We start from the raw sequence: 72,089 nt of genomic DNA on the forward strand, positions 1-72,089 counted from the left end.
AATTCGAGCTTAGAGCGTCGAAACCGAGCGTCGGAAGTCGAGTCAAAAATAATAAAAAGACGAGACGGCAAATTAGTAATAAATCAACAATGACCAAAATACCCCTAGCATCGGAATCTCGATTGCTAGGGGATTAGCCGAGCTAGCAGCCCGCACCATGTGCGAGACATGCTAGCAACGCGTGGCTAGCAGCCCGCACCATGTACGAGGCATGCTAGCACAGCACGGCCAGCAGCCCGCAAGCAGTGCGTGGCGTGCTGGCGTGCGCTGCTGCTAGCAGCCCGCACATGTGCGTTGCTAGCTAGCAGCGCCCTCGGCATCAGCAGCCCGCACTGATGTGCGTGGGCGTGCTGGGCCGAGCTGGCAGCAGCTAGCAGCTAGCAGCCCGCACAATGCGAGACTAGTTGGGTCGTGGGCCTAGGTCGGGTAGAAAGGAGAAGCTAGTTAGTATGCATGCTTTTTGGTGTGGACAAGTGTCACAAGGAGAGGAAGGAGTGGGGAGCAAGTATGGTCCCCTCCTCTCCAAGTGGTCCATACTCCACTTTACATATGACTAGGACACTTGTTGATTTATTACTTGCTTATATATTTAATTTAAATTAGCTTTAAATTAATTTGTGGAATTTCATGAATCCCACATTGATGGGATAGAAATTCCCACTCATACTTTCCTCTATAAATACCAACCTTGGGATTTGGAGTAAAGTGCTTGAGTGGGAGTTAGAAAGACCATTCCATATTTTGGAAAAACTCTTAAACTCCATTAACACTTGGGTTTTGGTCGGACCTTGCTAACTCCAAGGTAGCGGACCTAAAAAGTTGTGTTCGTCCTTTGTGGGTGCATACCGTTGGAGGCACGGCATTTGCGGTGCTCAAGGCTTTCAAGTAAGAGCCCGTATTGAGAGGGCAAAGCTCGCTTCAAGGGTATGATTTGTTCTTCCTTTTCTTGTGTTTATTTATTTATGCTTTATGGTTTTATTAATTACGAGTGGTTCCTTGGGTAGGGGTTGTTTCCGCGGTGAGTCGGACTCACAAAACCCCAATAAAGCACTTCATACTTCGTGATGCAATGACAATTATGATTGATGAGTGATGTTGATATGACAAGGCATGCTTCAACGTTGTGTTAAGATTCCATGACAAAGGGTTCCTAAGGGAAGTATATTTGGTCATGTATTCGTGATGTGTGTGAAAGTGACACTAAACTAGGCTGCAACGGCTAAGTGTTTGGAGAGAAAAAAAAAATATTATTTCAAGAAGAGTCAAATGATGGTGACTCTTAGGCTAGGTAAGCTAATGATGTAAGTATCAAGTCCCCAAGTCTAGCTCTAAAAAGATAGGGATGAGCATTGGAGATCCCTTGATATGATCATGGCGTGTGAATGTGAATATGAATGCATGTTATTACAGTTGCACCTTAATGTGAGGTTGCCTACGTATCCGTTAGGAATCAGGCCGAACGTAGCTCTAGCCAAACCTCGCACAAGTATGTGTATACCTCAAAAAGGTCTTTTTAAGGGTTTTACTGTGGTTAGGCTAAAGGTTATAGAAGAAAGGGATAAAGCCTCAAGACCCTCGATAAGCCCCCAAGGTGTGCAACCTCGCTTTTAAATCTTTGTATTTTTTTATACTTGAGTTTCTACTCTTTTTTAGCTCTTTTTTGCTTTAGCATTTATTTTATTTTAATAAGTGTGGGCAATCCCGATCATGCGGTCTATCACTGACTTGGCATTCATGTTTCTCAGGCACGGTACGAGCACTCGATAAGAGACGCAATCTGAGACGTGTTCTTATCAAAGACATTTTCATATCAAAGACATTGGATCACTTTCCCTTTTGTACACTTTTATTTATTTTTTTCTTATTTTATTTATTTTGATCTTTTGAAATCACTCAAGCTTTTGAAATTGCATAAGTTACACACCATCCCATCCCAAGGTTAGGTAGATATGGGTTGAAGAAGAAAGGTCTATCATTAGACGATGCTCAAAGTTGTTTATCAAAAAAGGATTGTATATTTGAAGGGTGAAAGGTAATATGATGTGGCTACAAGGTGTGCCTCAAATCATTGGTATACCTTGTGTTTAGTTCGACATGGATTTTTTTTTTTTTTTTTTTTTTTTGTGAAATGTAATGCGATGATCATGTGCAAGAAAATAAATGCTCATTTTATTAAAAGAAAAAAAGAAAGAAACTACAAAATTGATCTAAGGGGAATAAAAAGGTGTCTATGCTAGACTTATTAAGGAAAGGGTAAATAAAAAGAAATAGAAAAAGAGGTCACGAAATCTTGTCGTTGAATCTCGCCTCTTGTCTTGTGTTGTTTACTTTATCATCACTCGTTCTTCTTGTTAACTGGAGGCATGGGAAGATTGTTATTATCCATCAAATGTTGGATAGCCTCCTTTAGCTTCCAACAGCTCTAAGTAGCATGACCCCTACCTTGATGGTACTTGCAGTGTTCATCTGGATTCCAAGTAGGCAATCTCTTTTCAGGTGCGGGATCTTGAATAGGTTCAATGGGGGTAATGAGTCCTTTGGCATGGAGTCGATCGAAGGCAGTATCGTAGCTCATCCCAATGGGGGTGAAGTCTTTCCTTAGTTGCTTCTTAGATCCTTGGTTATCCACGGATAAAACTTCACTGAGATCAAAGGTACTAACATTTTTACTAGAGTGGGCGTTTTCGGAAGAAGAAGGATTGTCGTTCTTTTTTCCTTTCCAGCCACCATGGCTACTATTGTTAGTAGCTTTTTGCTTTGCGAGGTCGTCTTCGATCTCAATACCTATGTCATAGATGGCTCTGCAAGTATTCAAGTTGTGTTGATATTTTAAGTGCTTTGAATACTTTTCTTGGAGATTCTTCATAAACATCCTCACAAACTCTTTTTCGGTGGGGACCTCAATCATCTTAGCGGAAGTTTCCCTCCACTTATTGAAGAAAGAAGTAAAGCCTTCATTCTCCTTTTGTCTTAGCATTTCAAGCTGTCTATAATCAGTTTCGACTTGGATATTACATTTATACCTATCAATGAAAGCGTTCACCATCGATTCCCAGGTAGAGGTTTTCTCTTTGTCCAGGGAAAAGAACCATTGTTGACAAACGATTTCAAGAGATAAGGAAAACAAGGAATGAAAGGCTTTCTTATCAATCCCCTTAATGATCATCATAGTATCAAAGGCTCTTAAGTGAAGATAAGGATTATCTGTTGCCTTGAATTTTGGGATGTCGTTGGCATTGAACTTATGCGGAAGAAGTTCTTTGTCCACCAAGACCCCTTGTGAACTAATGCCTTGAAACTTGTAGTCACTAGACAACATGCTCAAACTTTCTTGCATGAGGTCCATCTGTTGTTGCTTCATAGGGTCATTGATTTTGAGGGTTAAAACCTTCAATGCCTTGCTCACGGTAGTCAATTGATTCTTGAGTTCGTTGACTTCTTCTTGAGTTGCCATTATCTTTTTAGCTTTCCTCTTTTGACGAATCGGTTTTTCAAAAAGTAAGACTTGAATAAAGAGGTTGTCTTTGATTAATCGCCCTTCTCTCCTCAACCAAGTACTGTGGAAAGGGAAATTAGGGATATTCATTGTTAATAATTTGACTCAACTCTATTCAACATGCATAGATGAAAGAAGGTAAGAAGAATGAAGGTTGTGATGTGAAGAAAAATGATGTAGATGGAGAGATATGAAGAAATTAGGAATAGAATGTGCCCCCAACTTAAACGACGGAAAAAACCGACTCATGCATGAACCTAAGACATGGTTATGGTGATATATACTCAAAGTATGTGCTAAGACTAATGAGTGTAATGAGTGTAGGTGACATATTAAGACTCTTGTGTAAGACCATGTAGTTAGACTATGTGACTATACTCAAGCAAAGACTAGGTTAAGACCTCACGTATATGCATTAAACTGGACAAGTTGTGGTATTTTAGTCATAACTTCTGATCTGTGACTCTGATTGGAATGAAACCAACGCCAAATTTAAGAAAACACTCGGGGCTACAGATCCATATGTTACACGACTTGTAGTTCTTCCTAGAACTCCGGCTATGACCAAAACAGGTTGATGTTTGTGCAGTATACGGGAATAAAAATCCGGGTTGACTTAAAGGGACTATGACTCGATTTTAGACATATTTATTAGCTCAAATTAATTAATTAAACAAAGTCCTTTAGTTATTAATTAGTTTATTTAGTCATAACATAAGTCAAATAAACGGTTAGGAAAAATCACATAGAGTATGCACAACAAATAATGCACAATTAGTCAAGTAGGCACAATATGATGCAATAAGTGTGCAACCTAACCATGGCTCTAGTTCTCTAAAGTTCGGGATATGGGTTAGTCAATAGAGGGTCCATGTTTAATTGTCCGGATACACCGCATGAAAGCCTAACTGTGAAGGGTTGGCGCGAGTGGATGGGACACCGCGAGTTAAGAAAAACTCGCTTCCATGGTTTGGTGAATTCAACTTTCTCGGATGTACCCTTTGTTGCTCAGAGCGTTCAATCAGGTAGACGGAGCATGAATTCCCAGGGGGTTATGTCCATATGTAGAACACATATGGGTTTCAGAAAAGTGAGAAAAACTCAATCAGGAAGTAGGATCGAGCAAACAATGCTAAAAACTGGTCGAAATTAGAACGCATATTTCTGGCTCGGTATTGGAAGAACTTGGCGCCAGCAAACAGAGGCTGGCGCCAGCTTTTGGCTTAAGCGCCTGGCAAAAGAGGCTATCGTCTGGCGCTAAGGTCAAAATACTGGCGCTAATATTTGTTCGCTGACGCTAGTTCCTACATGCCTCAGCAGCTTGCTGTGCTCGATAAAATTTTCCAGTTTCGCGCAGTGGGCGATTCTAGTTGTGAAAGATATTCCTCAAATTTCCTATGTGTAAAAATCCTATGTTTTAACTCATTACGGATGGTCTTTCCAATGAGATCTTTTTTATGCATATGACAATAATGTTAATCAAAATTACGCACTTGAAATACTTAGAACTTTTCGAGTCTCATCCACTCATTCTAAATCATTGCCGAAATAAATTTCAGGAATTAAAATAGAAATCCTCCCCAGTGGAGTCGCCAAAAACTGTACGGAATATTTCAAGCATTATCCTAAACTTGAACCCCACTGTGATCATACACTTAAGTATGGTGGCGTCCAAAGGGAAAGAAGATAGAGCAAAAGAGTCGCCAACAAGTTTAAAGAACTTGTAAACCATTCACGAGGTGAAGGTTACACCCCTTAACGATCCAAGAGATCGTTAACTCCAATAGGTCTTGAACCATGACTGGTAGTTCGGGGATGAAGGTACAAATCCAACCTAAAAGAGATTGAACCTGCCCTAATAATAAGCCTCTACTTTATTCTTATCGTATTCATGTGCGCTTTCTGACTAACATGCAATCAATATGATTAACCCTAAACCTGTTTATCTATGTGGGTTGAATATTAATGCACAAATAAAACTATTATTGGCGATCACTTGAATTATAATCAAATTAACCCTAAACAAGATTATTAATTATCTTATTAAGCATGATTACAAGTACCAATTCCCTTTAAACATGCATAAAAGGTGTGATCAAGCAATAAAAATAAATATAATATATCAAGCAACATAATGATAGTAAAATTATAATCATAATAATAATATTTAAAATAATCATAATCATGTTAAAGCATAATAATAGCAAGATCCTAGGCATGATACTAACAAGATTAATAACAAACCCTACCATGTCACTAAACAATAAAAATCAAAGTTTTAACCCTAATATGATACTAACAATCATAAATATTACGAAGAACATAAAAGGCATCATACTTTTAATCATACTTGATATTAAAGTTACCCTAGACATGATACTAGGAAGATCAAACCGCCCTAACATAACGTTAGGAATCATAATAACAACCTAAGCTTGATTTCTACATAATAACATCAATAAAAACCATTAAAGTACTTACTTGGATGCCTCGTACCTCTTTCTAATAATAAAATACACACGTTAGTAACTTCAAGGAAAATATAATCAAACAATTAAATTAAATAATTGAAAAAGAGATTTGGGACCAAACCCTCAGAAATTAAAACCTTTCACGTCTAAGGCGAAGGCAACCTCGAATATGGTTAGGTGTATCTAAGTCTTGCGAGTGCGGAATTTTGTATTTTGAGAAAAGGATAGTTTAGAAAAGAGAGAGAATAGCTTTTAGCTTAGAGAGAGAGTAATCAAGAAATTCTTGATGAGAGTTGGTGAAAAGAGAGAATTGGTGAATGAAAACGGAGTTTTTAGAAGACTATTTATAGAGAAAATCAGCAAAAAAGATAAAAAATCAAAACAGAGTTCTGACGCGCAAAACGAGGTTAGCGCCATACGCTGACATTAGCGCCAGGCGCAAACGCTAGCGCCAGGCGCTAATGCTGGCGTTTGGCGCTAACTTAATTATTGACGTGTTTACTAAAATCAGATAGAAATTGCCGTACAGGAGGATAAAATCGTATTTTCCCCAAAAACATTCTTTTATTCTGATTAAAACTCTAAAAAGTCAACAAAAGTCAATTTATCAATGCTAATTGAATTAGGAATGAAAAGAACCTTCTAGAAGAATCTAGACGACTAAAACCATTCCTAATTGCATTAGGAATGATAAATCCATACTAGGCCCTCCTCTAGATCATTGGGCCGCATATAAGGCTCAAACCAGGCCCAGTTCAGTAATTTGGCCATAACTTCCTCAATATTCATCGGAATTGGGCTTATAATATATCCTTGGAAAGCTCTTTTCAATCCCTATCCAACTACACTACTATTGGACCCATATCATGGACCAACCAAACTTTATTTGCTGTTTTCTTAAAATAGGTTTTCAAAAACAGAGAGAAGAGAAAAGAAATTAAAACTATCCGCAACACTAGACTTTCCACACTTTCACTTCATTCGATTATGATTCGGCGTGAAAGGTACTCATCACTGGGTTTGGTTTTGGGGAGACACAAATGGGTGTCTACAAGCGCTCTATTGCAAAATAAATCCCTTCCTAAATTAAAGGATCCCGGTAGTTTTTCTATCCCTTGTCATATAGGGAATGTTTTTATTGATAAAGCTTTGTGTGATTTGGGTGCCAGTGTCAGTGTTATGCCATCGTATGTCTGTGCTAAACTTAATATGGGAGAATTAAAAGTTACTAATCTAACTTTGCAAATGGCAGATCGTTTTGTAAAATACCCCTAGGTATTTTAGAGGATGTCCCTGTCAGAGTTGGTAAATTTTTTATTCCTGTTGATTTTGTTGTTTTAGACGTTTCAAAGGATACACAAATAGCCATTATATTAGGTAGGCCTTTTCTCCATACTGCAGAAGCCATTATTGATGTGAAAAATGGCAAACTAACCTTTTCTATTGGTGATGATAATGTTACTTTTAATCTAGGGAAAGTTTTGAAAGGGCCTATGCTAGAGGAAAATTGTTGTTATATTGATATAATGGACGATATTTGTGATGATATCTTGCCACAGGTTCTTGCAAGGGATCCCCTGGAGGAAATTCTTTGTGGGAATTTATCTACAGACAATACAAGCGTTTGGGGTAATGAGGTACAGGATATTGAAAGAGCTCTTTCCTTAAAAGAGTTAGACCCCAAGGAAACAATGAAGGTAGTAAATTTAGTTCAGGAATCGAAACCTGCAGAGGTCAAGAAACCTGAACTAAAACCTCTCCCTTCTCATTTGAAATATATTTTTCTGGATAAACAGGAACTATATCCCGTGATCATCAGTACTGCACTTAATGACCTACAAACTTCCCAACTTCTAGGGGTTCTTCAAACCCATAAGAAAGCTATTGGGTACAGTATTGATGATCTCAAGGGTATTAGCCCTGATTTTCGTATGCACAGGATACATCTAGAGGATAACTATAAGCCCTGCATTCAACCCTAAAGAAGATTGAATCCTAACATGTAGGAAGTAGTCAAGAAAGAGGTTATGAAATTACTTGATGCAGGTATTAACTATCCTATTTCTTACTCCAAATGGGTAAGTCCTGTGTAGGTAGTGCCTAAGAAAGGTGGGATGACTGTAATCACTAATGAAAAAAATGAATTAATTCCCACTAGAACTGTAACAGGGTGGCGTATGTGTATTGATTATCGTAGACTGAATATCGCCACTAAAAAGGACCACTTCCCCCTCCCTTTTATAGATCAAATGTTTGAGAGGTTAGCTAACCATAAGTTCTTTTGCTATTTGGATGGGTATTCGGGATTTTTCCAAATTTCGATTCACCCTGAAGATCAGGAAAAGACAACCTTTACATGCCCTTATGGCACTTTTGCATATCGTAGAATGCCTTTCGATTTATGTAATGCTCCCGCTACCTTTCAACGTTGTATGATGAGCATCTTTTCTGATTTCATAGAGTCTATTATGGAAGTCTTTATGGATGATTTTAGCGTGTATGGTTCTTCATTTGATTCATGTCTAATTAATCTCACTAAAATTTTAAAACGATGTGAAGAATGCAACTTTGTTCTAAACTGGGAGAAATGTCACTTTATGGTGACAGAGGGAGTAGTTCTAGGTCACATTGTATCTGATAAGGGCATACCAGTAGACAAATCTAAGATTTCAGTGATTGAGCAATTACCTCCCCTAGTTAATGTTAAGGGAGTTAGAAGTTTCTTGGGTCATGGGGGTTTTATCGTCGCTTTATCAAAGATTTTTCTAAAATTGCTAAACCACTGACTCAGCTTTTGCTCAAGGATGCTCCTTTTATTTTTACTGACGAGTGTCTTGAGGCTTTTAACAGGATTAAGCAGGCTTTGATATCGGCACCCATCATATGTGCTCCCGATTGGAATCTTCCATTCGAGATCATGTGTGATGCAAGTGACTTTGCACTAGGAGTCGTGCTTGGACAAAGAAAGAACAAGGTTTTGCATGCTATTTATTATGCAAGCAAAACTTTGGATGAAGCCCAAGTCAACTATGCCACTACGGAGAAGGAGTTTCTTGCTGTTATATATGCTTTAGAAAAATTTAGATCATATCTTGTTGGTTCTAAAGTCATTGTTTTTACTGACCATGCAGCGTTGAAGTACTTGATAGCTAAGGCGGAATCAAAGCCAAGGCTACTCCGATGGGTTCTTTTGCTCCAAGATTTTAACATCGAAATAAAAGATAAAAAGGGAGCAGAGAACGTTATGGAGACCACTTGTCACGTATCAGGTATGATGAAGGTAAGGATTCTCTTCCTATAGATGATTCTTTCCCTGATGACAATCTATACGCAGTTGTAGAGCAACACCCATGGTATGCTGACTTTGCTAACTATTTAGTGGGTGGTACTCTACCTCTTGACTTGTCCTACCAACAAAAAAAGAAATTCCTTTCTGATGTTAAGCATTATTTTTCGAATGATCCTTTTTTGTTTCGTGAGTGTGCAGATGGATTATTTCGCAGGTGTGTTCCCGAATGGGAAGTCCACGGTGTGCTTACTAATTACCACACCTCACCATATGGAGGACATCATGGCCCCACTAAAACGGTGGCCAAGATTAATTAGTCGGGTTTTTATTGGCCTACAATGTTTAAGGATGCTAACACTTTTATGCAGGCTTGTGACTCTTACCAATGGACTGGCAACATCTCGCGGCGGCATGAGATGCCTCAAACTGGAATTTTAGAAGTTGAAATTTTTTATGTTTGGGGTGTTGATTACATGGGATCGTTCCCTTCTTCAAAACGGAACTGCTATATACTTGTCGTCGTTGACTATGTATCCAAGTGGGTTGAGGCCATTGCTACTCCTACTAATGATGCCAAGGTGGTCCATAAAATTTTCAAGAAGACCATCTTTCCAAGATTTGGCGTGCCTAGAGTGATAATCAGTGACGGAGGATCTCACTTTCATGAGTTGAAGTTAGACACCCTCCTCAAAAAGTATGGTGTCTACCATAGGACAGGTTTAGCCTACCACCCTCAAACTAGTGGCCAAGTTGAAGTTTCTAACCGTGATATCAAGGCCATTCTAGAGAAGGTGGTCGCAAAGTCAAGGAAAGATTGGAGCGATAAGTTGGATGACACCCTTTGGGTGTACAAAACTGCATTCAAGACCCCTATAGGTACTACTCCATATAGACTACTGTATGGTAAAGCATGTCATCTCCCGGTCGAATTAGAATATAAGGCATATTGGGCTATTAAGGAACTCAATTTGGATGTCAAACTAGCGGGAGAAAAGAGGTTACTTCAACTTAACCAACTCAATGAGTTTAGGTTGACGGCCTATGATAGTGCTCGTGTCTACAAGGAGAAGACAAAGAGGTGGAACGACAAGATGATCCTTCCGAGAGAATTCAAAGAGGGTGATAAAGTGTTGTTGTTCAACTCTCGACTTAAACTAATTCCAGGAAAGTTAAGGTCAAGGTGGTCGGGTCCTTTTATTGTAAAAAGGGCCAATAAATTCGGTTCTGTGGAGGTTTTCGATGAACATGGTAACGAGTTCAAGGTTAATGGCCAAAGACTCAAGCTATATCATGAGGGGGCTACGATTGGTGCAGTTGAATTACTTCACCTAAGCGGTTCCGATACACTTTGAGCTTCAATGTGGTAAGAGGGTCGTGCGGGACCTAGATAAACCAGCGCTTTGCGAGAGGCAACCCGTATTTCTTGCTTTCTAGACTAGTTTTTCGTTATTTTTATTTTTACTTTTTTATCCTTTTTCTTAGAGAGGTGAGGAGAGTGAAATTTTACCTTTCATGAGTATTTTGTACAGGTTTTAGATCACAAAGTACAGAGTTTTTAAGAGAAAAAGGCGAAGAAAAGAGGAGCTCCAAATTGGGTACGGGCCCGATCGGGCGAGGCTCGACCGATCGGGCGCGCACCTGAGGGTCAGAATCGGGCATAATTTCGCCCGATCGGGCAAGGAGTCCCGATCGGGCGCGAAATATGGATTTTATCGAAGCATATAATCGCCCAATCAGGCGAGGCACGCCCGATCGGACGCGCAAGTAAGGAAGAAAAACAAGGGTAATTTTGCCCGATTGGGCGGAATTTTGGTGAAATCGAGTGCCACAAAAGAAATATCGGGCAAAGCTCGCCCGATCGGGCGAGCATTTTTGGCAATTTCGAACTTCGAGTTCGAGCCCGATCGGGCGCGTACTTCACATTTCACAGGAACCTATATTCGCCCGATCGGGCGCGCCTATTTTCCGGAGGATTAATTCCTCCTTCTCCCCCTTTCTTTTCTTTTTCTTTCTTACTCTTTCTTCTTTATTTACACTTTCTCTCTCTAAAACCTCCATTTTCAAACCTTCAACCTCACTTTCCTTCCAGGATCTTCTCAAATTCATCCATCAAAACCTTAAAATTTTTACATATTCTTAATCCTCACACCTTCCTCTACATTTTCCACCCACTTTCTCCCACTTTCTCTCATAATTTCTTGAAACCCTTAGAGAGAGAAAGCTTCAATACCCAAATTTCTCACTACAAATGGCTTCCAAACAATCTAGACAACAAAGGGGCGAAAGTTCGAGGAAACAACAACCAATGGTCGACCCGGAGCTTCAAATACTGGGATGGGAGGAGGTTGTTATCACCTCAACGAAACAACGGGAAAGGATGCTCAACCTCATCGAGAGGTAGGTAATCTCTACCCGTTTTGTTCATCATCCTACATTATTTAGATTAGGTCTTGATAAACATGTAGAGAAATTATTTAAGGGTATAGGCATGAGTGGTTTCTTCCAAATGAATCATGATACTTATGATTACTTGACATTAGAATTTATTTCTAGTTTTAATGTTATTAAAATGAATGCTTTGATCACTCATGTACAATTCCGATTGCTAAACAATGATGTGCAATTAACTCTAAAAGAATTTGGGAAGTTGTTTGAGCTAAAATCGGACAAACCTATCAAACCCTCCCAAGACCACATTGTCGTGCTCTACAAGAGACTCACCGCTGAGGGTTTGATTAACCTCCAACACGCCAAAGGGACGTGGATTCAACATCTCGTCCCAAAGTTTTGGCAAAGGTTTGCCGGCCTCACAATTTTTGGGAGGCATGAACCGGCAAACGTAAGGAGGGATGAAATAGAATTGTTGTTATCCTATATGATCCCTAATGCTGAGAAATTAAACATACCTCATAGGATTGCCAACCACTTTCAAAGGGCGGCCGAAACGAGAAGGTCTAGGGCGCCTATCTATTTTGGGGGGTTGGTGACCCATATTACTATTAAACACCTAGGATGGAACCCAAATGGGCATAGGAAAGTAGTGGGTTCAACCCCCATGAACCTAGTTTACTTAGGGAGCCTAAACTGGGTGCAACCCATGGGCGGTGAGACTTGGTGGATAGTCCATCGGGAATCGGGTAGGAGAGACCAAGCTTTTACCCTACCCAACCCCGCCTTGACCAAATTTGAGAAGGGGAAGCCTTCTTACACATTCGAGACAAATGGTCAAGGCGAGGTTCAAGAACCTCACCTTTCACCACAACCCCACCATTCCCCCCAACACCATTCACCACACTACCCCCAATCACCACCCCAACCCTTTACCTATGGCATGCCCACCTCCTCCGTCGATTATAACATCGACCCCAATGCCCCTTATGAATTTTTGGCTTTTCGGAGCCAACTAGACCGTATAGAGATGGGGTAAGGGAGAGTAGAGGGCATGGTGCAAAACCTAGATTCTAGGTTAGGCACTTTGGATAGTCGGGTGGGTCATATAGAGAGGAACCTCGGGAGGAGTTTATACCCGATGTACGATGATTATGCATGCCGAGGGGCTATTCCCCCCGAGGCATTAGTCCCCTATTGGTTCCAATACCCCCAAGGAGGGTATTCCACCCTCGGAGCATTTGGTACTTATGTGGACTACTCTTCAGTCCATGGATATGGGGGTGATGCTCCTTTTAGGGGTATGGCTGGAAATGTGAACCCTGACTACTTTGCAGGTGGTTCGGGTTACAGTGGTGCTGGAACGAGCCAGGGTGGTGCCGGCTCGAGCTATGGAGGAGGGTACGAGAGGATAGATGATGATGAGGAGTAGCTTCTCCTAGCTACCTTCCCAAGTCAATGAGGGCATTGCTTGATTTGGCTTGGGGGGAGATTTCTTGTATATATGGTAACTCTCTCTCTTTTCTCTATTTATTGCTTTTCTAGTGTAGTTTTTATTGCTTCCCTTTATGAAAAAACACAAAAAAATTGAAAAAATAAAAAAAAAATTCAAAAATACATTCCAATGAATTGTAAATCATGCTTCCCTGTGTCCCATACTTAGAAAATATCGTTTTGGTTCTTGGTATATGATAATGAGCTCCTTGAATTTGTTAATCATGATTTGAAGTTTAATTGTTTGGATTCCTAAACATGCGTCAATTTTGCCAACTATTTATGAATATAGTGCTTGACTAGTTGATTTGGTTAGGAATGTGTGATAGTTTCTGGTATGTCAATGAATTTGAGTATTGGTTTGCAACTATTAGTAATGTTTATATAGCTCAATATTATGCACATTGAGGAGGACGAAGGCATTTGTTCTCTTAGGAAGCCTTCAGACGATATTAGATACATTTGTTCCCTTCTTGTTACCCATGTTGTTACTTGTGCCCTTTTATTGTTTATTTAGCCACATTACAAGCCTATATGAGCCCCATTGGTTACTAGTCCCAAGCTTGGCTTGGGGGAGCTATTAGTTGGTGAGGTGAGGGAGTTGTGGTGTGCATATCATTTGCACAATGTGGGAATAAAAGAAGAGTGATTGTTCTTTTGATATTGTGATTAGAAAAATGTTGATAGTTTGTGTTTCAAAGTTGAAATTTTTCCAATGTGAGATAAAAAAAAAATTAAAAAAAAAAAAAAAAAAAAAAAAAAAAAAGAGCAAAGAAAAAAAATAAGTTGTTTCATATGTTCAAATGTTCTATTTGAAGGTTGCTCAAGAAAAAAAATAAAAAAAAAATTCAAAAGAAAAAAAAGTTCAAGTTTGAAAAAAAAAAGAAAAAGAATAAGTAGTTCAAAGTTTGTTTTAATTCGCTCTATTTCATATTATCATATTTTGTGAGTGAATATGTAAGTGTTGGGATTGTGTTGTGTATATGATTGTTTGGTGAACTTTTGTGGAGTTGAGTAGTGATTGGAGATGTTTTGGTCATCACTTGTTCTGACCATGGGTTTTATTAGGATATGGCTCCCTTAAGCATGGTTTTACTCTCACATTTTTCCTAAATTTATCCTACCCTTTACCCTGGCCTTACATTACAAGCTTTAAAGACCTTCCGACCTTTGTGCATAAGAGTTGTATAAATGTGAAAGTGTTGTTTATCAATGCAAGTTATGATTTGACATATTTCGAGTCGACTAGTAGGTTGAGCGTTCATTGTTTTAAACACACGAGAGTGTGAGTTGGGGGGGCATTGTTCACAAATAAAGGGGTTGGTTGGAGAGCGATCGAGTACATCTTTTACTCGCCACATAAATGAGAGTTGAGTGTGTGAGCACTAGTCTTGAATTCTATATGCTCATGTGGTTTGCTCTACTTGACAATTGTTGGGGAGGAAGAGTAATTGGATGGATGAGATTGGTTGATGTTGAAACATGTTTATTAGATTTGCCTTGAATTGTTTGTGCTTGATTTTGATTATTTGGGGTGAGGCATGTATTTATTTATTCATTGATGAGATCTTTGCTTTGGGACAAGCAAAGCTTTGGCTCGGGGGAGTTTGATATATCAATTTTATATAGTGTTTTACCCCCGTCCCATGGTCACAATTAGTAGTGCTTTTGGCTCTTTAGGGCCACTTTTATTACTAATTTATGTTTTCTAGTGTTTTTGTAGTTTTGCTTGAGTTTTGTAGGAAATTGCACACTTGGAGCGTTTTCCGGGTTTTTTCACGAAGCAACTACGAGCATTAGGAGGACACGACCATCCTTGAATCCCAGGACCGGTGAGAGCCGGTGATTAAGGGCTCGGTATGTGATACTGGGGCAATTGGATCAAGTAATCAAGACCCGATGAGGAAATCCAGATTGGGCCGAGGAATCGAGCCCAATCGAAATCCAAGCCTCGAAGAAGAAACCGGGCCCGATCGAGCAAGCATAGGCCCGATCGGGCGGGCGCGCGCAAAGCAACATTAAGAAAGAAGCCGCGCCCGATCGGGTGAGCGTAGGCTCGATCGGGCGCAGCACACTAGCAAGGGCGTAGAAAAAAAGGCGGGCCCGATCGGGCGGCCCTTCGCCCCGATTGGGCGCGTGTTTTTCTAAGGACCTGATTAGTTTTCATTTAAGGATTTGTTTTAGGGATGTTGAAGTACGATTTTTGTACGTAGTTTTTTATTACCTTCTCTTTTAGATTTTCCCTCTCGACTTAGGATATTCTCTCTCTCTTAAACTCTCTCAACATTGTTCTTAATTATATTCGTTAATCAAGATTTCTTTTGGTAACAATTTCTTCTCTTCTAATTTCACTTATTTTATTTAATTATTCATTATGTCTTGCTTTATTGATTTGATTAGTTTAGATTTAATTATGCTTGAGTAGTTTTATTTCTAGGGTTTATGGGGATCTAATAAATAATATGAAGGGGTAAATTTGTGATTGTTGATTATCAATGCTTGGTTAATTTCCTATTGATTGATTTAATGTTATGCAATTAGGTTTGACCAGATTTAATTGTATGAGTTTAGCAATATTAATTCGAGATTCGACAGATGAGCTGAGAATTGATGTTTAGGTTTAGTTTCAATAGGCGGACTAATTTATAAATGGTTAAGTCGAGATTCGACAGATGAGATTTAATACCGGTAAATTAACTCTGTGATTATAATACGTAGCGAAAGCCCTTAATAATCTGATTAATCGATGCTTGATGATTGCTTATTATGATTTGCCCTGGAATATTATTTATTGGTGAACCTATGCCCTAGGCCTTTTAATATTTAATTTCTCCCTACTTTATTTTCCCTGATCATATTCTTCGTAGTATAGTCTTTAATTACAACAACATTGGTTACCTTGATAATTTAGATTATAATAATTAATTAGGAGTAGAAAGACTTGTTTCCCTTTGGATTCGACCCTACTTCCCTATCTGCATTAGTTAGAGGACTTAGGTAATACTTTTGATTAGGGGATACGACTTTACCCTGTCAACAGTCACCTTCGACGATGTTCCTGAGGTACTGTGGAGGATTGTCACAAGCAAATGAAGATAGCAAGGCACTGTTACCTTTAGATGGCGTTCACGATCAGGCACTGTGGAGGTCGTCACCAACAATAATGCAGCAACAAATCGGTTACTCCAGAGACGTGTGATCGACGGTGCAAGATACGCGTTTCTTAACTCTTTTATCTGTTTAAATAACGCTAGTTTGCAGGTATTGGCGTTACAATAATGATTTAGGATCACAGAACGTTCTAAATCATTCTCCGTCCCTATCGCTACTTTGACTTCTTTTTTTGAAACTTGCGTTTTCCTAACTCAGTCAAAGTGGGGGCTTCTATAGACACCCAAATGTGTCTCCCAAAAACCAAACCCAGTGATGAATACCTTTCATGTCATTTGATTATCGAGCGAAGTGAAAGTGTAAAAAGCCTAGTGATGTGGTTATTTTTTTATTAAAATATCTCTCTTGCTGTTTTTGAAAATATATCTTTTTACACTCTATTTATGAAATAGCAAGTCCAATTTAGATTGGTCCATGATAAGGGTCCAATAATAGTGTAGTTGGCTTTGGCTCGAAAAGATCTTTCCAACGATATATTATAAGCCCAATTCCGATGAATAATGAGGAAGTTATGGCCTAAACTAAATTTGGCCCAAAATGAATTTGTGGCCCATGATCTAGAGGAGGACCTTTTAATTATTAATGTTATTAGGATTGATTTTAATCTTCTAGAGTAATTTAGAACGTTCTTTTAAATTCTAATGGAATTAGGATTAATAATTATATTTTAAAGAATTTTATTTTGAATAAAATAAGTGATTTATCACAAACCCGATTTTAATCTGATTAACGCGAAATTAGCTGCTTAATTGTATTAAGAAGAGGATTCTGCGTAGAAAGCGCGTTTGATTTCTGACTTAGCGCAAGATGACAAGTCTATCGCTTAGCGCTAATAGCTGTTGTCTGGCGCTAACAGCTGTCACCTGGCGCTAAGCTTGTCGTCTGGCGCTAAAACCTGTCGTTGGCGACAGGATGTATTTTATTCCGAATAGGACTTGATTTGTTTCCGGACTATTTTTTTCTATAAATAGGGGTCATATCTCCCCGTTTTTATTCATTCACAACCATCAATCTCTATTCTCTCTCTAAAAGCTAGAAGCTTATTCTCTTTCTCTATTCTTTTTCTAAACCTTCCCTCTCACAAAATTCCATATACATTAGTTCTACACACACCTAGCAAAGTTCGAAGTTGCCTTCTCTCTAGACATGAAAGGTTTATAATTTCTGAGGGTTTGGTCACAAATCTCTATTCAATTATTTAATTTAATTTGTTTGTTTATTATTTTCCTTGAAGTTACTAACGCGTGTATTTTGTTATTAGAGAGAGACACGAGGCATCCAAGTAAGTAATTTGATTGTTATTATTTTTATATAGAAATCATGCTTTGATTATTTTGATTCCTAGTATCATGTTAGGATGTATTATGATTCCTAGTATCATGTTTAGGGTAATATCTAAGATTTCTAATATCATGTATGATGCTTCTTATTTCTTTCTTTATATCATGTTAGTATCTTGTTAGGACTAAAGAATTGATCTTTAATGTTTAGTGACATACTAGGGTTTGTTATTAATCTTGTTAGTATCATGCCTAGGATCTTGCTATTATTTTTATGATTTATTAAGAATATCATTATTTTGATGATGATTGTTATTATTGTTGCTTGATATATATTGTTATTGTTATTGCTTGATCACGCCTTTTATGCATGTTTAACGGAATTTGTACTTGTAATCACGCTTAATAAGATAATTAATAATCTTGTTAGGGCTAATATGATTACAATTCAAGTGATCGCCAATAATAGTTTTGTTTGTGCATTAATATTCAACCAACATAGATTAAACAGGTTTAGGGTTAACCTATTGATTGCATGTTAGTCAGAAAGCGCACATGAATACGAGAAGAATAAAGTAGACGCATATTTTAGGGTAGGTTCAATCTCTTTTAGGTTGGATTTGTTCCTTCATCCCCGAATATCCAGTCATGGTTCTAGACCACTATGGAGTTAGCGATCTCGTGGATCGTGAAGGGGTGTAACCTTCATCCTATGAACGGTTTACAAGTTCCTAAAACTTGTTGGCGACTCTTTTACTCTGGCTTCCTTCCCTTTGGACGCCACCATACTTAAGTGTATGATCACAGTGGGGCTCGAGTGTGGGATGCTTGAAATATTCCCTACACTAAATCACCAAATAAATATTAAGTACGCGAACTTACCTTAAATAAGCTCTTAAAATAGCTTAGTACACTACAACAATTCTCGAACCAAGTCTCCTACATAAAGGGATCGTAATACGATATTAATTACCCTTTAATACATAATTTCCAGCAAATTAAACTCACTTTAAACAACTTATAATAATATGATGAACATTATTTTAAAACCCCTAAATGATCCCCTCTTTAATGGGTAATTAAACCCTTTCATTAAATTCACAATTCTACTACTTTAAATAAAATTCCAGCAACATTATTTGATTAAAACTCCCTTAAAACTATATTAAAACATACTTTTTTGCTCAATTAATCAATAAAATCATTAGGTATACAAAAGCCCCAAATCAGTTTGTATAAAAATCTTTTATAAATTAGAAACCCTTACTTTAATCATATCAAAATCTGAAAATAACACTCATAATAATAATATGAAAATATAAAATAAAACCTTTAAAATATGATTTTGATACTAATTAAACAAATTTTAAACAATAAAACCAAAACCATAAAAATAATTATCAATACCAATTAAAATAAAAAGAGGGGAGAGAAGGAGTAGCCACGATGGTGGCGGCTGGAAGGCGCCGCCGGAGTTCCGGCTGGACGGCGGCAGGACAACGGTGGGTCAGTGGCAGCGAATCCAAGTGGCTGAGTTCCTACGTGAAACAAAGAGGAAAAAAACATAAAAGGGAAAAAAGAAAAATAAAAGGAAAAGAAGAAAATAAAAGAAAAAATAAATAAAATAAAACTTACCCTTTGATTCTTGAGTGACAAAATTTTTGGGATCAAAAGGATATTTATAGTGTTAAGTAGGTTAGAATTATTTGGGCTCAAGAGATGATATAAGGGAGGAATAATTGGCCAAATAAATAAAAAGGATGATTAGGCTTTTGTAAACATAATTTGTAATTGGTAGAGTAAGTATTGATCAAATTTAAAACTCATTACTTAAAACCCATATTTAAAATTATTTTGGCCCAAAATATATTTTATAAGTAAATAAATAATTATTAAATATGTTAAAAATACGGGGCATTACAGTAAGAGGTGGTAGTTGTAATTTGGAAGCAGTAGGATGAGGGATAAGAAAGTAAGAAAGTAGTTTTGACAACAGTGGTGGTGGGGGAGGAGAGAGAAAGATGCGGTGGTTAAAAGAAAGACGCGGTGGTTAAAGGAAAGAAAAAAATCAATGGTTGAAAGGGATTTGACCGGCGTGTTTAATTTGTGGTGGGTGACGTAGAAATGGAGGTGGGTGGGGATTTGGGGCCAGATTTGTGCTGTTTGTTGTGGGTTGTATTGATGTTGTTGGTGGGTAAGTGGGAGGGAAGGTAAGGTGGTAGTAAAGGAGGAAGGATGAAGGAGGTGGTCCTGGAGAAAGAGAGAGGAGATCGAGGGAAAGAAGAGGGATAGGTTTTTATTTTATTTTTATAAAAAAAGATTTGTAAATTAAAAAATAAATCAATAAGAAAATAACACGTAGGCAAGGTAACCGATTATACCGGCTTGGCGATCTACTTGGTTCAATAAAGGAAGATGGGGTTCAAAGGTTTGATTATTCTTGAATAATCCAAAAGTTCGTTTATTTTGGGAGATTGGGGCAAATGTTGGATTATTTAAAGTAATTTTTCCTTTATTTAATTAGTAGATAAAATAACATGTAAAAGTTAGTTATAATCCATGAAAACCATGATATGATGTGAAGGCCTAAAGGACAAATCAATCCATTGAAGCATCATGTAAGAGCATTTCTAGAATAGTTTTCTTAAGATTAGGGGCCATAATAGATCATAGTTATTTATTGCATTAGTAGATTATGCATGCTAGTTTTTTTTATGTATATAGATGATGTTGTGCTATAGTTCACTAAATAATCACAACATAATAAACCTAGCTTCCGCTTATATTGAGATTGTTTTTTCAATCTAAGTACCTAAAAACCCTTCAATTTTAAGTGATGGATCATGCGAAAGCAAGGTTTCATTTCAAATTTTAAGCACTTTGCGGAAAAATACTATTTTACACACTTAATTGGTTGGGATTGGTTGTGCACAACAAGATTATCGAAAGGGTTTAGGATCTTGATGCAAAGAGTAATAATTAAACATGAGATAATTAATTATTCAAAGAAATTTCACTACCTTGCGTGCGATGCCACAATTTATAAGACAAAAAGTCAGATTGATAATTTTTTTTTATCACAAAACAAAAAAAGAGCGATTTCCCACAATATTGTTACAACAAAAATAATTTCCCTTTGTGCATCGGTGTTAAAAAAAATTTCCCAAATATTGTCTACATAGGATCGATGTTGCGCGTTAATTTATAGATGTTGGTTCAACTTAAATTGTAAACAGCAATAGCGGTTGTAGTTTTACAACCACTAGTAGAAAATTAGAAATTGGCACCGCCAAATGGCCACCGGTTTGGTTTGAACCAGTGGGAAAAAAATAGGAAAAAATGGGCGGGATTTTGTGGGATGGGTATTGCCACCGGTTCGGTTTGTGGGGGTTTGAACCGGTGCCAATTTCTATTTTTCTACTAGTGAACCGCTTCTACAATTAGCGGTTCTAGAAATAAACCTCATTTTACTAATGACCGGATTTTGCCTCCTTCGCCAATATTCATTAACAAGTTCAAAGATACAACATTTCAATAACATGTCTAGTTGACTTTATTTACAAAAAAAAAATACATAACCACTAATATTGCTAGTGATTTTAATATAAAACCGTTGATGACATTAGCGGTTATAAGTTGAACCAAAGACCAATTCTATGTGAACGGTACTTTGAAAATTTATTTTTAAATCGATGTATAATGAGAATTTATTTTTATATCGGTGTGTTAGGAAATTAGGGTGTAATTGTGTTTGATTAATGCAGAACAAATCAATGAAAATTAAGAACGAGAAAAACAATAAAGAAGATAAACAAAGAACACAAGGATTTATGTGGTTCGACCAAATTTAGACCTACATCCACGAGTGAGGGATTCGAGAGCTTCTTCACTATAATGAAGAATGAACGAGAGAATAATACAAGGAGTCCTAAATCTAATGGCTCAAAAGGTATGATCTAATTGATCAACTAAAAGGTCCTTTTATAACACAAGGAAACCCTAATAAAAACCCTAAATTGTTCCCCAAGTATATTAAAATAGCCGTCATAGAAAAGATATAATTTTAGGTAATAATCCATAAATTATCCTAGAAGAACCGAACTAGCGAGCTATAGCTTGGCAGCTAGCTCATGCATGCGACAAGTCCTCATAAGGTCGAGGTATAGCTCACTAGCATAGAGCTATAGCTCATCTGCTCGTCGCAAATTTCCAGCTTCGTCAGATTTTTGTAAAACGGTCATATTTATTAGAATTGGGCATATGACCTATTGTTGGAAAGCTCTTGAACCAAGCTATCACCTCCAACTTGAATCACCTCAAAATCACTTGTAGTTTGAGCGATATTAGTGTTCAAAGTCTATCCTACTAGATTTCGAGTCACAATCTAACACGGTGCATAATGAGAATTTATTTTTGTTTCAAGAAAATTGTTGGAAATCCTGTCAAAAAAAAATAAAAAAAATGTTGGAAATCACTCACAAAAAAGTTGGCAATGATAAAAAAAATTTGCCAGGATTTGTGCGTATATTAATGAAGTAGTAGCACTTCCTCTTTTATCCATTTCAACTAATTAAATTATTTCGGGATTTTCTGTATAAGTATAAACCATTGGCTTGTCAGCAAAAGTAATTTAGCTTTATTTCATAGTTTGTACTGAACTGATATTTCAATATCAAAATTTTAAACATGTATACAATTACTCAACAGACCATATTATTGATGTGCATCCCACATATCATAAAGATACAACCATGAAAAATGTTATGAGAATCTCGTCAAAAAAAAAAAAAAAAAAGTTCTGAGAAAGCTTTATTTGGAGAACTGAAGCAATCGTACTCAAAATTATATTGTGTCAAATTAAATGACTACATATCACCAAACTTCCGCAACTAGTCAACAGAAGCATCAAAAACGGAGCAAGAATTTGCTGAAACGTTTTGCTATTGGTCATCTGACCAAATATTATGAAGACGCTGATGCTCCATATGGGAGGAGAGCTGCCGCAACTATTCTACCTTCCTCATTCAAAATGTTGTATGTAGAGGCAGCATTTCGCTGAAACAAAACAGATGAAGCATGAGTGACAAAAGTTTAGTATACAATTATTTGAACTTTAGCAGAACTTGGACAAATACATATTGATACCACTGCAGCTTGGCACAGTGGAATGAAGGCTCAAGTGTCAGAAAGTTTCAGCATCACAATTTTCCACACATTTAACAAACAAATTTGTTTAAAGCAGCACATGAAATATGGTAGAATGGATGCATTTCATTGATAGCATGACTAGAGTACTATAGACAACTAATTACCGGGAGTGTTCAGTTTACAAAATCAAGGTACAAAGGAGCAAAAAAATAGAGTGCTATATAGCGCAGGATTCTTAACACTCAAAAGGTTCATAATATTCATAGGCATTATAAAAAAAATTAGTGCTAAACATTTATCCATAGCATCAGTTAAAATGCATAGTTTTGGTCTTCAACTTCTTTGACAAGTGATAACCCCAAGAATATTTCCGCTCAATGTATCCAGTAAACCTCTTCAAAAGACTTTTATTCAGAAATTCCTAAACATAAGCGATTCATTTGAATTATGCTAATGACTAACCAATGTTCAAACAAAGTAGTTAAAATAGAATTAAAACACTAAAGCAAATCCTTAAAGCACAATTACCGAGTCAACTGCTTCCAATCTTATGCCTGCAGAGCGCAAATAGCTCCGGAGTTCAGAATTTACTGGTTCAATGTGTCTTCCACATCCAAGAATTAAAATTTCTGCAACACATCACAAAATGGAATATTCAGCATACATCTTCCCTCTTTTTTTACTTCCTGTCATATTGTTGGGGAAGCTGAATACAAGCTAAACATCAATGTGACAGCAATGTAGCACATAAATAGATTAGCCCATGTAGGCAAAAACAACTAATATGTACAGTCTATAGGCAGTAACAGGCAACAGTAGACATGGAATCCATCGCAGGAAATGAGTTAAAACATCTTCTTTAAGGGTTACCTACCTTCAGGGGGAAGATCAATGTAAGTCATCTCCGTATTACTATGTTTCCACCGAGACTTTTGACAGTATCATTTGAGGCTTTAGGAGGTTGAAATTTTTTGGACATTCATGCAAACTTGATTCACAGGTAAGAAATCGATGTATATTTTCTAGCAAGAGTGAAATATCCACCATTTCATAGCATAATGGTTCTCGTATAAACTTAAGTTTTAATGTCATAACATGGAGTGAAGTAGAAAATTTAGAATATTATTATAGTTCTAATTCTTTAAACTATATACTTCGTATTAAGTTTTAATATTATTAAACTTGACTACCTGAAACTTTTCTAACAAAGAAAGGAACAGCAGCTATAGGCCTATAGCCACATGGAAAGAAACCTTAAAAAGCCACTTACACTTTTAGAAATTCATCAGATAGCGAAATCGAAATAAATAAGACTGGTTAAGAAGCCATGCTTGATAAGGAAACCCTTGGTCTAATTCCATGACGTGAGACGAATTGTAATGAGCATGGAAAAATTAAACAATCACCAAATATAAAAATTATGAGGCTTTTAAAACCCTAAAATGACCTTAATTGGTAGTCAAACCATAGATTCAGATTCAGATTCAGATTCAGCTACCACAATTATAGACAATAATCCTGATGCGTATCTGACTCTGTGAGAATACCACAAAAGTCACACACTATTTCCCTACCTTTAAAAAGTATTGAATAAACTCTTATGAATAGTATTGAAGATGATTATGCCCCTAAAAATGTTTATTTACATATTTACCCCTTTTAAAAGTATGACCACAATTTTATACTTCCTCCGTTAACTATTATTTGCAACATATATTATAAATGGATGCTAACTATTATGTGCAACAAATGTTTTCTTTCCTTTTTAGGTTATCATTTCTCTCTATCTCTCTCCTCATCACACACACCCAACTTTTTCTCTCTCCATTTTACACTCACAAACAAATTTTGCCTAGAAGTCTGCAAACACCCCCTTTGTTGCAAATAATAGTTAACGGAGGAAGTAAATAGTGTTAAGACGATTATGTCCCTTAAATGTATATTTACATACCTGCCCTCGTTAATGTTTATTGTTTCTTTTAAAACTATTAAGAGTGCATGGACATTTATACCCCTAAAAATATCTGTTATATACTTTCCCTCATAAATGCTACTAACAACTAAAGTTATAACATAACATCAAATCAAAAGAACTTCTCGGGCATGGCTAGCTATGATACGCGCATCAGGCGTTAGGCGCCTTAGTTATACTAAAGTTGCAGCTTCCAGAATAAAGGAACAGAAAGCAAGGAAGCAGGGCTTGTATTACACAGTATCCTTCAATGCAATCAAGCAACTTCATGAGGAGCACTTTATTCTTAAGACATGAAACTTCATGTGTTCAAAAAATCAACATACGAATAAGTACAATTAGATCTATAGATGAAAAGGCGACCACTACTCATAAAATACTATTTTTTATCTTCCTTTCACCAACATTCAAAAGCATTTAGAACACCATGCCACTTATAGTTTGACTTTTCTCAAGATATCATAAGAAATGGAGTATAACACATTAGCAGTTTCAGCACAGCAATTTTGTCAATAAGCTTCATACAGCATCTATAAATTATATTTATTGACAATATGCCTTCATTACCTGGAATAGGCCGAAGAATCTGGAAGATGGACAAACTATAGCAGAAAGAAAAATGACATGTTAATTTTCTGAGAGATAGGTCAGTAACGTAAAATATTATGCTACATAGTATCAGACAAAATATGCACCAAGGAAGTACAATTTGGGCAATCAAAATTCAAAACTGCATATCATTCGATGTTTACAATAACCGAGGAAAAATACAGCCTTGTATATTTAGATCAGATCAGCTTTATGCATTATGCAAGAAGCCTTCTTTTTAAGTACCTATGTCAAATTCTCAGCACTCCCACATGGATATGATATTCTACCCAAACACAAAAAATTCCAGCAAGACATACCAAAGTCGTAAGGGTCATGGTCCAAGTTATCTTGACATTGGTTTGTGCTCAATAAGGTACAAGGCAAGGAAAGCCAAGGAAGAGAAGCAAAGCTTTCAATTTGAGAAAGGATCCTGATTGTCAGCACTAAGGCACATTAAGCGGGAGGCATTGCGACGTTGACAACGAAAATGAGTATTTATAGAAGTGACAAAAGGAATATTAGCACGAAAGCAATATCAACATGCTAGGAATTAGCTCCCAAACAGAAGGTAGGCAAGCTAATTAGACAGAAAAGGATAGCTAAGAGGGATAAGTTGTATTATCAAACTGATTGTTCAACAATACAATGCCTTCTTTCGAGAGGAAGGTGCTCTCCAACAAGTCAATAACAGACTTCTCAACAATATTCAACATGATGATTATTCCTCCTAATGAGGTCTATATATAGAAAGACTTTCCTAACAAACTCTAGCTTATTCCCCAAGTCACTAATAATAGACTATGATTAATATGCCCTTCTCCCAAATATTGATTCCTTGCACAACAACCCATATGCTTAGAACAGAAGCATTGGTTCTCATTCATTAATAATCACTCCATCAAAAACCTTTATTTTTTATTTAACAATTTTTTTTAAGTGTAATAGTAATGACTCTAAACTAGCTATAGGTCACACCCAAGGGTCAACAGATGGGAAACATCTAACATAAAAAACATAAAGGAAAGTGTTAAAGGAGATGAAGCTTCTGCATCAGTGACAGCCTAACATATGTTACCACTTCTGATGACAATGTTTAGAGTGGCACCAGTTCTACAATGGTGTCTTCTGCCCATACACCTAGATGTCCACGCATCACAGCTTGGTAAAGCACTACTGCCTAGGGGGGATTCTTCGCCCATTGTGTAGATCACGTAGAAGAAACCCATTCTTATAGCTCTTGATATCTCCTTTTTGTTCGTGCACTAGCATTTGTGCGGGTTTCAACATAGTACACACTTCTGTATACTATCATTTCCAAAGGAGATGCTTGCCATCGGTTCTTTTGTGTTGTAAAAAGGGAATAACCAGAATCTTTAAGCATCATTTCTCCCACATCATTAGACAATACACGTGAGCAATTTACCGTACTCTCGGGTGAGCTTGGAGACATAACTCCATGGTAATCGTCTTTCCCAAAGGAGTACTACATGAGTTTATGCGCCTGAGATTGTATTTATCTTTTCTTTCATAATCTCACATTGAGAGCAGTCTTACAATTCAGAAAACAAATCCTTTATTCCTTTTCATTCATGCCTTGAATTTCCACCATGCAAGCTATGTATTCATTCACGTAGTCGCAAATAGAATTCTTATGCCCAATATCATGTGCCTTCATTCCAAAGGCAAAAGAATTACTAATTTCAATATCAGTTTGGGTCACCATAGCTCAGCATCCCATGACAAGTACAGGACTAAAGAAATGACCACCTTTAGGTTATCACTTAGTTATCATATCCTAAAGTACTGCTCGATGTCAAATAGAAATATATCATCTATGAATTTGTAGCGCAACTATAATCATAGATTTTATCTTCATCGGATCAATGACACTGATGAGATCATCACCTACCTCGCGCATAAAGAGTTCACCGGTCCTCACTCATTAGTTACATACTATGTGTAAATTTTGATATTATTTTGACATTGAATTGTGCGATACTCTCTTACGAGACGACACAAAAGCAAGCCAAGGGTGAGCAAGGCTTGTGCAAGCGTATTGACCTTAGCAAAGCTTTGGATTTCAAATGGCAAGAATCCAAAAACAGTGGAAGAGGCTTGTGCATGAATATGAGCATAAGAAAAGCTATTTATTTATAAAGAGACACCCTTAAGAGACAAAAGAAGATCAATCAAGACGCTTAGGCACAACAATAATGAGTATGTACATGACAAACAAATGAAAAATAAATAAATAAATAAAGGTTAACATAGAGGCAATATCAACAACCTTGTCTGGAAAAACCCGGTCTATCAATAGAAGCAATATCAAAAACCTTGTCAGCAATATCAACAACCTTGTCTATCAATGCTCCTTGTGATGGACTCTTAACTTAAAAGGAAAGAAACCTAACTCTAAAAGACCTCCCAGACCAACTCGCTTTGTTCTTCAACTTTAAATTAAATTGCTGGCTGGTGATCAACTACCAGAGGATAAGTTGGAAAACCGTGCCACCTGTTTAGGGTAAAAATACCCTAGACGTGTGGACCAATAAGAGGAGGCCACGTGTCAAATTCAGTCTGACCCAATAGCCACCTGACACGTGTCCCCTTCAGATAACTTCTGAAATTGCGGCCTTCAAGGGCCCAAATCCCAAGAAGCGCCGTAATTCGGCGCAGCCCACTAAAATCTAGGTCAAGTGGCCTAGATTGGGGCACACCTACCAACGACCCTATAAATAGGGAGATATTTCCCCATTTTGGAGACACAATCAATCATTTTATTACACCTACTTTCTCTTTCATCAGAGAAAACACCTGAGCTTGGAATCCAAGCAGATACCCACCTAAATTTCCGCACTCTTTATTCTCTTTCAAGTTACTAACTTGATCGTCGGAGGCGGAGCTCCAACAACCAGAGTCTCCATTCGTTGTTTTGCAGGTGCAGCTGCTCGAGCCAGACCAATCTTTGTGACGTAAATCTCCCGAGGGACAAAAATACCCAAAACATTTGGCGCCGTCTGTTGGGAGAGTACCTCAAGGATGGTTCAAGAATCTGTACCACCTCCTGAGCGTCCAGTTGACCAACCGGAGGTCTTTACTACCAAGAGGACGATGATCCTCAGGTCGAAACATATATAGCCAATGATGCGTCTCTGATAACCAAGCCAATGATGCGTCTCTGATAACCAAGCCAATGATGCCTCTCTGATAACCAAGCGCATCCGGCGGAGCGGGGTGCAAGCCAGGCGGGTACAAGTCGACCTCCCGTCAGCCGCAAGGGGAAACCCATACGGCCGGTGGATCTGCTCCAGTCACTCGAGACGAACTCATGAAGTTCATGACTACTTTCAAGGGTGAAATCAAGGATCTGATCACCAAGAGCCGGGCTGGCCCAAGCAAGGGTTAGTCGGCAAGGAGAAGAGGAAGTCAGTCAGAGATGGGCAGCCAACTCCGCATCCAAAGGAGAAGGCAGGACCATTGACTGGTCCAAGATTCTTCTGCCTAAGAGGAATACCAACAATACCCGCCGGAGTGAACAACCGGTGGGAAACAAGAAATCAACTCTTGATGCCCGGGAGATCATCACCCGCAAGAGGAATCAACAGTTGTCTGAGTCAACTTCCACTTTAAGCTTCCCAGACAACTTTAAGAATACATCTGCAGGGAATTTACAATCCTTGCATGAGAGCCATACAAGCGGTAATACTGTCCATTCAGGCCCTCAGATGATTGGGAATGCACCGTATGTACCGCTTATGGTCTACGGCCCGTACTCTCCTCATTTCATGCAACCGGCCTTCTTCGGAGGTCAAGCGGCATACAGCAAAGTCCAGCCACTGGCAGCTTCGTCTGCTCCGCCTGGGTGAACAAACTTCTGCGTTCACCCGGGAAATAACCGAGGCGGCACAGCCGGCCAAGGTTAAAAATGTGTTGGTAGGTACTTATGATGGTACCTCCAACAAGATCACCTCATGGCTTATACCAACCTCATGTATTTACAGGGGTTAGATTATGCCACTTGGTGTCGGTGTTTTCCGGCTACATTGAAGGGCATTGCCCAACAATGGTTTGGCAACCTGCCAACCGGTTCCATCGATAGTTTCGAGAAGCTTGTCTTCTTGTTTGCTTCCAACATCTCAATGAACATCCCTGCGAAGAAAACAAGTCTTGACTTAAGCACCATTAAGCAGGGAGAGAGAGAAGGATTACGCTCTTACGTCAGGCGATTCAATCTGACCAGAATTCAGATTCAGGGACTGTCTGACAAAGTTGCCTTTACAAACTTCTTTAAGGGTCCGAGAGACGGGTCGACCTTTAAGTTCGACCTTGTCAGAAAAGGGGCATTTACCTTACAGGCATCTCTGAGGGAGGCGGAAAGCTATACTCAAGCAACCGACCTCTACTCGCCAAGAAGTCGGACCCCAAGAAGTCTGACAGACAAAAAGACAGCCGGCGAGAGCAAGAAGAGAAAAGAAGTCTAGGCGGTGAGTGATTCTAACCAGCCGTCCCAGAAGAAAAAGAAAGAATTTAAACCGAACGTCCCCAAGTACGAGTTTAATAAGGACTGCAACTCCATCCTCATGGAGATCAAGGACCGGCTGTCTCAAGAGAAGCCGAATCCAATGAAAAGTTCCATTCAATCAAGGAACAAATATAAATTTTGCCAATACCATGAGGAAGTTGGCCATGACACCAACGACTGCTTCAACCTTCAACGAGCGTTGGACCATTTGGCTGGCTGAGAAAGGGATGTTAAAGTCCTACATTTCTAAGTCCAAAGGGACTAATAAGAAGAACCCGGGGCAGTCCTCTAAGACACCCCAGCCTACTAGTGGCTCGGAAACTGACAAAGAACCGGTCTACACTATAGCAAGCGGGTTCTCATGCGGTGGCCCTACCATCCGGGGCACCGAGAGCCATCTTCGAAAGATGGACAATGATGATGATGATGAGAAGGCGGCAGCTAGCTCCACCTTCCCAGACGTTTTGATTACTGCGAAGGACAGGGGCACCGTCCGCCGTCCGCCGGGCGCATGACGACCCGGTCGTCATTGAATGTAAGGTCGCCAACCAGCTGGTTGGGCGAATCCTTATTGACATCGGCAGCTTGTCGGATATCATCAGTCTCCGGTGCCTGCAAAAACTAAAATACAAACTCAGCAGCATGCACCCGGTTACCCACCCCTTGGTTGGTTTTGGGGGTGGGATGGTTTACCCAGTCGGTAGGATCGACTTACCTATCCGACTGGGTGAAAAAGAAAAAGGACGACACCTAGTCGTCAAATTCTTGGTCGTTGAGGAACTGACTGCCTATAACATCATCTTAGGCCGTCCAACCCTCAATGAAGCCAAGGTTGTAATCATCTCTTCTCTCATGCTCATCAAGTATGAGAGGGATGATGGCTCTTTTGGTTCCTTGAACAGGGACCAGAAGACGGCCCGGGAGTGCTACCTCCCAGCCGTCAAAGATACTGTGGCTCCACTGTGGCCCCAGGCAGGAACTAATAGACCTTAACAATGTCAAGGATGGTCAGCCAGCCCTAAAGAAAAGAAATGTTCATCAGCTGTGGAAGTAAAAAAAGAGAAAAAATAGCAATCACTGACGGGGAACGGTCAGATGAGCTCCGTCCCCAACCTGGTAAACATATTGATATACCTCTGGATGATGACAGTCGTCCAGAGCGTACTGTTAAGGTTGGGACGGCTGCTTATGCTAAGTTGGGTGCAGATCTGCACCTAGAAAGAATTCAAAGACATTTTTACCTTTGAAGTGGAAGAGATGTCAGGCGTCAGCCCGGATTTCGCTGTCCAAAAACTCGTCGTGGATCCAAAAAAGAAGCCCATCCGGCAAAGGAAAAGAAATCACGGCGAGGAAAGAAGTCAGGCGGCAGCTGCCGAAGTCAAAAAGTTGTTAGATGCTGGGTTCATTCGGCCATGTAATTTCCCTGACTGGGTGGCGAATGTTATGCTTGTAAAGAAGCCGAATGGTACCTGTCGTATATGTGTGATTACACAGACCTCAACAAGGAATGCCCAAAGGACAGCTATCCGCTCCCAAAGATCGACAGTCTGGTCGATTATACAGCCGGACATGCCTTGATGAGTTTTATGGATGCCTACTCCGGCTTCCATTAGATACCCTTATGGAAAAAAGATCAAGAGAAGACGGCCTTCGTCACTGATCAGGAGCTATTCTGTTATACTGTGATGCCGTTTGGCTTAAAGAATGCGCATTCCAACGGATGATTAATACAGTCTTCATTAATCAAATTGGGAGGAATGTGGAGGCGTACATTAATGACATGATAGTCAAATCCAAGCAACAGACGGATCACCTTGCTGATCTCCGAGAAACCTTCACCACCCTCAGGCGGCATAAGGTTATGTTAAATCCCAAGAAATGCGTCTTTGGTGTTGAGTCTGGGAAGTTTCTCGGATTCCTTATTGATCAAAGGAGGATAGAGGCTAACCCTGAGAAGATACAGGCGGTGATTGACATGAAGTCACCCCGCACTGTTAAGGAAGTACAGAGACTAACCGGTTGCCAAGCGGCATTGGGGAGGTTCCTCAGCCAGTCAGGTGACAAATGCCTTTATTTTTTCCAAGCAATCAGAAAGAAGACTAGATTTGAATGGGGGGATGATGCTGAGGCGGCCTCTCAAAAAGCTGAAAGAACACTTGCACTCTTTGCCAAGGCTTGTTAGCCCTCAGCCCAAAGAGATGTTGTACATGTACCTAGCCGTCTCAGACCATGCCCTCAAGACGGCATCCAGCTCCCGGTCTATTTCATTAGCCATGTGCTAAAAAATGTTGAACTCCGGTACCCCATGGTTGAAAATTTTGGCCTTGCTTTGTATATGGCATTCAAGAAGCTGAAGCCTTATTTTCTGGCACATCCGGTTGTAATTTACGCCGATCAGCCCCTCAAGCGGTCAATGTCTACCTTAAAGTCATCCGGCAGAATGTTGAAATGGGCTATTGAAATGCAAAGTCTTGAAATCACATTTGAACCCAGAAAGACAGTGACGGGTCAGGCGTTTGCCGACTTCATTGTTGAAATGACATGACCGGTTCCTCCGAATAACATTGATCAGGTTTGGAAAGTGTATGTAGACGGGAGCTCGACAAAGAACGACTGTGGTGCAGGGATTATATATGAGTCCCCTCATGGGGAAAGATTCGAGTATGCACTTCCATTTAAGTTTCAGGCCTCGAATAACGAGACGGAATACGAAGCCCTGCTAGCCGGAATCTGCATGTGTAAGGCGGCGGGGGCAACAAAAATTGACGCCTACTCACATCTGTTGGTCGTAAGCCAGTATGAGGGAATATATGAGGGAACTCACCCGGCTATGATCAAATATCTTCAGGCAGTCAAAGTGGAGGCTAGGGCACTTGAAATATTCCGTATGAGTCAAGTGCCCAGGTCAGATAACAACCAGGCGGATGCATTGTCCAAACTGGTATCTTCAACCTCCTGTGATACGCCTCAATCTTTTGGGAAGTTCTAGGAAAAAAGAAGTATATATGAAGAACTCATTGGAATCCTGGACCGAAACTATACCTGGATGGATGGCATCCGGGTATATTTAACAGACGGCACGCTTCCTGATTCACTGCAGGAGGCAACCGTCATGAAGAAACGAGCAGCAAACTTTAAGATGAGAAATGGAGAGCTCTTCAAGAATTCAAGACGGGTTTTCTTAAACCTTTATTTAAGTGTGTTACCCCAGAAAAGGGGAAAGAAGTTCTCGAACAATTGCATGCGGGATACTGCGCCTCCCATATAGGCGGCAGGTCCCTAGCCGTCAGAGCAAGGCGGCATTATTTTTAGGCTACTCTTGAGTAGGGGTGTTCAAAAAAACCCGACCCGATTTTCCGATGACCCGATAACTACCCGATGGGAATTTTTTTAAAAAAAACAATTTTTTTCGGGTCGGGTTCCAGACCCGGGAAAATTACTTGTAATCCGGGTCGGGACATGGGCCGCATATTTTAATACTCGGGTACCCGGATTTCCCGAAAATTAAAAAAAAAAAAACCCTCAAAATTTAGCCCAGCCCATTCAATATTTCAATGTAGTGCAAATTAGGGTTCTCTCTTTTCCCACTCTCTCCTCTCTCACCGTTCTCTCTCTCTTCCCCTCTCTCTCCTCCTCTCTTCCTCTTCCCCTCTCTCCTCTCTCGTCGTCCTCTCTCTCTTCCCTATCTCTCCTCCTCTCTTCATTCTTCCTCTTCTTCTCTCTCTCTTCCTCGATCTGCCGACTGCCGCCCTCTCTTCCTCTCTACTTCGAAATAATTAGGTATCCTCTCTGCTTCGAAAGACTGTAAATTAGGGTTCATGCGAGTTCAACCCTTCACGGATTAGCCTTTATTCAAGCCTTCACGAGTTCACGCGAGTTCAAAGCTTCAAGCGACTCAATCTTGAGGTCACACGATTTCAAGCGACTTTAGCCTTCAATCTATGGTATTTTTAGGGGTGTTTTAAATTTCGTTGTATTTTGTGGTAGATTTGAATTTATGTAATCCAATTGTTAGTATTATTCTGGTAATTGGACTAAATCCATAGTGTATTTCGTTGAATTCGTGGTATTGTGTTTGTCTATGACTATATTCTTCATTGTTCAAGGAATTCAAGGTATCCGTAGTGTATTTATTTGTTTGCCTAGTTTTTTTTTTTTCTCAATTAGATTACAGTAGGATAAATACATAAAATTAAGTAAACAGTTATTTTAAAAAAAATAAAAATAAAATAAAAAATCCGGGTACCCTATGTCCCGACCCGAATAATTCGGGTACCTGGAACCCAGGTACCCGAGATATTCGGGTCGGGACATGGGACAAATGAACAACTGGTGAAGAAATGTGACAAATGTCAAAGGTTTTCGGGCCCGGGTACCCGGATTTGAACACCCCTACTCTTGAGGCAGGTGCTAAAGAACTGGTGAAGAAATGTGACAAATGTCAAACGTTTGGCAAGCTTATTCACTGCCCGGATACTGATCTGACGGCAATCCACAGCCTAGTCCCGTTTGCTAAATGGGGCATGGACATCTTGGGTCCTTATACGCCTGCACCAAGCGGAAAGCGTTATATTCCGGTGATTGTGGATTACTTCACCAAGTGGGTGGAGTCGGAGGCGAAGGCGGTTAAGAACATCAAGACCAAGGATGTCATCTCTTTCATTTGGAAGAACGTCATCACTCGGTTTGGGGTACCTATGTCTATGATGTTTGATAATGGCCCTCAGTTTGAAACGCTTCACCTTAAGACTTGGTTGGGAGATCAAGGGATCTCACATTATTTTGCATCAGTCGGCCGACCCCAAGCAAACGACCAAGTTGTTCAACAAACTCATCTCAGACGGCATCAAAAAGAAAATTGAAAGGGCCGATGGCTTATGGGCTGAAGAATTGATTCATGTCCTATGGGCCATCTTGCCCATTGAACATTACGAGGCGACTCTCAGAGTCATGCTTTATGATGAAGAGGCAAATTGGGAGGTCATGCGGCTTGCATTGGACTCCCTCCCGGAACGCAGGGGCAATGCTGCCATGCGTCATGAGATATACCGTCTGAGAATGACGAGAGCCTACAACAAGAAAGTACACAAGCACCCTTTGAAAGTAGGTGACTTTGTGTTACGAAAAATGGAAGCAACCGGTAGGGCCAATGAGCTTGGAAAGCTAACCCCCAATTGGGAAGGCCCCTACCGAATCCATGAAAAAGTTAGGGATGGCACCTACCGCCTGAAACCCCAGACTGAAACCCCAGACGGACGCCTGCCTAGAACTTGGAATGTAGATAACTTTAAAAAGTACTACTTCTGAGAATTGTAAATTTTTTGTAAACAAAAAGTCTATTAATGAGAAATCACGCTTTGTTTTCAATTGTGTTGTTATCTTTATAATTACTATTCCGTAGACAGATTATTTACTAAGCCAACTAAGTTCGAAACTTAGTGGCGAACTCAACGTCCAAATAACTTGCGGCAATGGCCAAATTCATAAACTAGGCACAAAAACGCTTAGCAACTATACAATCAGTCTCGAACAAGACCAAAGGCCAATGGCCGGATGGTTGCTTATATTACAAAACCGCCTATCCCGTTATGGACAACAGCGTCCAGCGACACCCTTCCGGGTGCAATCGTCGCAGAGAGCAGACTCTTTGTCAGCTCTACGTATCTATGCAGACGGCAACGATAGAACGACCAAATTGGTCTACTCATAACCGTCTAATAGTCTACAGAACGATTAAGTTTTCGAAATACCGGAGAGTCGGTTTTCGACCGAAGTTCTTACTTAGATTATTTATTCCAAAATTGCACTCTCTCCCAATTGGGGCAAAAGAGTTTTGTGTAACAGCTATGCAACAACCCTAAACGGAATATTACCACTTGGGTAAGAGGCTTGAAGCACCCGTTTTAATGGCCGGTTGTGCACTTGGTTTAGGGCAATCACCATTGTGATTGATTGGCCTAAAAACATCTCATACTTCTCCAAGTATCAAATGTTTTCAAGCCAATTAATCAATTTGAAATGAAACCAACCACACAGCCGTTCAGGGGCAAGAACAACCGGATTACAATCTGCCGCATGCTTTTTATAAGTTAGGCAAAATATCAAAGAATTGCAGTATATACACAAAATTCAATTCAAAAAATTCAAACGCAAACATGTATAAAAAAACCGACTGAGTCAGAATACTTCATAAAATTAAAAATGGCACAAAGGCCAGAATAATTGTTAACCGGAATCACATCCGGTGCAGAAACAAAAGAAACAAATTGTCAACCCAACTCCACAATTGGTAAAATTACAACATACTCGGCTTACAAGCCGGAAAAGAAAAATAATTAGCATACAGCCGCAGAATTTGGGGAGGCTGGTTCAAGGCTGAGGTGGAGGCTGCTGACTCGGCTGGTTTGGACCGGTAGGGAGGACTTCAGATTAATTATCGGCCGCTCGTCCTTTGCCGGCTCCTCTTCGTTGTCTGAGACTTCATATCCCAGCTCTGCAGCCCAGTCTTTGAAGCGAGGCAGAGTTGCCTCTCCCATTGGGCATCATACACCGCAGTGGCGTAGTAAACCTAAGTTTGTAGACTTCAAAGTCTATATCCGGATAGAGGAGCCCCAAGGTTATCTTCTGGCAGGCTGCATTGTCCCGCTCATTCTCCTCCTTCAGTCGAGTCTGCTCCTTGGCGATCTCATCAGCCTGCTGGTTCCGTAGGTTGACAATCTCCATCCCTAACCAGGCGACGTGTGCCCGGAGCTTCGTGTTCTCCTTATCAGCGTCCTCTAATGCCCTAGCATCTGCCAATTTTTTATCAAGGTCATTAGCCCGGCTGTTGGCTTCATTGTTAGCCCCACTGCTTTAATCTTTAATTCACACATATAATTAGCATATTCGACAGAGTTAGAGTTTTTCAGTGGCCCTCTGTTTGGCGTCATTTACCTTTTCTTGTTTCCTCCTGAAGGGGCCCCAGAGCCCATCCACCCTCAACATTATTAACCTGAGAAAGGGCAGTCGGAATATGAAACACTTGGTAAAATAAAAGAAAAATATCAGAATCAAGTTGAAGAATAGTTTACCTCAGCCAGTTGGCCCATTATCCGGTCAAAGTCCACTACCTGCATATCAGGTATGGAGTTTTAGGGTCCTCACCATTCGTTTAGCAAAACCATGAAGATTCGGCTCGTCGGATGTAAGATCTGCACCAAAAGAAGTACTTGGTGAGAAGGATGCAGCGTAGTTGGCATTCATTCGTTGCCGGCTGCTAACTGAACCCCCCGAAGGGTCAACCTTAGTTTTGACTCGCATAAAGTCAAGCAGCCAAGTTCAATCTTGTTCTTACCTTGGGTTTGAGGATGGGGCTTAGAGGCGTCCTCCTCCCCAGTCGTTTTGGTGCACCGGCTGCAACATTGGGTGGCTGGCCACCTTTCTTCGATGTCGTAGAGGCATCCGACGCTTTCTCCCCTGAACGTTCTGAGCTTTCACTCGGAATCTTCATGGCAGAAGGAGATTTGCCACCTAAGACGATTCGGATTCGCAGTAGAAGTTGATTGGGAGGGGTTCTTCTTTGCGGCCTTGGCAGCCGGAGTTTTGTCCAGCTCCTCCCCTTCCCTTTTGAAAAGCTTAGAGATGGAGCGTGGAACGCTTTTAGTGGCATCTTGCAAATAAAGAATCAAATGTTACCAGCCGGCAAACCCTTGGAAGAAATTTAAAGGAAACAAGACAGTCAGGCGGTCTTACCCCGCCTTTCTTGGCCTCCTTGGCCTCGATGGCTGCTCTCTTAGAGAGCGCGCTTTCTTTGCGCAGCTGACTTAGCCAGGATTTTTCCCAGATCAACCATCTTCAAGGTGTCAACTGCAAGGACAAAATAAAAAGTTAGTGAAAAATTATAAAAAGTTGAAGTACAAAAAAAAAAAAAAAAAAAAAAACAGAAAAGCCGGATGCTAAGTGGGTCTACCCTTGGGAAACATGGTGCTTAACCCGTAGGCAGACAGGAATCTTTCGTCCTTGAAGAAGTCCGGATGGGGGATCTAGTTTTTAGGCACAATAATATGAATCTCATCCCCCAAGGGCTCAGTTGTGGTTTCAAAGAAACCCGGATCTATTATTTGCTCCCGCGCCCTAGAAGAGAGTGCCGAGAGGACATTTCCTGCCAAGAGAACCGGTTCCTTATTGTACCGGCGTAGCGTCCGGTTGTGTCTTAGGGGAGGAGACCAAATAAAACTTCTCCTTCCACCCAGACAATTTGAACACTTTGTCCAAAGTCGTCACATGGTCGCCTGCTCAAATAGTGCATATGAGCAAAGGCGGAAAAGTTGGGGGCAATATTCTGGAGCTCGCAGGCGGCAATGTAGCTCAGAATATTCACCCATGAATTTGGGGTGAGCTGCCAAACACCCAGATCATACCTTTAGGATTTTCCTAATCCCAGTATGGAGGGGGAACCGGAAGCCAGCTTCTATTACCGCCTCATAGTAGACAAAGTAGTTGTCTGCATTTTCTATGTTATCCTCTGAGGCCATAACCGCGTCCCCAGGCGGAACTATAATATCCCACCCCTTTCCAAAGGGGTGTTTTTTTTTAAGGCCCTCAACAGCTATGTCACCCGGAAGCATTCTAATCTTCTTTGGGAAAGGGTTGGCTGAAGCTTTGATAGTCAGCCGCAAAATTATCTTGATTGGAGCCAGATGCCTCGGTTCCCGATCTTTAAACGGCCTCATTGCTGCTTGTCTCTTCTCAGACTCATTAGAGGAGGCGGCCTCTTCACCGTCTACCTCTCTTACACTTGAGCTCCCGGAGGAAGAGGGAGCCTCATCGTCAGAACTACTCCTCTCCTCCGAATTCCCTTGTTCCCCATCCAGAACAATCTCGTCGGCGGGCACTTCATTAGCGCGCCAACTCTTAGACTTTTGTTTTACTCTAGCCATTGTGACCTGCACACATCAAACTCTTAAATACTAGAATTTGTCTCCTCTTTGCTTAGCCGTGGGCCATCCAGGATCACTTTTGGAGCTCGCAACGTTGAGTTTTATTCCCTCCTTACTAATTCATATGAAGTTAGGTTAGCTACTTCCCCCAGTGGGGATAAGGAATTTCAGAATAGAAAACCCGAATGAAATGGGATTTTTCCTAAGGCGAATGAAGAGGGCGCTCTTTAGACGGGGTGGGTTTAGGGTAATGTTGGGAGTCGTAGCTTCTCTAGTGTTACAGCTTTCCGGCGACTTAGAAAGGACCTGCTTTCCAGGCGCACACAGAGAAGGAGAAATTCGGGGATGAACACAGCAGTTTCGACAGTCCAGAAAAGGCACCCCTGTTCTAGATTCAGCCGTTCCGGGACACCGGCTGAATGTCCTAGGCAGTGCTGAGTGTGTGGATTGAGAGCTCATTTTATTTTTTAAAGACTATATATACAGACGGAAAAAAGAATGTATACAACTTGAAAAGAAGGAAAAGCTAAAAATGATACAGGCGGTTACCTTACGTTAACTCTGGAAACTCTGAAAACTGCTACAGACGGGTGACCAGGTGTTGCAAAGTTAGCACACGAAAATCTTGAGAATTTAACGCAGACGGAACTAGAGAATCTCTCTCTAAAAATCTCTCTTTCTCTCTCTATAAAGTCAAAGAAAATGAAATAGTGAGAGAAGGGAGGGGGGGTAAACTTCTATTTATAGAGGGGTGAAACAGGGGCATCCCCGTCACACCCTAAATTTACTAGCCGTTTTTTACTGTTCACCTTTCATAGGTTGACACGTGTCACAGGGTCAGGGGTAAATGTTTAGGGTAAAAATACCCTAGACGTGTGGACCAATAAGAGAAGGCCACGTGTCAAGCTCAGGCCCAAATAGCCACCTGACACGTATCCCCCTTAGATAACTTCTGAAATTGCTGCCTTCAAGGGCCCAAATCCCAAAAAGCGCGGTAATTCGGCGCAGCCCACTAAAATCTTAGTCAAGTGACCTAGATTGGGGCACACCTACCAACGACCCTATAAATAGGGAGATAATTCCCCATTTTGGGGACACAATCAATCATTTTATTACACCTACTTTCTCTCTCATCAGAGAGCTTGGAATCCAAGCACATACCCACCTAAATTTCCGCACTCTTTATTCTCTTTCAAGTTAATAGGGAGAAACCCACGATTTTGATCTTTGATTTCAAACCCGATTTTCATGGCAAAGAGGAAGAAAGGTAAGGGAAGCAAGAATTCTGGGTCAAAATCGAAGAAAAAGCAAAAAGCAAAGCAGAATTATGGTCCTAGAACGAGGAATTTTACGAAGAGAAAGGAACATAGTATGGTATTTGAGGACGATTCTGTGGAGAGCTGGCTTGATGAAGTCATGGAGAATACTATTCCGGTGATGGAGGTTACCGAAGAAGAGAGAGGTGCCCATCAGAAGGAGTTCAATGCGTGGTTGCAGGTAATACATAACTCTTCTTCCGCCATTGATGATGAGCTGAAAACTGATGCATGTGGTGATAAGATGTTAAATCTTGTTAATCCAACCCCTATTTTGATGCTTGAGAACTCTAATCGTACAATGAACTCATTTTCCCCAAATTCTGAGAATCATGGATTGCATTTCCCTGTTTTTCGTTCTCCGAATTTTGATTCTGTTGCTCGATTGAATTGGAGAGAGCTTGTTTCAAGGGACTAGGGATGAGGGGGTGGACCTTTCTGGGGGAGGGAAGAACACTGATAGGGGTAATTGTGATAAGATACAAATTACTCTTGAGGATGTGCAACCTGAGATTGATTTCTGGAGTTCTGCAATTGTTTGCTATGTTATTGGTATTAAACCACCTTTATGTGTTATTAATGGATTTGTTAGAAGGATGTGGGGTAAATATGGGATAGACAAGGTTTCTTTAATGGCAAATGGTGTATTCCTGGTTCGATTTAGGACTGTCGAAATAAGAGATAAAGTGTTGGGTGCAAGACCTGTGTAGTTTGATAATAAACCTGTGATAATGAAGCAATGGGTGGCTAGGATGAACCTTGCTGATGAGCTAGTGGATTTGGTGCCTATTTGGGTCAGGTTGCCTGGATTGATCTTGAAATACTGGGGCCAAAAGGCTCTAATGAAATTGACTTCTATGGTAGGAAATCCTATCAAGACAGACAAGGCTACAGCTACTAAGGAAAGGTTGGAGTATGCTAGGATTATGGTTGAAGTGAAGTTCAATGTTGATTTGCCAGAATTCCTGGATGAATTTGGTAATACAGTTAAGCAAGAGGTGAAATATGAATGGAAGACTGTGGTCAATGGTCTGTAAGGTATGTGGTGGGATAGGGCATGGTGATGCTCAATGTCCTAATCATAAGGTGCAGGCTAGAAATAAGGAGAGGCTAGAAATAAGGAGAGGTTGCAAGCTGAGAAAACTCAGAATCACAACAGGCAAAGGAAAACCACAGAAACCAGTTCAAAAATCTGATACTCAGAATCAGAATGTCAGGAGTAATTTGGTAATTTGAGAGTGCTGAAGATGATGGGTGTTAACAAGCTCAATTATTGCAGCCAGGGATTGTTCTAATCAGCAGTAGTGGAAATAGATTTAGTGTTTTGGAAGAGGGGGAATGCTCTCACTCTCTCCATGGATAAAGTTGGTTTTTGGAATATTAGAGGTCTAAATAAAGCTCCACTGTGATATCTTATGGTTCATTAGACATCATGGAGTTGACTTATTTGGACATCTTGAAACTAAGGTGAAAGCTGGGAAGTTTGGTGAAGTTTTCAGCATGGAAGTGATTGGTCTATTTGTGCTAACTATCCCTATCATAAAGGGGGTAGAATTAGGGTGATATGGTTACCTCAGTTTTTTGATGTGAATGTGGTGAGATGTGAAGTGCAATTGATTCACTTACATGTGGTTCATAAAGCTACTGGGTTTACTTTTGCTTGCACTATGGTGTATGGTTTAAATACTGCTGCTTCTAGAGTGCATCTTTGGGAGCAGATTGCTGAGCTCAGTGGTAAGGTTAAAGGTCCTTGGGTAGTGCAAGGGGACTTTAATAATGTGTTGAACCTCAATGATAGAATAGGCAGTGTCCCTAGCTGAGGTTAAGCCTTTTAGATCTTGTTTAAGGCTTTCTGGTCTTACTGATTGGGCTACTGGGGGTATGTTTTATACATGGAACAATAAACAAGAGGGCAAAGATAGAGTTTGCTCAAGGATTGATAGGGTTGTTGTCAATAATGAATGGATGGAGATGTTTGCTGATATGCAAGCTACTTTTCCTTAAGGGGTTAATGGATCCAGCCCTTGTGTGATTAATATGTTTGACTCTGGTGCTCACACTAAGAAACCTTTCAGATTTGTTAATATTTGGGTGGATTCTCCTAACTTTCTGGGAAATAATGGTTTCTGGTACTCCTATGTTTCAGTGTGTAAGAAAGTTGAAAAAGGTGAAGAAATTCTTGAAAGAGTCTAAGATGGGTAGATTTTCTTGTGTTGAAGTTGATGATGCAATTGCTGAGAAACATCTTGAGGACTTTCATATCAAGCTGCAGGGGTGATCCTGGTAATGAAGTTTTAATTAGTCGAGAAAGAATGGCTAGGCTGCAGTTTGCCAAAACTCACACTAAGAGATTTAACTTTCTGAAACAAAAAGCTAAAGTTCATTGGCTCAAGGATGGTGATATGAACACAGCTTTCTTTCATGGAGAAGGTTACAGAATAATATTTACTCTATTGTGAATAATGAGGGGGTGGTTACCTCATCCAGGCAAGTGTGTGAGGCTTTTCTCCACTATTATCAAGGTTTGCTTGGCTTTACTGATGTTCAAATGAAGGGGAATATTCATCAAAGGGGTTATTTTTGAAGGGAAAGTGCTTTCTGAGGACCCAGACATTGGTATTTGTAGAGATTTTTGTGAGCAAGATGTTAAGAGAGCTTTGTGGAGCATTGAGGATGATAAAGCAACCTGATCTAGCAAATTTGGAGCTTGGTTGGTCCGGACATTACTAAAGCTGTTCTGGACTTTTTTAAGTCAGGTAAGATGCTTAAGCAGATTAATGCCACTACCTTATTTTGATCCCTAAGGTGGAGCATGCTAATATGGTCACTCAGTTTAGGCTAATTGCTGGTTGCAATGTGGTATACAAGATCATTTCTAAGATGATTTGTGAAAGATTGAAAGAAGTTTTGCCTGAGTTAATTGATGGCTGTCAAGGTGCTTTTGTGACTGGGATGTCTATCTTAGATAATATTTTGATTTGCCAAGATATGCTCAAAGCTTACAATAATAAGAGAAAACCCCCTAGGTGTACTATTAAGGTGGATTTGAGGAAAGCTTATGATTCTATCAATTGGAGTTTCATTCATGAGATGCTGATTGCTCTTAATTTTCCCATCAAATTCATTTCCTGGATTATGCAGTGTGTGACTACTCCATCATATTCCTTGTTGCTTAATGGTGGCTCATATGGTTTTTTTAAAGGGAAAAAGGGTGTGAAGCAGGGTGATCTTATGTCTCCTCTCTTGTTTGTCATTGTGATGGAATATTTGACTAGAATCCTAAAAAAAAAATAGGCAAGAAGAAAGAGTTCAAGTTTCATCAAAGATGTGCTCAGTAGGCTCTCAATCATTTGATTTTTGCTGATGATTTGATGCTCTTTTCATATGGCAATGCTGAGACTGTCAAGCTCCTCATTAGAGCTTCGAAAACTTTTGAGGCAAGATCAGGGCTTCAAGCAAATTTGGATAAAACAGCAATATATTTTGGCAATGTTCAGCAGCAGGTTCAGAATAGTATTTTGGAGAATTCTGGGTTTGTCCTAGGTGATATGCCTTTTAAGTATCTCGGTATTCCTTTAAATGCCAAGTATTTGAAACTTTGAAAGTGACTGATTATGATAGACTTATTGATACAATGTTGGTGAGATTGCTGGAGCAGTAAAAATCTGTCTTATACTGCTAGAGTTACTCTCATTAACTCTGTTTTGATGAGTTTGCATATATACTGGGCTCAGTGTGTTCTCTTACCTAAGACAATTGTGGACAGAATTAACCAAGTGGTAATGCTGTGCTCTCTAAATCTCCTCTAATTGCCTGGGATTGGGCCTGCACACATAAGAAGTTTGGTGGTTTAGGTATTAGAAATTGTAGAAACTGGAACAAGGCTGCCCTAAGAAGTTATGTTTGGAAAATAGCAAAGAAATCTGATTCTTTATGGTTCATATAGGTTCATGTTGTTTACATTAAGGATGAAGATTGGTGGGATTATAATCCAAAGAAAGATGCTGGATGGGCTTGGAAACTATTGTGTAATGTCAAAGATGAGCTTAAAGAGGGTTTCATGACGGAGGGTTGGTTGAATAAAAGATACAGAATCAAGGATGGCTATAAGTGGCTTTAGGGTAACATGAAAAAGGTCAATTAGTTTGATTGGGTTTGGAACCAATTCAACATTCCTAAACACACTTTTATCAATTAGCTATCAGCTTTGGGTAGACTTAGAACAAGAGATAGGCTTGTTCAGTTTGGGGCTTGTGATTCTAGTGACTGTCTTCTTTGTGGGGATAATATGGAAACTTGCTCACCTTTTCTTTGCCAGCAGTTACAGCACCATGATGAGGTGACTTGCTCACCTTTTCTTTGCCAGCAGTTACAGCACCATGATGAGGTGACTCTTTGGCTTGGCTTCCCCAACTCTCTCATAGCTGGAAAGATTTGAAGAAAAATGGTAAAAACTGTATTCAACAGAAAGTGATTATGGCATACCTATCTGCAGTAGTGTATAACATTTGGATGGCTAGAAACCATGCTTTCTAGCATAAAGATGTTCTTAGGCCTGATCTTCTTTCAAAAGCAGTGAAGAGAGAAGTTGTGACTAGGTGCCTAATCATACGTGGAAGATTGAAGATTGTAAATGGCTGCAGCAACTCAAGACTAGCATTTAGGTGTTTTTTTGTCTTTCTGATTGTCTGGTTGTATTGGGTGTTGGGTGTTGGGTGTTTGATCTTTGTGCAGGTCTGTTTCCGGGGATCTCTTTTGACTTGGTTTTTTGATTCATAGTTCTGCTTTGCACCCTTCCTAGAAGGTGGTAAAGTTGAACTCTGAACCTTGGGAGTTGTTTGCCTTTTTTTGGCTTGTGTAGTTTGGGTCCCTGCTTGATTGTACATTTGTACAGTTTTTGTGATCTATATCGTCGGAGACGGAGCTCCAACAACCGGAGTCTCCGTTGTTTTGCAGGTGCAGCTCGAGCCAGACCAATCTTTGTGACGTAACTCTCCCAAAGGACAAAAATACCCGAAACACCACCACCTCCGCACATTAACAAACTGCAGCACCACCAACACCCAACAAGTGGCAAACTGCAGCAGAGCTATGCCACCACTATACTAAACTACTAACACCTCTATATCATAGAAATCAAGTCAGTTTGATTTTTTTAAAAAAAAAAAAAAAAAAAAAAAAAAAACACCTAATGATAAGTGTCATTTATGTCGCTATGTTTAGGAGTTTTCTAGTTATTTTTTCTATCTTTTTACTTGGTTTTAATAACGTTTTACTACATTTGTCATGTTTATGTGTGAAATGTCGTTATTGCTCAATTTTGGCTTTTCTTGCATATTTTGGTGGTGCAATAGATCAGCCCAATGCCACACCACCTACCCAGGTTTATTCAAGGCGCAAGAAGAGGGGGACAGGACAACAATAGCAGCAATATGGAAAGCGACAAAAACAGAGATTTCAGAGTAGCAGAAGAGGACAAATTAATTATTATTCCACTAAGTATTGTGGTGAATGAATGTGACTGTGTATAGCCTCTCCGGCAGAATAGTACAACCTTGTGTAATTGCTAGGGTACAGGTGGGAAAGGGGAATGCCTAGTATTTAAGGGGAAGAAAAGAATGAGTGAGATATGAGAATTTTGATGTTAATCTTAGAGTAGCCTAGCACTAGAGTAGCCTCCAAGCTTCTATTTTTATTGCAGTAGCAGCAGTATAATAGTTGTAACCGTTGTCTTCAAAAATCAATCAAATAGTCCTCAAGCTTCCTCTGTTGATTAACTCTGTTGATTTCTTTGCCTGAGTCTTGAGTCTATAGCAAGTGGTATGGTGACCCCAACACTGACCCAACGAGCCGATGCGGTGGACGAGAAGATAGGAGAGGTGGAGTCCAGGTTGCAAGCAATTGAACAGAGATTCGACTCGGAGGACACCCAACTTAGAACCATCGTGGAGAAGATGGGAACTCAAGAAGCCACCATAGAAAGGGCGGTGCAGGCGGCAGTGGCCGGAGTACAGGAGGCGGAACGGAAACGGCTGGAGGATAACCTAGCCCGAACCACCACAAGGCTAGAGGAGAGGATTGATCGTTTCCGTATCGACCCTGATAGGATGGCGGCAATAGAGAAGGAAAATTACCAGAAACCTCGAGAAGAACTGAAGCGCACCGCGGCCGGAGGTCAGGGAAACCGACCACCCCCACAACCGCAACCACAACCCATAATACAACCAATCAACCTTGAAGGCGAGGGCAGCCATAACCAGGGCCTTGGAGATAATGAGGTGCGCTCTCCGTTAAGGAGGGGTTGGAGAGGGGGCGGCCATGGTGAGGAGGAGTTCCGTCACTGGCCGGGCGGTGGTGGCGGAGATGGCGGCGATAACCGACATCAGTGGAGGTACCGCAAACTCGACATGCCTATCTTCGAGGGTAAGGATCCCGATAACTGGTTGTTGAGAGCGGAAATGTTCTTTGATTTTTATCAACTGCAAGAGAGAGAGAAGCTAGATGCGGCGGTGGTAGCGATGGATGGGGATGCCCTTAAATGGTATCAATGGGAGAAGAAGCGGCGGCCGATCACGGGGTGGCTGGATCTCAAACAAAGGTTGTTGTGCGAGTTCCGACCATCTCACTCCGGGTCGTTGTATGAGCAATGGATGGCGGTGCAACAGGTGGGGTCAGTGGTGGAATATCGAAGGAGATACATTGAGATGGCTGCTCCATTGGAGGGGATTCCTGAAAACATAATGCTTGCTCGGTTTATAAACGGCTTGAAGGAGGATGTGAAGTCGGAGCTCCGGATGTTGAATCCGTTTAATCTGGAAGGGGCTATGGAGTTGGCGGGGCGGATAGAAGAAAAAAACCGGATCCAACTAGCTAAGAAGGGTTCTAATGCTGGGTTTAGGTTTGGGCCGGCCCACAACTCTCCTCAAACCTCTAACCCACCTAAACCCAATGGACCAGGGCTGATCCAAACTTATGGGATACCAACTCATTCTAACTCCCCTAAGTCGTGGTCTAAAGGTTCAGAGTCACAAGCTTCAGTAAACATGACGATGACTCCATCAGGAAATCTCCAAACTCGAAGCTCCGATTACACGCGCCGCCTGACGGAGGCCGAAATTCAAGAAAGGAGGGCTAAAAACTTGTGCTTTAGATGTGATGAAAAATGGGGAGTGGGGCATAGGCGCAAAAGGAAGGAGCTGAGTGTTCTTTTAGTGGCGGGGGAAGAGGAGGCGCCGCTGGAGGAAGAAGAGGATGGTGCGGCGGAGGAAGAAATGGGGGCGTCGCTGTGCGCCGTAATTGGGATCTCTAACCCAAAGACTATGAAGCTGAAGGGGAGAATAGGAGGACGGGAGGTGGTAATAATGATAGACCCCGGCGCGACACACAACTTCATCTCACTACGGCGGAGGCGGCGGTTCCAATTACGAAGGGAGGTAATTTTTGTGTCACTCTTGGAAACGGGGAAATTGTAAAAGGGCAGGGGGTTTGCCAGAGCGTGGAGGTTACATTAAACGAGGGTGTAGTAGTGGTAGAGGACTTCCTACCATTAGATTTAGGAAACGCTGATTTGATTCTTGGCATTCAGCTGGAAAAATTAGGCTCGGTGACGACGAATTAGAGGACACACATTATGAAATTCTGGGAGAAGGGGCAGTTGGTGACTCTTAGAGGTGATCCTTCGTTGGAGAAGACTCGGGTTTCATTGAAGGCCATGATCAGAACACTATGTAAGGAGAAGCAGGGCATTTGGGTGGAGTTGAGTAGAATTGAGAAGGGGGATAAAGAGGAGGAGATGACAGATGAAGTGACACCGCAACCACCTGAGTTAGTTCCTGGCAGACTTACTGCATCAATTTCGGCATGTTTTCAACATGCCAAGGGGACTCCCACCTCACCGGAATCATGAGCATTCCATTGTTTTGAAAGGCGGAAGTGATCCGGTTAGTGTAAGACCGTATCGATACCCCCAAATACAGAAGGATGAGATCGAAAAGTTAATTCAAGAGATGCTTCAAGCCGGTATAATACGACCTTCCACAAGTCCCTTCTCAAGCCCGGTGATTTTAGTGAAGAAGAAAGACGGTTCTTGGAGATTTTGCGTCGATTACCGGGCCTTGAATAAGGAAACCGTGCCGGACAAATTTCCCATTCCGGTCATCGACGAATTACTTGATGAATTGCACGAGGCTAAGTGGTTCTCGAAACTTGACTAGAAATCGGGTTACCATCAAATTCGAGTAAAGGAGGGGGATATCCACAAAACCGCGTTTCGAACGCATGAAGGACACTATGAATTTTTGGTGATGCCCTTTGGGCTTACCAATGCACCCGCTACCTTCCAATCCCTAATGAACGAAGTATTCAAACCATTTTTGAGGAAGTTCGTGTTAGTATTTTTCGATGACATTTTGGTGTATAGCAAAGGGGAGGAGGAGCATAAGAAGCATGTGAGATTGGTCTTGGAGTTAATGTCTAAGCATAGCTCGTATGCTAACTTGAAGAAGTGTGACTTTGGGAAGAGGGAAGTGGCGTATTTGGGTCATGTGATTTCGGTAGAGGGAGTTGCAATGGATATGGACAAGGTGAAAGCAATTGTAGAGTGGGAGGAGCCCAAGAATTTGAAGGAGCTAAGAGGGTTCCTAGGCCTCACCGGTTATTACCGGAAATTTGTGGCTAACTATGCACAAATAGCCGGCCCTTTAACCACACAGTTGAAGAAAGATAATTTTGGGTGGAACAACGAAGCAGCCCAAGCTTTTGCGGCCCTAAAATCTGCTATGACAACAGCCCCGGTCTTGGCCATGCCCAATTTTCAACTCGAGTTCATCATAGAGACCGATGCTTCGGGGTATGGGGTTGGTGCCGTGATGATGCAACTAGGAAGACCAATCGCGTACTTTAGCAAGTTGCTTGGAGTGAGGAATCAAGCAAAATCAATTTATGAAAAAGAACTCATGGCTATTAGTTTGGCGGTCATGAAATGGAGGCACTACCTCTTAGGGAGGAGATTCATCATTCGCACCGATCAACAAAGTTTGAGGTTCCTAACTCAACAACGAGAGGTGGGAGGGGAATACCAAAAGTGGATGCGAAAGTTGATGGGAATGGATTTCGATATACAATACAAACCCGGGCCGTCGAATAGGGTGGCCGATGCTTTGTCAAGGAAAGGAGGGGCGCAATGTCAATTGGCTGCCTTAATTTCTACTCAAGGGGTTGATTGGGCAGAATTGGAGGCTGAGATAACAAGCGATCCATGGCTTAATGAGCTGAGGAAGAAACTGTCAGCAAATTCTAGTGAAAGCAGGGGATTTACTTTGAGCGGCAGCAGGGTATTGTACAAGGGGCGCGTGGTACTTCCAAAAAATTCTAAATTTATTCCTAAGCTCTTGAAGGAATACCATGATTCTCCAATGGGAGGGCATGAAGGTGAGGTTAAGACCTACCTTAGAGTGGCTACGGATTGGTTTTGGCCGAATATGAGGAAGGGGGTGGGAGAGTATGTGCGGGAGTGTGAAATCTGCCAGAGAAGTAAAACCACTCCACAAGCACTTGCCGGATTGCTCCAACCTTTAGCCGTGCCGGAAGTAGTGTGGGAGGACATCTCTATGGACTTTATAGAGGGCTTGCCACTCTCTAAGGGGGTCAACGTAATTTTGGTGGTGGTGGATAGGCTGTCCAAGTACAGCCATTTTTTGGGGCTCAAGCATCCTTTTAATGCTCTCAAAGTGGCAGATTTGTTTGTGAAGGAGATCGTTCGCTTACATGGGTTTCCATCTTCCATAGTTTCCGATCGAGATAAAGTTTTCATGAGCCTATTTTGGAAAGAACTCTCTCGGTTACAAGGAACACATCTCAATAGAAGCACTTCTTATCACCCACAATCGGATGGTCAAACCGAGGTGGTAAACAAGTGTTTGGAAGCCTATCTCCGTTGCTTTGTGTCCAGCCAACCTAAGACTTGGGCTCAATGGTTGCCGTGGGCCGAGTACTCATATAACACCTCACCCCACATCTCCACGAAGATGACTCCTTTTAAGGTGGTTTATGGTCGGGATCCACCAAAAATTTGGAAGGTGCAGGAAGATGCTACGATGGTGAAAAGCTTAGAAGAAGGGCCGAAGGAAAGAGACTTCATTTTGGATGAATTGAAGATGAACCTTAATCGGGCACAACAGTTGATGAAAGAACGTGCTGACAGTAGGCGGAGAGAGCTTGAATTTCAGATTGGGGATTGGGTTTATTTGAAGCTACAGCCCTATAGACAACAGTCACTGGCAGCCGCCCTTGTGAGAAGCTTTCTGCTCGTTATTATGGGCCTTTCGAGGTTGTTCAACGGGTTGGGAAGGTCGCTTATCGCTTGAATTTACCTGAGAACAGCAGGATTCATCCTGTGTTCCATGTCTCCCAGCTGAAGAAGGTCGTGGGGGACACACCAACCAACCCCACCCTCCCTACTCAGCTCACTGCTAATTTAGAGCTGGAGGTGGAACCTGAGAGAGTGTTGGCCGTGCGCAACAAAGAGGAGCAGGGCAGACCTCAGGTTGAAGTGTTACTCAAGTGGGCGGGTCTACCTGAAGCTACTTGGGAAGATTATGAGACAATTAAGTTACGATTTCCATCCTTCCACCTCGAGGACAAGGTGGATGTTCGGGGGGGAGTAATGCAATAGATCAGCCCAATGCCACACCACCTACCCAGGTTTATTCAAGGCGCAAGAAGAGGGGGACAGGACAACAATAGCAGCAATATGGAAAGCGACAAAAACAGAGATTTCAGAGTAGCAGAAGAGGACAAATTAATTATTATTCCACTAAGTATTGTGGTGAATGAATGTGACTGTGTATAGCCTCTCTGGCAGAATAGTACAACCTTGTGTAATTGCTAGGGTACAGGTGGGAAAGGGGAATGCCTAGTATTTAAGGGGAAGAAAAGAATGAGTGAGATATGAGAATTTTGATGTTAATCTTAGAGTAGCCTAGCACTAGAGTAGCCTCCAAGCTTCTATTTTTATTGCAGTAGCAGCAGTATAATAGTTGTAACCGTTGTCTTCAAAAATCAATCAAATAGTCCTCAAGCTTCTTTGCCTGAGTCTTGAGTCTATGGCAGGTGGCTTATGACATTAGATTAAACTTTATTGGTTTACTCTTATGTTTAGGAACACTTGGATAAGTTCATTGCTCAAGATTGAAGAAATATAAAACATAAAAGAACACGTAATGAAGAAACGTGCACTTGATTTGCAAAGATCATACTTCAAATGCCTATATCTTTTGATCTACAAAACATTTTGGGGCGATTCCAATTGGAGATGAAAGCTTATCTCGAGAGCTTTCCAACGACAGGTCATATGCCCAATTCGGATGTAAAACGTGAGATATATGCTCATTTGAAGCTGAGCAGTTTGCCCAGTCCGAGAGGAGCGGGCGCGCACCTCTGAGGAGCGCCCGCTCCAAACTTTCTGGAACAATTCTGTCATATTTTGCTGCAGCTAGGAGCGCCCGTGCACGAAATTGGAGCGCCCGATTCTGTCATATTTTGCTGCAGCTAGGAGCGCCCGTGCACGAAATTGGAGCGCCCGCTCCTCTACGCGCTGCTCGACTTGTTGCGGAGCTTCCTAGGCAATTTAGTAATGGCTATAAATAGATTTTTTTCTCATTTTAGAAGGAGGAATTCATTTTTTTCAGTAGTTTTTAGGTTAGTTTTAGGTTTTTAGAGAGAGAAACTCTCAATTAGAGAGAGAAAGTGAGAAACACAATGGTTTTCATGGATTTTGGATAATCAAATGAGGAATTTGATGATTTGAAGATCTTCATCTTATATCAATGAACATTCTTACTCTCTTTTCTCTTTATGCTTTCTTTAATTGCTTTGTTAATCATGTTTGAATAGATTTCCTTCTACTAGGTGTTGAGTGAAACTTTGTAATGGTTAATTGTGTTATTTGAGATAAATTTGATGATAATTGTGTGATTAAATTGATTGAATTGATGATGGCATGTTGTTTGTTTAAGATTGGTTTGATCTCCCATGATAGCAAACTTGATTGCATATTAGTTCTAGTTTGACAAGGGATTATGAATTAGAATTTATATATTTGATTGCATTTTGGGTAAATTTCTTTTATGCACCTACTCAATGAGAGATCTAGGCTAGGAATTTGAAAGATTACTCTTGAGTGTAATTAATTCCCATTTTAATTCTTTCTTTTCATAATTTATTATCAATTGGATTCGCATTAACTTGTTAATTGTTCAAAGTGGATCTTTGCCCCTAGTAGACTTTATAATATCTTGGTCTTTATATGTGTGTTAGTGTAGTTGTAGTGTCCAATATCCATAAACCGAATTCGGCGTAGCTTAAGCATTAGATCGAGAACAATCTAACAACACCGTTCCTTGTGGTTCGACTCCGAACTTACCACTAGACTTGTTTAGGGGTTAGTTTAGGATTATAATAAATTTTGTTTGATCGTGAGGAGGTTAGTCAACGACCTAATTACCCCGCGCTCACCTAATTGTATTGGGAGCAGTTTGTCTACAAAACCAGTAACGTCAAGTAGCACTTAGGACCTAATACTTGATTCTAAGTGTTCAATATCAAAACAACTTGGCAAATAAACAATCCTAGCTTATGCATCTATTTGAATGAAAATGATATCATAAATCTCTACTTTACGCGTCAAATAAGTGAAAATTGTATTATCATAGAGTGCAACCAACAAAGCAAGTACCTTTCAGGGGTAATATCTGCAAAGTTCTTAGGGGTCCATGACATTAGCAAATTGCCAGCACAAAGTAAGCTACCTTCATACTTGACCCCATTTACTTTGAATCCAGTTTCGTCAAACCTATCAAATTGTTGCAATGAATACCAAAAGCCATGAGCTAAATGAGAATTGATGTCAAAAAACCATGAATGAAATCCAAACTATACAAAGCATTAATGTATAATCAATCCAAACATCACTCAGTTGGTAGATTACTTGATAATGCAATTATCCATTTGAATTTTGATATAGATAACCCGAAACGCACACAACCCTTTTACTCAAATTGCTGACCTTAAGTTAAACAAGTGGCAGCAAACACAACAAACCAAAATATTCGAATTATAACTGGTAAGTCCAACATATTCAAATTCAATATATCAAATTCAATATTTTTATATAAAAGAGAACACAATAAACAATATATCAAATTCAAGATTTAACAAATGTATAAAGGAAGAATTTACCCTTGAAAGCGGAGTTGGTCCTCAGGAATATTATCAATTAGATTGATCTGATCATATAGAGAGAAAGTGCGACGGAGTGAAGGCAAAGGTACAGTGACACGATGGGGTTTTGAGATATCCTTTCTCAAGACGTTCAACAGAGATGGCAGCGTCTTCCCCCCTACTGCTAGCTGCCTCAGAGCCATTTCCGTCTTCTCACTTTGAGCTTCGGAAGGGTGTCTCAGCTAAGGTTCACCAGAGTCCCATTAAAGGGTTATATAAACAAAAGTCTGCAACACATTATTAGAAACTAAATTTGACCGACAACGGCGGATCCAGGATTTCCGTACTTGTAAGTCACCATGAGAAAGTACAAAAAATTTATAGTAATCTAAGATGGAAAAGATTAAATAAGATGATTTATCATCATTTCCCAACAAATAATTTTAATTTGAAGAAGAAATTAAAAAAAAATTATGTATCATCTCCAATGATCGGAAACCACATTTGATAATTAGAAGAACAGAAAAGGGAGGAGATGTAAAATATGAGATGTTAATGTAAGTCCATTAGCATTCAAAATTAGTCATCGCCAAAGGCCGGCTAGCTTTGCCAAGATGGACTGCATCTATCGTTTTTATCATAACAAAAACAATAATTTTAGAAGATTACTGGAAATTTTTAGCAGGAAAAAAATTGAAAAGATTAAGCTAATAATTAACAAAAAAAATTTTAAAGAATTAACAAAAATTCAGCAATTGAACACATTCATAGAATTCGGCAATTCAATTGAAGACATTACCACAATCAAATAGCAATTACTTAATAACCAAATAACCAATGCTACAAAAAAAAATCAATGAAACACAACGATGAACAACCAAATTGCATCAACAAAAGTTCAATTCGATAATGCAAATGACTGATATAATAAATAATTAAAATAAATAGTAAATAACAAATTAATTACTTAATAATTTAAAGTTTAATACCTTGCTCAATTGCTCTGACTTATGCCTTCAATTGACGGTCACAGATTCTGGTCACTCCGGTGCTCGTCTGGTCGGTGGTAAAAGGCCGGTGGAGGCAGGCAGAAGGCGGCGTGCGGTGGAAGGCGGGATATTGCAGAATTGTGAAGGAAATCGAAATGAAGGGAAAGAGTGAAGCACTGAAGCAGCCGTGCGAACGTAGCAAAATCGTTTAGAATTTTTTACAACATTCGCAAAATTGTTTACAATCAAGAATACGAATAGCAAAATCGTAGCAGCGAAATCGCTGTTATAAGTTATAACATTTCACAATTCAGTAATACTCAACAATAGTTCAATATAATTAATATAGCTTTTTTTTTTTTTTTTTGAAAACATATAATTAATATAGCTTAGAAGAATCCTAATTCCTAAATTGACCGTACTGATAATTAAATTAATGATATTGTGAAACAAAACCCTAATTGATAAATTGATATTCGGTGACCAAACAAATAAGCATCTTACCTCAGAAGATTCTTCAATGGAGGACGAAAAGCTCAGATGCCGCTTCAAGAGAGGAGAGAGAGGGAGCAACAAAAGAAAAAGAATTTTTTTACAAAGGTCCTGTTTGGGAGAAAGCTGAAACTCATCGAGTTACCTAATTTTATTAACTGATTTGACTAACTTATTGTATTAACTGATTATATAAAAGTGTTTGGTAAATAGCTGATAGCTTAAAGGTGATTGAGTATGTGAAATGATCAATAAGCTAATAGTGGGATAGGTAGTTTAGATAGGATTTTAAATTAAATGATGTTATAAGTGTCATTTCACAATAATTAATGAATAAGCTAATTGAAAAAGCTCATTTTAAAATGAGCTTTTTCAAAAAGAGCTTATTTAGTGGAATAAGTTCTTTCAATAAGCTTACTACCAAATACTTGTATTAGCTTGTTTGACTAGTCAATCAGCTAAAGTTAGTCAAATAAGCTAATATACCCCCAAAAGCTTACTACCAAACAACGCCAAAGAAAAATTGTTGGGAATTAATCTTTTGGGCGTTCAAAAAAAATAGTCTTACCTTTGGGATATTTTCAAATAATCTCACTTTTATACCAATTTGGTAAGAATTCTAAGGCGATCAAATGGATGATTCTGTAGTGATCATAGAAAATATGATCACCATAAGGCCAAAGTGGGCCCAATGAAGTGTCACCCTAAAAATAAAAATAAAATAAAAAAAAACTCCTTCATTTTTTATTTTCAAAAATTCATTTTTGTAATTTTCAAAAATACTGAAAATCAATTTCAAATTAGATTTTCTTATTTTAAAATCAAAAATGAAATAATTTGAAACTTAAAAAAATTAATTAGATGTTAAGATTATTGATGTTAATTACTCTCTCTCTCTCTCTCTTAGGGTTTATCTAATCCCTTTCTCTCTCTTTTCTCCCGGTCATCTCCGGCGTCCGGCGTAGGCGGAAACCTCTTTAAATTATCGCAAATCGATTTCTGGAAATGGATAGCCCGATGGAGTTCATCGTATTCCTTGTGTTTTGGGTGTGATAAATCTCGACAAACAGACTTTTACATCACGATTTCATATGTTATTCTATCAAATCAGTCTTTTTCGAATAGTGAATTACAGTACTTATGGCGTTTTATGTGCAATTTTAGAAATTTCATTAATGGTTAACGGAAACTTCCACCTCCGGACTAGGACAATACCAACACCCTACAATTTAGGGTATAGTAAAAAATACTTTAAATTATTTGGACATGTCCAACTTCGTACAAGGTATTTTCTAAACAAACATTACGTAGGATCTATCTATATTACTACGTAGTAATTACCTTACTATATATTACTTCCGGAGATCACAATTATCAAAGTAGGTGGTTTGTCCACAAACCAGAAAAACAACCCCACCCCTAAGAGGAACATAAAAAAAAATAAAAAAAAAACAGCAATCACAATAAATCTACATACAAGTAGATAATCACACAAAATAGAGCTACAGGGAATTGAAACAGGATTATAATGTTGTTTAATCAATTAAGTTAAGTGAATATGTCAGTGAAGAGTTCATGGTAAACTCTTGTATGTTTGTGTAGCAGCCCTAAAAACAGAGTTGTGAAGCATGTGACTGTCATCTTCATGTAGTGAAATTACAAGTGAACAGCTAAACATATATACCCTAGTAAATTAAATGCAGCAAGTAGACAGGACGATGCATGGTTACTTATAAAGCAATAATCATGTCCAAACTGCCATTTGTAATAGCTGGAGTACGTATCATGGCACAGTCCAAACATACCGAGCCCCTTGTTTCTCTTGGAAGCATACCATACCATGAAGAGTCTCCCTAAATCTAACGAGGAGTAAATGTTGCGCACCTTGTAATTTGTTCCATCTGAGACAACAAGCCAAAACGAAGCACAAAGTAAAGAAAAATACTACAGGGTATGGAAACCTGCGAACCTAAAATGTGATGACTCATGTTGCTGGGATAAGGGGAATAACCAGAGTCTGGTGGGGGGATCTTTCCCACAATACGAGCCTTTTCTTTTTCTTTTGATAGCCTCTATTAACTGCAATCACATACCCATCTCAGTTTTTATTTTAAAATAAATTAATAAAACGAAACACAAACAAATCTACAAGATGGTATTCACAAAAAAATGGACGGCTGCAATACGATTTACCAGTTTCAAAGTCTTAGAGCATAACATATCTGTTCACCACAAACCAAAGCAAGCAGAATGTATAAACTAGTCCCCTACGTTGCACAGTCAATGATTATAAACCGACGTATTCAAAACCAAAATACGCACACGATACATTATATATATTATCTGAACCACATAGGTAATCTGCAAAGGCTATACAGGTCCATACCTATTGGTTAATAAACTAAAGGGGTTAGTGCCTGCACCGTACAGGTAATAACCAAAGGCACCACAGGCTTAATCCAAAAGCAAACACAACATAAAAAAATGAAGTCTCGTGTGTTAAAAGCTAAACAAAATTTAAATTATCATACCATAAGAAGCAGAGGACATCCTCCCAGTAATTAAGGTCTCTCTCAAGCCTTGAACTCGACTGTTGCATCAACCGCACTATGAAGAGCAAGCTTGGCAACATTACAACTACTAAGACCATCATCCCAAACAATGAGGTTCAGCCTTTTCACCTTCTTATTGGAATTCGGTCAGCAGAAGACCGTCAACCTATAAATATCTGTAGACACTCATTTGTGTCTCCCCAAAACCAAGCCCGGTGATGAATACCTTTCACGTCAAATCATAATCGAATAAAATGAAAGTGTGGAAAGTTTAGTGTTGCGGTTAGTTTTTATTAAAATTCTCTTCTTTCTCTCTGTTTTTTGAAAACCTATTTTTATGAAAATAGCCAATCCAGTTTATTTTGGTCCATGGCAAGGGTCCAATAATGGTGTAGTTGGATCAGGTTCGAAAAGAGCTTTCCAACGATATATTATAAGCCCAATTCCGATGAATAATGAGGAAGTTATGGTCAAATTACTAAACTAGGCCCGACTTGATCCTTATATGCGGCCAATGATCTAGAGGAGGGCCTATTATGATTTATCATTCCTAATGCGATTAGGATTGATTATAGTCTTCTAGAATCTTCTAGAAGGTTCTTTTGAATCCTAATGTGATTAGCATTGATAATTAAGTTTTATGAGTTTTATTTGGAATAAAAGAAGTGTTTTAAATGAAATTACAATTTTACTCTTCATACGCTTAATTTTATCAAAAATATGAAAACGTGTGGAAAATTGCCTGCAGCGCCGCACAACAGGATGTCGCCTGGCATGCGACAGGCCCTGTCACGCAGCGACAGAGGCATTTGCGGCGCCGGAGTCGTGTTTTATTCTTCTTGAAGCTCTGATTCTTTTTTATCATATTCCGGCTTATTTTCGTTTTAAATAGCGTCCTTAAATCTCCGTTTTTAATTACCAAATCTCATCAAGAAATTCTTGATATTCTCTCTCTCTTATTCTAAACTAGCTTTTTACAAACAAAATTCCGCATTCACAAGATCTAGACACACCTAGCCAAGTTCGAAGTTACCTTCTCCCTAGACGTGAAACGTTTGATATTTCTGAGGGTTTGGTCCCAAATCTAGTCTAAACTTTTTAATCTCTATTTCAATCATCTAATTTAATTGTTTGATTTTATTATTTTCCTTGAAGTTACTGACGTGTGTATTTTGTTATTAGAAAGAGGTACGAGGCATCCAAATAAGTGCTTTAATTGTTTATTTGATATTATGATATAGAAATCATGTTTAGGTTGTTATTTTGATTCCTAGTATCATGTTAGGATGCTTTTCCTAGTATCATGTTAGGATGCCTTTCCTAGTATCATGTTAGGATGTTTTATTGCTTCCTAGTATCATGTTTAGGGTGATTTGCTTAGATCAATTATGATTTCTATGATGCTTCTTATTGTCTTTCTTAATATCATGTTAGTATCATGTTAGGGTTAAAGCTTTGATCTTTGTTGTTTAGTGACATGCTAGGGTTTGTTATTAATCTTGTTAGTATCATGCCTAGGATCTTGCTCTTATTATGCTTTAACATGATTATGATTGTTATAATTATTGTTATGATAATTATGATTGTTATTTTTATTATTATGATGATTATTATTAAGTTGCTTGATTTATATTTATTGTTATTGCTTGATCACACCTTTTATGCATGTTTAAACGGAATTGGTACCTGTAATCACGCTTAATATGATAATTAATAATCTTGTTTAGGGTAATATGATTATAATTCAAGTGATCGCCAATAATAGTTTTATTTGTGCATTAATATTCAACCAACATAGATTAAACAGGTTAAGGGTTAATCTAATGATGGCATGTTAGTTAGAAAGCGCACATGAAAACGAAAAGAATAAAGTAGAGGCCTATTATTAGGGCAGGTTCTTTCTCTTTTAGATTGGATTCGTACCTTCATCCCCGAACTTCCAGTCTTGGTTCCAGACCTATTGGAGTTGACGATCTCATGGATCGTTAAGGGGTGTAACCTTCACCCTGTGAACGGTTTACAAGTTCCTAAAACTTGTTGGCGACTCTTTTGCTCTAGCTTCCTTCCCTTTGGACGCCACCATGCTTAAGTGTATGATCACAGTGGGGTTCAAGTTTGGGGTAATGCTTGAAATATTCCCTATAATACCCGTAACTAACTACATAGCCATGGAACACCAATTTATCATCTAATAGAGCAATATCGTTTTGCTTATCATTAGAGTTGTGTTCTTGTTTCAGACCTTCTTGATTGCTCTTAACATGTTGGCTATTCTCTGACTACTTGCCAAACATTGTTTCTTGTGATTAGCATTTAAGCCTTGCTTTTGTTGCTATAGCTGATATGAACAACTTAGTATTTCTGCCTTGCATGCACTTTGACTTAGGCTTACAAACAATGTCTCTTTTGCATGCTTAACTAATGCATGAATTCAACAAATTCTTGTAATTTCACAATCAGTGCATGCATCCTGCTATATATGAATTTGAGTGTCATTTGGACATATAATCATATAACTTTTCAACCTATCATTACTTAGCTGCTTTCTTTTCAATTAGAATAAGTTTACTACTCTATACACATGAGCTTCGGGTAATTACATGGTAAACTCAACTAAGACAATATTAGGAATAAATGGATGAGATTTTAGATTAATAAATTAATTATATTTGGCCATCACTATGAAGATGTTACATGTTCAGTGTCTACAACACTCATGCAAATGAAAGACCAATTTCCCTTTTTCTTCTCTTAAATACTGATCATTTTGTTTTGTAGGAATGAAAGAAACCAACAATTTTTATGCATTATTATTATTATTATTAGGAAAAATTGTGGAAAATAATACAACCTTTGGCCCGTTCCTTTTTAATAATACAACCTTTTGATTAATTCTTAATAATATAACCTTTGGGGGATGTCAATTTTAAACAAGACAAAAAACTTGTAACCTTTAAAACCGGTTACCCATGACACGTGTTGTCATGTAATTGGTCTGAATATTAATTTTAAAAAAAATAAATAATTTTTAATTTTTAGTTTTTAACAAAAGTGTTTAAAATTAAATTAATTCCTACTTAAGACATTAATTGTAATTTATATTATTTTAGCAAATGAAAAAAAAACCCCACCCATACCCCTCCTTTCCCCGACCCAGCCAGCCACCATATCTCCCACGTTCGAGCTACCTCCTATCCCCCTGGTACGGCTGGCACCCAGCTCCACCACCGCATGTCGTACCACTTCTTTCCCTTTCCCCTTTCCTTGACTTACCGCGACCAACACCATACCGCACCTTCAGCAGCACACGAAACAACATCCACCAATTCGCACCTCTACAGCCCGCAATCACCGATTCTCATCCCTTCCCAGACACACGAGCCTCACCGCGACGCGAACGACACACTAATGCAAGGCTCGATGGGGATTTTTTTTCGATACAGGGAAAGTGGAGGGGGGCGGTTTTTGAGCAACGAAAGGGGAGGGAGATGGTTATCGGGATCTGGGAAAGGGGATGGGTGATTTTTGTGGTGTTTCGAGGGGTTTTGTGGTGGCAGCTGCGTGGATTAGGGTGGTTTTTGTGGTGGTTGGGAAGGAAGGGGGTTAGGGTTTGGCCTTGCTGATGTCGCGATGGAGGAAAGGGGAAGGTCGGGGTTAAGGGGGAAGTGGTCGGGCAACGGTGAGGATGTTGGTCACCAGATGTACCGTCGCTGTCGAGGCCCGAGGGTGCCATGTAAGTTTGGGGGAGGGGAGAGGAGGTGGCTAGGTGGTGGTGGCTGGGTGGTTTGGTTTTTTTTTTTTTTTTAATTTATTTCTTTAATAATAATAATTATTTAATTTATTAATTATATTGAAAAACCAATAAAACAATGACATGTGTCACGGTTACCTTCAAAAACAGGTTACCAACAGGTAACGTCTTGTTTAAAATTGACACCCCCCAAAGGTTATATTATTAAGAATTAATCAAAAGGTTGTATTATTAAAAAGGAACGGGCCAAAGGTTGTATTATTTTCCCCAATTTTTCCTTATTATTATGCCTAACCTTCTTTCCCGTTCACTAATTAACCATTTCAACAACTCTACTTTTACTATTGTTGTTGCTCCTTAAAAGCTACATCAGCAGCAACAATGATGCGCAGACATCTTACCAAACAATAAATTTTTAATGAAGTAATAGACAGATTGAAGCATATAAAAAAAAAACCCAATAAACAATCAATTTCATTCATTAATCAATTAGACTATAGATAAATAAATAAACTCACAATTAAAGCCAACATACTTATATTACCTTCCATAATCAGACGAAACAAAGTACTTATATGCTCCACCAAGATTATAACATCCTACATATTTATAAATTTCCCTACTTTAATCACAAAAGATTACATCAAAAAAGATAAAGGCCAATACTTTAAACAACTAATTGGCCCTAAATTCATATGTAATTTTTTTTTTAAAAAAAAAAAAACCCTACTTAATTTGATTAATCAGAATCAAAACCATAAGCTCCTTCATCATCACCAGAATCTTCAAGAGTGTGATAATGATATGGATAACCAATATCCTCTACGAATTATCATACCATAAATCGTCTTGATTTTGAGTTTCCTCTTCTTCATCTTCTTCCTTCTCCTCTGAGTCCCTCCCTTGATTCATTTGCGGCTGTTGGTGTCCCTGTTGCACCAAACCAGCATCATCTACCTCAACTGCAGGTTGCTTCTGCACTCCTTCAGCCGGAACAACTACTATTGAATCAATGACATGTTCACTTGACCTTTATCATCGCTGATCTCCATATCAGCCTCCCCTCCTTCAACACCAACACCAAAAACCTTATGAGCACCACTATATTGACACTTGCTTTTAGGTGACTCACCTTTAAAGCCTACAATTCTTCTCATTCTCACCGGTTCTTCATCAGTGTCACTATCAACTTCAATAGGAGTATCAAAGTTCCTTCCAAGTTTAGGTTCCTTACCCTTGCTTTTCCTCTGGGCAACCTCAGCACACTTTTTTCGCGTCCTTCTCTTTCGAGAGAAAGTTGGTACCTTCCACAAAAATGACGGAAAATTTTTGAATTTTTGAATTTTCGCATTTTGAGTCAAGCACATCACAATACAATCACACTTATCAATTCACATAGAGTCAACCTCAAGTCAGTCAATAAGTCTTAGGTCAACCCTAAGAAAAGGCATCAAGACTTAGGTTAACCCTAAGAAAAGAACCAGCAAAATCTTTTGGCAATCTTTTGATTTTTACATGATACGACTATTTAGCAAAGCTCCTATTTGCAGCCAACCGAACAATCACAACAAACATTCAAGTATCAATGCTCTTTTGTTCAGAGACGCGTGGACATACCATCAAAGCTCTTTTGTTCAGAGACGCGTGGACATATCAAAAAGCTCTTTTGTTCAGAAACGCGTGGACATATAAAAAAGATCTTTTGCTTAGAGACGCGTGGGCAAATCATTCAAAGCTCTTTGTTCAGAGATGGGTGAATATATCAAAAAGCTCTTTTGCTCAGAGACGCGTGGGCATATCATTCAAAGCTCTTTGTTCAGAGATGCGTGGACATATCAAAAAGCTCTTTTGCACAGAGACGCATGGGCATATTATTCAAAGCTCTTTGTTCAGAGATGCGTGGACATGTCTTTCAAGCTCTTCTGCTTAGTGACATGTGGGCATCCTATTAAAGCTCTTCTTTTTCAGAGATGCGTGGACATGTCTTTCAAGCTCTTCTTAGTGACATGTGGGCATCCTATTCAAGCTCTGTTGTTCAGAGACGAGTGAACAATCCTAAAAAAGAAGCTATTTTTTTCAGAGACGAGTGAACATCAACAACAACGAGATGGCGTTCCCTATCTTGTGGAAGGTCGTCACCACAAAATGCAGCAAAAAATCAGTTACCCTAGAGACGTGTGCTCGACGGTGCAAGATACACGTTTCTTAACTCTCTTATCTGTTTTAACTAACGCTAGTTTGATGGTATCGACGTTACAAGAATGATTTAGGATCGCAAAACATTATGAATCATTCTCCGTCCCTATCGTTACTTTGACTTTTGTTTTTGAAACTTGCGTTTCTCCAAACTCAATCAAAGTGGGGGCTTCTGTAGAGACCCAAATGTGTCTCTCCAAAACAAAACCCAGTGATGAATACCTTTCATGTCATTTGATTATTGAACAAGGTGAAAGTGTTAAAAGTCTAGTGATGAGGATGTTTTTATTAAAATATCTCTTCTTTCGGTTTTTGAAAATATTTCTTTTCTTACCCTATATATGAAAAACGTGCATTCCAGTTTATTTTGGTCCATAAAAAGGGTCCAATAATAGTGTAATTGGATAGGGCTCGAAAAGATATTTTCAACGATATATTATAAGCCCAATTCCGATGAATAATGAGGAATTTATGGCTAAAATAATAAACTGGGCCCGATTTGGTTCTTATATGCAGCCCAATGATCTAGAGGAGGGCCTATTATAAATTATCATTCCTAAATCTATTAGGATTGATTATAGTCTTCTAAAATAATCTAGAAGGTTCTCTTAAATCCTAATGGAATTAAGATTGATAATTACGTTTCAAAGAGTTTGAAATGTAATAAAACTACTCCTTTTGAGAATCCTTGTTTTGTATGAAATGGAATATATTCAGATATTATTTTTGTGCCTCATAATCTTTATCTAAATCTTAAATGTTTGGATAGATCTTAAAATTATCTTTCCAATGATATATTATAATATTAATTTCGAGCTATAACGAAAAAGATATGAATGAGATACGAAACTCTATCCAAAACTGACACCCTGACACTATTTCACCCATATATTTTAATCTACAAAAGATTCTAATCTGATTCCAATTGGGTTAGAAAGTAAACGCCAAGAAATTTCCAACGAAATATTATATGACTTATTTGGACTTCTGGATCAAAAGCTATGACAAAAACAAAATCCGCAAAAACTGTCCTACATCGCCAAACAACAGGTTTGTCGCCTGGCGACAAAGCCTGTCGCCTGGCGACAAAATCGTCGCCTGGCGACAAAATCGTCACCTGGCAACAAGTGCTATCATTGGCGACAGAGGCGTGTTTTATTCCTTTTCGAACTCTGATTCGTTTCTATCGATTCCGGACTATTTTCTTATAAATATGGACCCTGGACCTCCGTTTTCAATCATCAAATCTTAACCAGAATTCTCTAATTCTCTTCTCTCTCTCTGATATGTCCATTTTATATAATGTTTTACCCCCGTCCCCTGGTCGTTATTAGTAGTGTTTTTGGCTCTTTCGGGCCACTTTTATTACTAATTTGTGTTTTCTAGTGTTTTCGTAGTTTTAGTTGTATTTTACAGGAAATTGCACTCTCGGAGCATTTTCTCGGGCTTTATGGATCAACTACGGAAGCTAGAAGGACACGACCACTTTTGGAGCCCAGGATTGGTGAGAGCCGGTGATTAAGGGCTCGGTAATTGGGATCCCGAGGTATTCGGACCGAGTGTTCAAGACCCGAAGAGGAAATTCGGATTGGGCCGAGAAATCAAGCCCAATCGAAGTTCGAGCCTCAAAGTGGAGCAAGGGCCCGATCGGGCAAGAGGTCGCCCGATCGGGCGCGGCAAGGCCAGGTGTTGTGCGTGCTTATAGCGCGCCCGATCGTGCGAGCGTCTAGCACGATCGGGCGATGCTACTGGGAAGGAACGCGAAGAAAAAGGCGGGCCCGATCGGGCGGCCCTTCGCCCGATCGGGCGCGTGTTTCTATAGGACCTGATTAATTAGTTTTAATTTTTGTTTTAGGAAACGTTTATATACGATTTTGTACGGATTTTTTTTATCTTCTTCCTTAGACTTTCTCTCTCTACTTAGGATCTTTTCTCTCTCTTAACTCTTCTCTCAACTCTTGTTCTTGATTATTTTCCATTAATACAGATTAGTTTGGTAACGATTTCTCTTCTCTTAATCTTAGTTATTTACTTTATTCCTTTTATCATGTCTTGCTTTATTGCTTTGATTAGTTTAATTTCTACTATGTGTGAGTAGTTTTAATTCTAGGGTTTGTGGGGATCCATAAATAACATGAAGGGTAATTTATTGTTGTTAATTATCAATGCTAGATTAATTCCCTATTGATTGAATTAATACTCTGTGACTAGATTAGTGTAGACACCCATTTGTGTCTCCCCAAAACCAAACCCAGTGATGAGTACCTTTTACGTCGAATCATAATCGAATGAAACGAAAGTGTGGAAAAGTCTAGTGTTGCGGAAAGTTTTTATCTCTTTTCTCTTCTCTCTGTTTTTGAAAACTTTATTTTAAGAAAACAGCCAATCCAGTTTGGTTGGTCCATGATATGGGTCCAGTAGTGGTGTAGTTGGATGGGGCTTGCAAAGACCTTTCCAACGATATATTATAAGCCCAATTCCGATGAATATTGAGGAAATTATGGCCAATTTACTAAACTGGGCCCGGTTTGAGCTTTATGTGCGGCCCAATGATCTAGGGGAGGGCCTAATATGATTTATCATTCCTAATGCAATTAGGAATGGTTTTGGTCTTCTAGATTCTTCTAGAAGGTTCTTTTCATTCCCAATTCAATTAGCATTGATAAGTTGACTTTGTTGACTTTTCAGAGTTTTAATCAAAATCAAATAGCATTTTCGAAGAAATTATATCATTTTATCCTCCAGTACGGTAAACTTATCGGATTTTTGAAAACGCGTTAAAATCAAGCTTGGCGTCCAACCCCAGGCCTTGGCGCCTGGAACCAGGCTTTGCGCCTAGCGCTAGCCATTGGCGCCTGGCGCTAGTGCTGGTGCCTGGCGCTAGTGCTGGTGCCTGGCGCCAGCTCTGTTTCCTGAGCGTCAGACTCTGTTTTGTTAATTTATCTTTTTTGGCTGATTTTCTCTATAAATATCGTATTAAAAACTCGGTTTTCATTCACCAATTCTCATGATCATTCATCTACAATCAGTTTTAATTAGCATTCTTTAATCTTTCAATTCTTTCTCTTTTTCCTCTAAACTTTGTTTTCCCATACAAAATTCCGCATTCGCAAGATCTAGAAACACCTAGCCATATTCGAAGTTGCCTTCGCTCTAGACGTGAAAGGTTTTAATTTCTGAGGGTTTGGTCCCAAATCTCTCTTTCAATTATTTAATTTAATTGTTTGATTATTATTTTCCTTGAAGTTACTAACGCGTGTATTTTGTAATTAGAAAGAGGTACGAGGCATCGAAGTAAGTACTTTATTGTTTTATTGATGTTATGATGTAGAAATCATGCTTATATTGTTATTATGATATTCCTAGTATCATGTTTAGGGGAAAGGTTATAATATCAAATATGCTTATTATGATTCCTGCGATGCTTCCTATGTTCTTCCTAATATTTATGATTGTTAGTATCATGTTAGGGCTAAAGATTTGATTTTTATTGCTTAGTGACATGCTAGGGTTTGTTATTAATCTTGTTAGTATCATGCCTAGGATCTTGCTATTATTATTATGCTTTAATGTTAACATGAACATGATTATGATTATAATTATTATAATTTATGATGATTATGAATATTATTATTATTATTATTATTATTTTGATAATGATTATTTTATTTATGATTATTATTGTTTTGATTATGATTATAATTTTATGATGATTATTATTATTATTATGATTATTATTATGTTGCTTGATGCTTATTATTTATTGCTTGATCACACCTTTTATGCATGTTAAAGGGAATTTGTACTTGTAATCACGCTTAATAAGATAATTAATAATCTTGTTTAGGGTTAATATGATTATATTTCAAGTGATCGCCAATAATAGATTTATTTGTGCATTAAATTCAACCAACATAGATAAACAGGTTTAGGGTTAATCCTATTGATTGCATGTTAATCAGAAAGCGCACATGAATACGATCAGAAAAAAGTAGAGGCCTATTATTAGGGCAGGTTCAATCTCTTTTAGGTTGGATTTGTACCTTCATCCCCGAACCCTTATTTGGTTATAGACCTTATGGAGTTGACGACCTCTTGGATCGTTAAGGGGTGTAACCTTCACCTCGTGAATGGTTTACAAGTTCTTAAAAAACTTGTTGGCGACTCTTTTGCTCTATCTTCTTCCCTTTTGGATGCCACCGTACTTTAGTGTATGATCACAGTGGGGTTCAAGCTAGTGGGATTTTAAAGGCTTGAAAATATTCCCTACAGTTTTTGGCGACTCCACTGGGGAGGATTTCTATTTTAATTCCTGAATTTGTTTCGGCAATGATTTAGAATGAGTGGATGAGACTCGAAAAGTTCTAAGTATTTCTTGTGCGTAATTTTGATTAACATTATTGTCATATGCATAAAAAAGATCTCATTGGAAAGACCATCCGTAATGAGTTAAAAACATAGGATTTTACACGTAGGAAATTTGAGAAACGTCTTTCACAACTAGGACTGAAATAACACCGCGCGAAATCGAAAAATTTTATCGAGCACAGAAAGCTGCTGAGGCATGTGGGAAGTAGCGTCAGGGGCCAGAGCTTGGCGCCAGACTTTTAGCCGTAGCGCCAGACGCCAGCATTGGCGCCAGGCGCTACAGTTAAAATCTGGCGCCAGTCTCTGATTGCTGGCGCCAATTTCCCCCAATACCGAGCTAGAAATATGCGTTCTAATTTCGACCAGTTTTTCGTATTGTTTACTCGATCCTACTTCCTGATTGAATTTTTTCTCACTTTTCTGAAACCCATATGTGTTCTACATATGGACATAACCCTCTGGGAATTCATGCTCCATCTACCCGATTGAACGCTCCGTGCAACAAAGGGTACATATGAGATGTTGAATTCACCAAACCATGGAAGCGAGTTTTTTTCTAAAGCTTGCGGTGTCCCATCCACTCGCGCCAACCCTTCACGGTTAGGCTTCCGCGCGGTGCATCTGGACAATTAACCATGGACCCTCTTTGACTAAACCATATCCCGAACTTTAGAGAACTAGAGCCATGGTTAGGTTGTAAACGCATTGCATCATATCGTGCCTACTTGACTAATTGTGCATCATTTGTTCTGCATATATATTCTATGTTTCTCTTAACCGTTTGTTGACTTGTGTTGAGATTAAATAAATTAATGACTTAAAGAACTTTGCCTAATTAATTAATTATTTAATTTGAGTCAATAAAGTCTAATATTTTAATCGGAATTGACCTAGTACGACTTTAGGCATACCCCAGTTGATTAATAACACCGAAAACAGTCCCAGACCAAAGCTCCAATATTGGCGCCAGGATCTGAGCTGTAGCGCCACACGATGGAGTGTAGCGCCTGACGACAGCTATGTTGTCTGGCGCCAAGCTCCATAGTGTGACGCCAGTCCTGTCGCTTGGCCGACAGCTCGGATTATTGGTCGAGTCATCACCTAGGGTCTAATTAATCAGTTTTCTGTTTAATTCGGTTAATTTTGCTGTCAATAACACCTTGTTGAGTCATTAATCGAGTCTTAGTCACATAGTCTAGCCACATGGTCATGACAAGAGTCTTAACATGTCACCTACACTCACTAGTCTTAGCACACACTTTGTATATGTCACCATGGCCATGTCTTAGGTTCATGCATGAGTCGGTCTTTTCCGTCGTTCAAGTTGGGGGTACATTTTATTCCTAATTCGTCATACCCCTCCATCTACATCATTCTTCTTTCACATTCTATTCCAATCTTTCTTCACTTCTTCCATCCATGTGTGTTGAATCGAGTTTGAGTCATATGATTGACAAACAAAAAATGAGGGTAATGATGAAACAACACAAGACAGAGGCGAGCTTCAACGACAGGATTTCATGACCTCTTTTTCTATTTCTTTTTCTTTTTTTCCTTTCCCAATAAGTCTAGCATAGGCACCTTTTCTTTTCCTTTAGATTAATTTTGTTATGTTTTTTTTTTTTTTTTTCTTTTTTCTTTCCTTTTTCCCTTTTTAATAAAATGAGCATTTATTTCCTTATATATGATCATTTCATTATATTTCATCAAATATATATATATAAAAAAATAAATAAAAAAAAAAATCCATGTCGAATTAAGCACAAGGTATACCAATGATTTGAGGCACCCCTTGTAGCCACATCATATCTCCTTTCACCTTTCTAATTTACAATCCTTTCTTCATAAACCACTTTGAGCCTCGTCTAACGATGGACCTTTCTTTTTTCAACCTACATTTACCTAACCTTGGGATGAGATGGTGTGCAACTTATGCAATTTTTCAAAGAATAAAAGCTTGAGTAAATTCAAAAGATTAAAATAGCAAAAATAAGCAAAAAAAATAAATAAAAGTGTACAAAAGGGTAAGTGTTCCAATGTCTTTGATATGAAAATATCTTCGATAAGAACACGTCTCAAATTGCGTCTCTTATCGAGTGCTCGGTACCGTGCCTGAGAAACATAAATGCCAAGTGAGTGGTAGACCGCATGATCGGGATTACCCACACTTATTAAAATAAAATAAATGCTAAAGCAAAGAGAGCTAAAAAAGAGTAGAAACTCAAGCATAAAAATATAAAGATTCAAAAGCAAGGTTGCACACCTTGGGGGCTTATCTAGGGTCTTGAGCCTCCATCCCCTCCTTCTATAGCCTTTAGCCTAACCACGTCACAACCCTTAAAAGACCTTTTTGAGGTATACACACTTGTGCGGGGTTCGACTAGAGCTACGTTCGGCCTGATTCCTAACGGATACGTAGACAACCTCACATCGAGGTGCGGCCGTAATAAACATGCATTCATATTCACATTCACACACTCACACCATGATCATATCAAGGGATTCCCTATGCTCATCCCTATTCACTTAGAGCTAGACTTGGGGGCTTGATCCCTACATCATTAGCTTACCTAGCCTAAGAGTCACCCCCATTTGACTCTTTTAACAAATAATATTTTCCCACACACTTAGCTCTTGCGGCCTAACTTTAGTGTCACTTTCACACACTGCACAGATACATGACCAAATATACTTCCCTTAGGAACCCTTTGTCATGAAATCTTAACACAACATTGAAGCATGCCTTGTCATATCAACATCACTCATCAATCATAATCATCATTGCATCACGAAGTATGAAGTGCTTAGCCTCCGTGCCTAAGTTACCCAAATGCTTTCATCATTGAGTCAACCATTGAGATAGCCTAGGATGGATTAATCCTTGCACCTTGAGAGATAGTATCAAACAACATTTGACTAAGCTCATTCAACATGCACCTTCACACTTCGATTCTTTTTTCGGGAGAAAGTCGGTACCCTCCACAAAAATGACGGAAAATTTTTGCATTTTTGAGTCACACGATCACATTATAATGCACACACGGGTCACGAGTCACATGTGTCATTTTACTTCGAGTCGAGTCAACCTCGAGTCGATCACATCGAGTCAAGTTTATACCTTTAGTCGTGTCAAGTCGATGAGTCAAGCGACGTTAAGCCTTAGGTCAACCCTAAGATGATTAAAAAGATTGGCAAAGTTCTATAGTAAAAAATAAATACAGGTGCAGCAGAATAGGGAGGACCCTACTCCAATTCCTGGCGCCAGAGATATTTCAGCAACGACAAAGCTCGAAGCCTCTCAGAAAGGTGATTTCGACCTCATGCAGCAATTTCGGGTTCCTTGGTACGCCAGTTAGCCCATATAAGCAATTTGACATGATTAGCAGTCGGCTCAATTACAATCGTAGTAAGTGATTGACCTGTCAAAAAATTGTCTCACTTAGCTTAAGCGCCTAAAACACTGGCTCATTACAATCGGTTTAAAAGCAAGCACTTAAACGACAATATTTCCAAATATGGATTGTCGCGCATTCTTATTAAACGACAAAGTTTTCCAAAAATTGGATTGTCATCCCCAACTGACAATATTTCCAAAAATGGATTGTCGTGCATCTTCTTCAATGACAATTTTTCCAAGATTGGATTGTCATCTCTAGAAAAGTTTCCAAGCGTGGATTGTCGTGCTCCTTCTTTGTTTGGCAATTTTTTCCAAGTTCGGATTGTCATCGCTGGCAAGTTTTCCGAAATTGGATTGTCATACACTCAGTTCCCTATAGCAAAATTTCCCAAAGGATTTTTGTAGGTTTCTATTCATCATAAATATCGGCAAAAGTTCCTCAACGTGGATTGTCATTCATTTCAGTAAGTGGCAAATTTTCCCGAAGTGGATTGTCGGTCGACTCCTTTTTGCAAATGTTCCAAGACGCGGATTGTCAATAGTGGCAATATTTTCCCAAAAGGATTGTCGCATAGCGTTGGCAAATTTCCAAGGTGGATTGCTTTCAAGAGTTATATTCCAAGATGTGGATTGTCGATCGTAGCAAAGTTCTTATGAAAGATTGTTACGAAGCATCGACAACTTTTCCAAAAATTGGATTTTGGCAAATTTTCCGAGATACGGATTGTCGCTTCATCGTGGCAACATTTCCAAGGATGGATTGTTACGTGGCATTGACAGCTTTCCCTAAATCGGATTGTCATACATTACACAAGAGTTGTGTTGGCAACTATTCCCGAATAAAAGAGGATTGCCGACATACTGGTTCACAAGCAGCAAAGCGCCGACGTACTGGCATAACAAATATTAAAAAGCAGTGATCTTTTCGAAGACTATCACAGTAGGAAAAAGAAGCTCTTTGTTCAGAACGTCAAAGCAGCAAGGTGGCATTCCCTAGCTTGCGGAAAGTTGTCACAAACAACTGGAGATTGTTTCAAGAGAAATAATCTTCGATGGTATTCCCTAGGATG

General features: G+C 39.5%; 2 protein-coding genes across 3 annotated transcripts; both read right to left on the reverse strand.

Moving 5' to 3' along the window:
• Positions 1-22,202: 22,202 nt before the first annotated feature.
• On the reverse strand, positions 22,203-54,873 carry LOC145634795 (uncharacterized). 2 transcript variants are annotated; one of them, XM_081686176.1, is made up of 7 exons: positions 54,768-54,873; positions 54,264-54,439; positions 53,293-53,516; positions 52,790-52,906; positions 25,277-25,311; positions 23,266-23,366; positions 22,203-22,644 (listed from the first exon to the last, which is right to left on the reverse strand). In XM_081686176.1, the coding sequence occupies exons 3-7, from the start codon at positions 53,475-53,477 to the stop codon at positions 22,552-22,554; spliced, it is 531 nt and encodes a 176-aa protein (XP_081542302.1). In that variant the 5' UTR covers positions 53,478-53,516; positions 54,264-54,439; positions 54,768-54,873; the 3' UTR covers positions 22,203-22,551. The 2 variants fall into 2 exon arrangements, with proteins under 2 accessions (XP_081542302.1, XP_081542301.1); XM_081686175.1 differs by having other exon boundaries at positions 53,293-53,561.
• LOC145634794 (uncharacterized) lies at positions 36,002-37,972 on the reverse strand. Its single transcript, XM_081686174.1, has 5 exons — positions 37,554-37,972; positions 37,156-37,470; positions 36,893-37,012; positions 36,756-36,813; positions 36,002-36,613 (listed from the first exon to the last, which is right to left on the reverse strand). The coding sequence occupies exons 3-5, from the start codon at positions 36,935-36,937 to the stop codon at positions 36,303-36,305; spliced, it is 414 nt and encodes a 137-aa protein (XP_081542300.1). The 5' UTR covers positions 36,938-37,012; positions 37,156-37,470; positions 37,554-37,972; the 3' UTR covers positions 36,002-36,302.
• Positions 54,874-72,089: the final 17,216 nt, after the last annotated feature.

Source organism: Chenopodium album, chromosome 6, assembly GCF_948465745.1.
Source record: "Chenopodium album chromosome 6, dcCheAlbu1.1, whole genome shotgun sequence".
NCBI lineage: Eukaryota > Viridiplantae > Streptophyta > Magnoliopsida > Caryophyllales > Amaranthaceae > Chenopodium > Chenopodium album.

Coding starts and splice junctions, on each gene's coding strand:
- LOC145634795 (XM_081686176.1), bottom strand. CDS start 53,477: ATGGCTCTGAGGCAGCTAGCAGTAGGGGGGAAGACGCTGCCATCTCTG. Junction 25,312..52,789: donor GCAGATATTACCCCTGAAAG/GTACTTGCTTTG, acceptor TTTCTGCTATAG/TTTGTCCATCTTCCAGATTC. Junction 22,645..23,265: donor GATTGGAAGCAGTTGACTCG/GTAATTGTGCTT, acceptor GTTTTGTTTCAG/CGAAATGCTGCCTCTACATA.
- LOC145634794 (XM_081686174.1), bottom strand. CDS start 36,937: ATGCAGGTAGTGGACTTTGACCGGATAATGGGCCAACTGGCTGAG. Junction 36,814..36,892: donor TAATGGGCCAACTGGCTGAG/GTAAACTATTCT, acceptor GCCCTTTCTCAG/GTTAATAATGTTGAGGGTGG. Junction 36,614..36,755: donor TCAGGAGGAAACAAGAAAAG/GTAAATGACGCC, acceptor AAAAATTGGCAG/ATGCTAGGGCATTAGAGGAC.